This window comes from Danio aesculapii, chromosome 4, assembly GCF_903798145.1.
Source record: "Danio aesculapii chromosome 4, fDanAes4.1, whole genome shotgun sequence".
In the NCBI taxonomy this organism is placed as follows: Eukaryota; Metazoa; Chordata; class Actinopteri; order Cypriniformes; family Danionidae; genus Danio; species Danio aesculapii.
The window spans coordinates 24598643-24670731 of record NC_079438.1 but is presented as its reverse complement, the minus strand read 5'-3'; the positions used below and the strand labels follow the sequence as shown (position 1 = coordinate 24670731).

The window sequence follows — 72089 nt, the reverse complement described above, 5'->3', positions numbered from 1 at the left end:
TGGGGATGAGATCAATTCGTTTGGTTACCAGAGCTCTTGAAAGGTGGAAAACAACACTGGACGAAAGAGAGTTGAAATTGTTATTGGACTATTCATTGGGTATTATTAATCCAGATCAGACTGATTCATTTCCTGAAAATGGAGAATTGTGGAGGGTTCCTTTTAGAAGTGAATCATTTGAAAGTGCTGGGTTCTGATATCAGTTATAAAATTAGTGTTAAGGTTTTTAATAAGAATGTTTTAGATAAAGTTGATCCACCTTGGCGTAAAGTACTTGAGTTAAAAGAGTGTGAAAAACCTGAATGGAGAGGATTTTATAAGTCACCATTTTCTAAGAGAATTGGAGATTTACAATGGAGGTTGGTACATGGTGCTATTGCGGTGAACGCTTTTGTTTCTGTGATTGATCAAGAAGTTGATTCACTTTGTCCATTTTGTATACAAAAGGAAACAATTTTTGATGCTCTTACGCAGTGTGCTGGATTCACACCGTTATTTACGCTTGAAGTCATTTTTTCAACTGTTTGAATGAAAGTTTTTATATGTGGTTTGAAGTATTTAAAAAGCCTTAAACATCAGTGTCAGTTGTTGAATTTGATTTTAGGACATGTCAAAATGGCCATTTATACTAGGAGAAAAGAACAAATTGAGCACGGCCTGTGTAATGATTGATGTGTAATATTTAGCAATTCTGTTAAATCAAGAATCTTAATAGATTTAATTATTATAAAGCCATGAATGATCCAGCAAAGTCTCATTTAATTTGGTGTCTTAAAGGGGCTTTGTGTGTAATCATTGAAGACCACCTGTGTTTTTATTTGAAAGATTTGTTTTAATGTTTAATAATTGTGTAAATGTGTAGTTGAAGGATATTGTAATACACACACTCACACACACACACACACGCACACACACGCACACACACACACACACACACACACACACACACAGCTGCTGACTGCTCCTGCAGAGGATTGTGGGTAAATCTCTCGTCAGTCTTCAGCTCAGTTTCACTGATGATCCAGGATAATAAAGCCCAAACCCAGGCCAGAGCGGCTCAGTGAATGTGGTCTGGACTGAGTGGATGAGGCTCATTGTGTCTCTATAGATGTTGTAGAAGATTAGAGTTCCTGCACTGTGATCCACAAACACTCCTATTCTCCTGCTGAGCGGAACAACTGGGAGATCAGTGTGTGTGTGATTGTGTCTGAATGAGAAACTGGAGGAAGAGCAGAACAAACTCCAGGACTGAGAATTATATCCAAAACAAGACTCAACACCTCCCTTCCTCTTGATGCTCTTATATGACACTGATATACACACAGCATCATCTCCACTGCAGTCAGTCTCCCAGTAACAGCGTCCACACACACTCTCTCTGCACAACACCTGATAAACACCATCAAATCTGTCTGGATGATCAGGATACGGCTGATCCTCTAACACACACTTCACCTCTCTGTTCTCCTCAGACAGAATGAGTTCAGTCTGTGCTGTGTTTGGATCCAGTGTGAGGAAACAGACATCTGAACACAAGAACACACACATTTACAACCACAGCTGTGTGTGTGTGTGTGTGTGCGCACGTGTGTGTGTGTGTGTGTGTTTGTGTGAGTGAGTGAGTGAGTGAGTGAGAGTGAGTGTCTGTGTGTGCGTGAAAGAGAGAGGGAGTGTGTCCATAACCACAGCTGTGCGAGTGTGTGTGTTAGTGAGAGAGAGCGTTTGCGTGTATGCGCATTTGTGTGCGTGTGTCTCTGTATGTGTGAGAGAAAGACAGAGAGTGTGTGTGTGTGTGTGTATGTACATGTTTGTGTGTGTGTGTATATATGTGTATGCATGTGTATGTGTGTGTGTGTGCGTGCGAGCGAGCATGTGTGTGTGTGTGTTTGTGTGTGTGTGTGCATGTGCGTGCGTGTGTGCATGCGTGCGATCGAGCAAGTGAGTGTGTGTGTGCATGTGTGTGTGTGTGTGTGTGCGTGCAAGCGAGTGTGTGTGTGTGTGTGTATGTGAGTACGAGCAAGCGACTTAGTGTGTGTGTGTTTGTGTGTGTCTGTACATGTGTGCGTTTGTGCGTGTGTGTGCGCGTGTGTGTGTGTGTGTGTGTGCGTGCGTGCATGCGTGCGATCGAGCAAGTGAGTGTGTGTGTGCATGTGTGTGTGTGCGTGCAAGCGAGTGTGTGTGTGTGTGTATGTGCGTGTGTGTATGTGAGTACGAGCAAGCGACTTAGTGTGTGTGTGTTTGTGTGTGTCTGTACATGTGTGCGTTTGTGTGTGTGTGCGTGTAAGTGCATGAGTGTGTGCGTGCGAGCGAGTGAGTATGTGTGTGAGAGAGAGTGAGTGTCTGTGTATGTGTGTGAGTGTGAGAGTGTGCGTGTGTGTGAGTGAGTGAGTGAGTGAGTGAGTGTGTGTGAGTGAGTGAGTGTGTGTGTGAGAGAGAGAATTTGTGTGTGTGTGTGTGTGTGTGTGTGTGTGTGGTCCTGCTGTAATCCTCGTGTCTCCTCCATGATCCAGACTGTAAACACACACAGATGGAGAGAATGAGCTGTTTAGTTTCCCCCTCAGCTAATAAGCTAAAGCTAGCACTGAGCTGCTCAGCTACACGCTCCAAACTCTTCAGCTAAAACACAAAACACTTGTTGGTTCCAGCCGGGATGCACAATGAATCTAACACAGTGCGTTCTTTTCCTCTGCTGTTGGTGAAGCGAGCGCAGATACTGCTCATGTTGATGGAGACACCCTGCTGCAACATTCATTTATTACAGTGATCACACTTAGCTTTGCCATCGTTCTTCAGCACATGCAGCCTTTGAGCACATGTTGCAGTCCATCTCTAAACTATGTTCAGATTATTAAAGCTGCTCGCCAGCGCCCAAGTTCCTGACAGATTAGCAAGTGAAAAATACACATGTGTGCACAGAGAAGAGGAATCCAGATGTTGATTTCAGAACAAGAGTCTGAACATTAATCCAAGTGTCTGATTCCAGAATCTGAATCCATCTTCAATCCCCAACCCCATTCCTGACCTGATATTGGAGGATTCTTCAGCACAAATGGAGGAAGAAGTTTCTCTGCTCAGCTCAAATGCTGAAACTGTACAGTGTGTCCCGCTTAATGTCACAACTGAGCCAATACACTCCAACATTTACAGAGGAGATTCATTTCACACTCAATGATTTGCTCTTCATAGACATGACTGGAATACTCTACAAGCTGTATCTTCTGTCTGTCCTCACCCCATAACCCTCACAGAAAACTGAAGATCAGAAAAGAGCTTTCTAGTGTCTTTTTAAAGCCCTTCAGTGGAAAAGCACAAGGCCAGTGATGCTCCACATACTTGAGTTTGTCCAGTGTGTAGTTTGGATCCTCCAGTTGTTCAGAGAGCAGCTTGACTCCTGAATCTCCTGGATGATTGTAGCTCAGATCCAGCTCTCTCAGGTGTGAGGGGTTTGAAGTCAGAGCTGAAGACAGAAAACCACAGCCTTCCTCTGTCACCATACAGCCAGACAATCTACAAACACAGCAATAGTCCACATCACACAGTTGGACAATCACACATCTCTTTGTGTTGTGAAGATGCTGACTGCTGTTTCTGCTCATGTCAACAGCAGTGATGAACACACACACACACACACACACACACACACACACACACACACGCACACACACACACACACACACACACACACACACACACATCCTGATTAGCTTTCCTTATTGATCAAGCCCTCACATCAGCATACACACTCACACACTCAACAAGGACTCAACATCATCTGTAGAACTGTATATCAATAGAAATAAAATCACACCCCTGCACATTTGGGCTCCACATCTGGTAAGACTTCAGGGCTGTTCACACGGAAAGTGATGTTGAATGTTGACACCCACAGACACAGTCACAACCTGCTAAAGTTTTCAAAAAGTGAACTAAGACTGCAACTATTTGGGGAAATCTCTATAAAAGGTCTTCAAATATGATTTAGATTTAAAGGAATTGTTTTTCATCTTTAAAATAGGATTTATTCTTGTGTTTAAAGCTTTTGTCATTCCGCTACTTCAGTGTCTCAGACTCATTCACAAATGATTATTAAATGCTGGATTAATGCACAAGAGAGTTTGGCCAACACGTTTTAGACCATTTCAAATATATATTATATGTGCACGCTGTATAAGTGCACATACAGCCGCTCAGCATAATGGAGTACAGCCCATTCTGAAAATCCAGATTTTCCTCCATTTCTCAGTCAATATAGGCAGTGTATTTTGGTGCATTTAAACAAAACAGATTTATTCAACAGAAATATTTATTACAATAATATTTTAGTCACCAAACATATTCAGAAATTGAAAGATATCACAATTAAATTCAGGCTAAATATTGCAAAAAACCCTACAAAATTTCAGCTGAATTCTTTATTGTTTTGCTTCGCTTGATTTTTCCTCTTTTTTAATTTTGTATTGAATATTTTTCTAGAACATATAAATTTGAGTGGACCAGTTTTTGGAGCTTTATCATAAGTTATTTTGTTAGATGAGCTCCAGATTTGGCTAATCTATTGTATATCCACAAATATAATATTGTAGAGCTTCCTATTTAAAATATGAATGTAAAAGAGAGATTAGTGAGGGGTGTACTTATATATGCTGAGCACTGTATATTGTTCACCCAGAGTGTTTACATGGTCACACAGCAAGTCATACAACAAGCATTTACTTTGGACTAGCTGTTGCAGATGGACATTGCTGTACACTGCCCTTGATGGGTGAGTGGGGGAGTGTCTGTTGTCTCTCCAAGTGTGAATTATTCATGACCATTGTCACTCACGCATACCGCTGAGATCACCCAAAACAAACCCAACAAAATGTAAACCATTGTAATGTTTTCTTTGAATGAGAACAGAATCATTTTCACATAATTGTGCAGTAAATATTCCAGCCTACAAGACTGCTTACTCTAAAGTCTTGTTCAGGCACATTCAGTCTGGTTTTTGGACCTTATTTCAGCTATTTTGTCCTCTAAAACCTACTAACCACACATAATATTTATTTCTAAAAAACACAAGCATGTACACCAATATTTCTCACATATTATTGTAGCACAGTTTGTGCTGAATACAAATAAAATACATGTTGGCCAGTACTATGAAAGAAGTAGCTGAAATAAGCACAAATGTCTCGACATGTCAAAACATCTCAGGGGTTCCAAAATCACCTCAGACCCCTGAGGATTAACTACAGGTATAGTATGAGCAGTGTGAAACATAATTACTGATAAACCATAATTCCTGTTATCTGGGGTTTAGTATCACCCAGGGTTAACATGTTCAAGCACGAAAAGCCCTAATATGAAACTGTCTGACTGTAGTTATTGTAGAGTGGAGAATCATTTACCTCAGTGTCTCCAGTTTACAGTGTTGACTCTTCAGTCCATCAGAGAGAAGCTTTACTCCTGAATCCTGCAGGTCATTGTTACTCAGGTCCAGCTCTCTCAGGACACAGTTTGAGGATTGTAGAGCTGAAGACAAACTCTCACAGCACTGAACAGTGAGATTACAGCCCTGTAGCCTGTGTAGAGGACAAACACAATATGTATGTGCTGATCTGGTGTGTTTAATAGTCTGAAGCATGTATGAATGTAGTGACTGGTTTAACTTCACTAATTAGTGAGCACATCTGGTGATTTTAGCTTTAAACAGTATTAATGTCTATAAATTTGATTTATTTTAATTAAATATTGTAAACATTTATTTATAGAAAATGTTCTATCTTAAAATGAAATAAAACAGTCTCATTAAAATATGGAATATAGCTTTTCTATTTAAGATCTAAAATTAGATATCCATTGTTTATTTATATCATAAGTAATATGTTAAATGTGTCAGCAATCAATACACATGTAAGAACAGTCTCCATCTGAAAATGCAGGAGTCTGCAATTATTCAGCAAACCCTTTATTAACAAGGTAAACTACCAGTATTTTTGACCAGTCTGTTGAACAGTTTCAAGCCATTAAATCTTTGAAAGGGCTTAAAATAGTTTAAGTCCTCTTTGCAATGTCAGTGTACAGCAATAGTTTATAGCAGTGTATAGATTTACTGTTGGTGCTGCAGTGCATGGTGCTCAGCTATAGCACTGAGTAAATAAGTAGAGTAATGACCAAGCAGCAACCTCCCACTCTCCCTCGTGAAGCCAATACAGAAGTAACTGAAACTGCAATTCATGGAAATCCCGCTAGTCCTGGCTCCATATAGAGCAGATTTCTATTGAGCCCACTGTTAAAATGGCCGACTTTACAGTAGGAAAAAAAGGTGTTTACAAGAACAAATACAAAGAACCATTTTGGTTCATCTGGCTAATATTACCCTTCATGGCAACAGTGAGGGGGTGAATTTTTTTATAACTCATCCGTTTCCTTTATATTAGGTTATATTAAGTCTGCATAATTAAGGGCGTGGCCACTTGAGTGACAGCTAGGTCTCCCTCGTCGCTGTCTCGTCACCTCAGCTGATTCCGGCTGATTAGCCGCTGAACTCGATGTATTTTTGTGTTGTTTATGTGGCTTTACACAGTCAGTCGCCTTTTGGAATTATTTCCTACAAGTATCAGATGATATGGCATGCTGTGTGCACTTCACAAGCCATTCACGTGGCCTCTGTTTCCCAGGTGAGTGCAATTATATACGTGTATACCATCTCTATAAATGTATTTGTTTTATTTAAGATCATTCATCATTTATAATGTTCTTTAGAGCTGTAATGCACTCCAGAATCTGACAGATTAATTAGCTGTAGGCTCTAGAACAGTCATCTGAAGCGTTGTCATACAGTGTTATGCTGGAGTTCATCAATAGTCTTGCATTTACTAACACAGACTATATCTGAGAGGTTTGGAGGAAATTCACACTTTCCCCCTGTAGAAATACATCTTAAGAGCAATGTTCAGTGGCTCAATGTGTTACAGCTGTGTTTTTAAAAGACTAAACCCTTTATTGATATAGTGTACAGCCAAGCACATGTGGTCAGAACACAAACCAGTTTGTAATAATTTGCCTCTACATGTTAGAGTTTTAACTCGTTCTGTTTTAAAATCTAGTCTGAAAACTCATTTCACTCTTTGACATTAAACCATGTGAGAGTCTTGTGTCCTTTATTTGTCCTTCGTTTTAAATGGAGCACGCCTGTACAACACTTTGGTAAACACTTGTTGCCTTTAAAAGCGCTTTATAAATAAACATTGACTTGACTTGACATTGAATTAATAATCCCGCTTGCTTTTTGAGCACTGTGGAGCGAGTTCTTAAACACCTGTGATTGGCCATTGTGTTCCTCAACAGAAATGATGATGCTGAATGGCTGCGTTTATCACAGCTGATCCATGACAGATGCAGAGGTGAAAACTCGTTCTACAGACAGACTGGATCCACAAGTATCACTCCGATAGCAAGCAGTGATTGTGCACGGTTATCTGCTTTCTAAAGTAGTTGGAGCGTTTAATTACTTGTGCTCACCTCCCTCACCATAGTCAGCTATAATGGCAAAGCGCATATGAGATAAACTACATCAGTATGTAACAACCAGTTATGATCTAATACTGAACAGATGCCGAACTGTTTTGACATCCTTATGGTGTACATCAGGAAAAGAGTTACTTCAATTCTGAAAATGCAGCTTCATGCAGTTTATTCAGTAATACATTTAAATAGATTTGTCTTTTTTATTCTGAGTCAACACATAGACATAATCATATAATCAATATCAATGTGTAGATATGAGTAAAATCACATCCCTGCAAATGTCTGTGTGATATTGCTGAGTGGAGAATCATTTACCACAGTGTCTCCAGTTTACAGTGTTGACTCTTCAGTCCAACAGAGAGAAGCTTTACTCCTGAATCCTGCAGGTCATTGTTACTCAGATCCAGCTCTCTCAGGACACAGTTTGAAGATTGTAGAGCTGAAGATAAACTCTCACAGCACTGAACAGTGAGATTACACATGACCAATCTGAGAAAGAGCACACATTACTAAAAACCACACTGTTAATGTGATCTGTCTGATGTAACAAAACAAAAAAAACAATCAATCAATAAATCAAATAATCAATCTGCTGTTTGATCTCAGACCTCAGTGTCTCCAGTTCACTAATTAGTGAGCACATCTGGTGATTTTAGCTTTAAACAGTATTAATGTCTATAAAACACAATTAAATGGCTTCCTTCAGATGCTCCAATAGCCCAACTCTTTATTAAACACCTAACACTGCAAGACAGGAAATACTTTTTAAACTGTTTTATTTATTAATATTTTAATGAACAAACTAATAACAATAATTTTCTGTAGCATCTTTTAAAGTTGCTTCTCAAAGCCCTTTACAGAATAAAGTGAAACAGATGGGTATATAACAGAAATAAAGAAATTAAATAATAAAACACGGAGAGAACATGTAAACTACACACAGAAATGTCAACTTGGCCAGGTAAAGACTTGAACCAGTGACATTCTTGATATGAGCCCACGGTGCTAACCACTGGGCCTCTGTGCCGCCCTGTCAAGGAAAGAGGAGGAGTAGGGGTGGAAGGGGGGATTCTTCAAAGCGAAGGCGGCTAAGGTAAGATACTCTGGTTATTATAGTGATTTAGGAATCATCTGATTGGTGGATCCAATGCATTAGCAGTCAATCATAAGCACATGCTCCTCTCATAATTAGTTTATTAATAAACTACACTTAAATACACAGATTCTGTGCATCACAGTGTATTAGCGATTCCTTCTATACACAATTGTTAATTTTCCACAATTAAAGTATACAGTTTTTTCTTTAATACAAGCAGTCAGATATATGAAGTGTTTTAATTTTAACAGCAAATTTTGATTTAGTTTTAGTCGTCTTTCAGCCTTCTGAATCATTTTAGGTTTAGTCGACTACATTTCATCAGAGTTTTAAGCTGCTCTTTGGTGTCTGACCAGAAGATCTGCTCAATAGTTCCAGAGTGCATAAGATCTTTCATGCTGATGATTTCTAGGCGCTGTCTCTTTTCAGTAACAGATTTTGTAGATTTGAGAGCATCGAGAAGAGAATGATTGTCTGTTATACATACAATGGGCAAGTTGTTGCATAAGCAGTCACCAGTGGTGACCTCTGAGTAGAGTGTAGCAAGGAAAACTGCATTGTCAATCCCGTCTGCAAGTGCCAAAGCCTATCCTGCTAAGTTACTTCATACAACTCTCCTGATGCGCTTTGACTGCCAGGATATTGGTGAGAATTTTCCATTTTCTCCCATAAGCATGATGAAATGTCCACCTTGTGTGCCACCATCTGGTAGTTTTCCCATTGAGGAATCACTGAACACTACTAGCTTAACAGAGCTGTTGTTTCCCAAGTACTGAAACCTCAAGTTAACCTCTTCTGATTTGAGTTTTGTGATAAGTTTATTTGCACAATGCAGGGTCTGAACAGAAGCATGCTTTGTGTTAGATGCCAAGAAGCATATGTCACACATTAAAACAGGTCTGCTTTGTCTGACAGCCCACAATATTTGTCCAACCTTTCTTAGTCTAGCCTGATGCACTCGTACATACTGTAGGTTCCGCCATGCCTGACAAATACAACTACACCATCTTGGCCTAGGACCACACCTGGACCTTTCCACTCACTGCAGTCTATTCTCTTATAATATACTTTGTCCCCTGTCTCATATCTATCATGAACAGGTCGCAGTTGCTTACGAAGGGCTCTACTGATTCTTTCTGAGCATTCGGCTTCTGTGATTGCTTTTCTCATTGCATGCAGTGTTTCAATTTGTTTAGCAACCCAGTTACTTGTACTTGTTTCCAGTGCTGGTGGCTTATCAGTGAGCACTGAAAGCAGATTCGGGTTTTGCCCAAATACTAGCTGGTAGGGGCTGCAACAGTGTACATTATGCATTGCGTTGTTAGCCATTAATGCCCAGTCAAGGGCTGTTTTCCAGTCACAGTTGTTGTCCTTTTTCACCTTCAGCAAAATTTCAGTGAGGGTCTGATTATGCCCGATTATGCTCTATAGACTGTAGGCCGCAGTTGTTTTAACTTCAATGTTAACATTTTCAGCCATATCCCTCATTTCGTCGTTATTAAATTCACCTCCATTGTCACTAAACAGTCGTTGTATGTTTTGGCTTACTGTATCTACTACATGTATCACAGTTTTTCACAATGTTCACTAGAACAGTGTTGCTTTCATCATCATGATTACCTGAGCAGGCCAGTAATTTTTTTAGTCTATCGGCTGAAGCATGTCCAAATTGTCTGTGTAGTTTCAACAGTACTCTCTCCTTTTCTTTAGTTGTCATGTTTTCTGTCACAGACAGAATTTCTTCATTTGGTGTCTTGGTCTCACTTGTCTCCTTTTCATCTAGAATGTGGTCATCTCTCGAGTTCACACAGAAATGTCCTCAAGATGTTAGCTCAAGTTTAACAGGTTGTTTAAACATTGTTGCTTTGTCATGTGCAATGTCCAAAACTGCACTTGCTCTTTTGAGTGATGCTTTGCTTAAAAGCATTGGTATATCAGCAGGAACAACTTCTGCCTATATTTTGCATTTGGTGTGTCCTATTCTTGCTGCAATAGTAACTTTCTTTGTGGAGTGAACAACTTTGCCATCACCAAATCTAAAAGGTCTTGCACTTTGTTTCTCACTTATTTTTTGGAACTCACTCTCTGTTAGCCCACTTGTGTAATCTTCAAGCCATTTTTCCCCACACACGGTTCTTGTACAGGCTGTGTCAATCACAGCTGATCCTAAAGCCTCCACCATGAAGATTTCAGAGTTAGACATAGATTCATTTGAAAACAAAGTGATGGTATGTTCTTCAATATCATCTTTTAATCTTACATCTTTTGTAATTTTTACATGTTCCTTTTATTTGGACAGTCCTTTGCCCAGTGAAATGTGCTTTGGCAATAGCACATTTTGTTCTTCTCCCATATTTATCAAGGGGATTTGTACCTTGAGCTACAGTTTGGAATTGCTGTGTAGTATTTAGCTTAGTTCCCCGTTTGCCTAATTATCTTATGTAGTAAGCGTCATCTGCGCTCTGCAGAGTACTGGCGCCCTCTTGTGGTGAAGTAACGTTATCGCCAAATATTCTTTCAAGGCTGATTTCATGTCCGTGAAAGAAACGGTTCGGCAAGCTGTTAGCACTAATTGTTTATCTTTAACAGTAAGACCGGTGGTATCGAGTAACTTGAAAGCTAGTACAGCATCTGGGAGCTCCATTTTCAACTTACGCAGCCTGTTGTATCGACGTTCGAACTTGACGATGTGGTCCACCATAGAAACAACGCTTTTTCTTATGATCCGGACACAAACTCTGTGTACGCTTCGTACTGTCGAACTTTTTTCTTCTTTTAAAAACACAGAGTCCAATTTTCTATTAATGTTTGCATACCATTGTCAGCATTAAAATCATCCGCGGGTATTTCCAGTGCGCTGTTTCTTGTTCAGCCCGTTAGTGACAAGGTAACTGCCAAGGCTTGTTTCTTTTTGTCCAGGTCTGTGACGCGTCTCCAGATTTCAATCTCATTTTTCCAACTTTCATAAGCTGTTTTTTCGTCAAACAACGGCAGATTTTTGTAATTCCCAGCAGCAGCCATCCTCTGCTACCAATGTTAAATCAAATCACTACAGCTGTTCTTTTTATTTGTAACACACTTTATTCTCTCCAACACATAGCTCCCGCAAAAACAGACAGGGATCCTTTTTTATACCCCCCCCCCCCCCCCCCCCCCCCCAAAAAAAAAAACCCTGTAGTGCACACACTTTTCTTACGCATGCGCAGCTTTTAAAACATAACTTAACAGTGCTCACCTCCCTCACCATAGTCAGCTACAATGACAAAGCGCATATGAGATAAACTTCATCAGTATGTAACAACCAGTTATGATCTAATACTGAACAGATGCCGAACTGTTTTGACACCCTTATGGGGTACATCATGTACATCAGGAAAAGAGTTACTTCAATTCTGAAAATGCAGCTTCATGCAGTTTATTCAGTAAAACATTTAAATAGATTTGTCTTGTTTATTCTGAATCAACACATAAACATAATCATATAATCATTATCAATGTGTAGATATGAATAAACTCACATCCCTGCAAATGTCTGTGTGATATTGCCATGTAGAGAATCATTTACCTCAGTGTCTCCAGTTTACAGTGTTGACTCTTCAGTCCATCAGAGAGAAGCTTCACTCCTGAATCCTGCAGGTCATTGTTACTCAGGTCCAGCTCTCTCAGGACACAGTTTGAGGATTGTAGAGCTGAAGACAAATTCTTACAGGACCGAACAGTGAGTTTACAGCCCTGTAGCCTGTGTAGAGAACAAACACAATTTGTATGTGTTGATCTGGTGTGTTTAATAATCTGAAGCACATCTGACTGTAGTGACTGGTTTAACTTCACTAATTAGTGAGCACATCTGGTGATTTGAGCTTTTAATAGGATTTAGGTTTATGCAACAAAAGTAAATGGCTTCCTTCAGATGTCTGAATAGACGAAGAAATATTTTTATCAAAAGACGAGAAGATCATACACAAAGGTCCACAGATGACAGACAATAAAACACATGAACAAACTAAATAATAATAATTTCCTTTAGCACATTTAAAAGCTGCATATCAACAGACAAATAAAAGCAAACAGAGATACAGAAATATAGAAGATAAATACATCTATTTAGAAGTGCCAGTGATAAGGAAGGACTGCCTCAACCGTAAATACAAAATTTAAGGACACATTATACCTCTGTGCTCCAGCTGTTTATCCTGATCCACAGGATCTGCCCTGGTTTACTGTCCAGTAGTCCCTGCCTTGGCTTTGTCCTCCCTGTTCACCTGTCTGTCAGTTTCCCTCCTCACCATCTGTCCTGTACCCTGTCATGGTTTCTTTAAACTACCTTTCACCCATCACCATGTAGCACCTCCAGCTTGATGAATTCACTCTTGATTTGTGTTTTCCTCTGAGGATCATCTGGAATCTTCTCCTAGAAGGGAGCTATGTCATGGTCCTGGTTGTCCTGTCCTGGTACTGTTGTGTTTTCCTTGTGTTCTCTGTGTTCACCTCAGTTTTCCCCATTTTACTCTAGTTAGTTGCCCAGTTACTCTTCACCCCCTTGTTAACCTATTAGTTTCTGTGTGTTTAAGCTTCTCTGTTTCAGTAATTATGTGTTGATCAGAGTTTGCTGTATGTGTGTATGTTTCTCTTGTCTGTGTTTTCTGCTCTTCAACTCTGTCATTTTCTTTGTGTATGGATTTTATTTAACATTAGAACTGCACCTAGATCCACCTCTTGCATTTGCTTTGCCTGCCTGCATGATTAGAGGAAGATATGATGAAGAGGGCGGCATTGTGGTTCAGTGGTTAGCACTTTCGCCTAAAAACAAGAAGGTTGCTGGTTTGAGTCCCAGCTCCAGTTTCCCCCACAGCGCGAATACATACGGTATAGGTGAATTGGGTAAACAAAACTGACCATAGTGTATGAGTGTGTATGTGTTTGAGTGTGTGTCTGTGTCAGTGAGTACGTTTACATGGACACAGAGTTGGGCAAGCTACTTGAAAAATGTAGTGAGCTAAGCTATTAGCTACTCAAAATGTAGCTTAACTACACTAAAAGCTACACCCTGGAAAATGTAGCAAGCTAAGCTAAAAGCTACTTGGCAAAAGAGGCTTAGCTACATCTAAACTATTTTTTCCAATTTTCATTTTTAAATCAAAGCAACTTAAATCCAAGTCACTCACATCTTAGCGATCAATAAAACTGTCAATGAAACATATGAGGCAGAATAGTTCAGTTCAGTTATTTACTGTAAATAATATGCTGTACTAAACAGAGACACATTATAGTATATAACAGCTAAAACAATCCAATAGCACCAGGTGTTACACATTTAAAATACTATAGTCATTAATAGTAAAGGGAAATATATTAGAATAAGCATTATACACACACACATATATATATATATATATATATATATATATATATATATATATATACTAAAGTATTTTTATTTTTTGAGCACAGCATCAGGAATTAAGTTATTGCATCTTAACATGTACTCCTGGAGGTTTGGTCATGAGGAAATAATTCCTCTCCCTCAGTCATCTTTCCATCAAATGGTAAATGTAGCTTGTGTGGACGCTACTGCGCTACTTTACTAAAAAAATAGCTTCGCTACTGAAAAGCTATTTGATATAAAAGTGAGCTACTTTTACATTGATTTTTACATTTGATTTGAAATTAGCGATGCTACCGCCACGCTACTGAGAAATGTAGTTAAGTACAAGTAGTGACGCTATTGCTGAACACTGCATGGGCACTAATAATTCAATATTAATGTGATTAAGACAATACTGTGATTAGGAATTAACCATATAAACAGCGTTTTTTGATTAACTTTATCCTATTAAGGATAATCAAACTAAAGTGAAATCGAATTAAGACGTGTGGAGTATGCTGATTTTAGTCACATTTTTAAAGTGCAGTACAGACATGTAAACACATTAATTGAACGATTACCGTCATGTAGGACTTATCAGCGCATTTCGAACAGGATAGTCTATAAACACACACACACACACACACACACACACACGGCTGTTTGACACTCTTTGCACCTACTGAGTCAGTGCAGACCACAGACGTCTGCATCGTGAAATGCGGAGGTTTTTTTTCTTCCGTTCAGCATGCGGTATGAACTTCCATTAAAACAACACTCTTCCAGCAGTTCATAGATGCATCTAATATCTCGTTTGTCACAGGGGGCATGCAGGAAATGTTCCAGAATGAAAGTGAAAGTGCCAAACTGTACGTAAAGTCGACAAATTAAAAATAAAACACCAGAAATTACAGGAAACTCTGGAGAAAATGCGGATAGTGTGGTGACTTGATGACAATAATTGAATTATGTGCAACATGAAAGCAACTTATAATTCAAAAAGCAGCTCATGTAAACACCTTAATCTTATTATTGTCTTAATTAGATTAAGGCAAATAACTCCATTACTGATGTCCATGTAAACGTAGTCAGTGTTACCTGATAATTATCAACATAGAGATGGGACAAAATAGACAGAATGGAGAAAACAACATCAGTGTGATCATTCCACTCTTACCAGAAAGGACTTTTAAGGTGCTGTATCATTTTATAGCTGACTTGTGTGCAAATTCCGCTAATAGACAATGTAGTTTACTGGCTTATTTACTGTTTTTTTAAGAGATAGTTCTCCTAAACATTTACTCACCCTTAAGTGGTTCCAAACCTTTATGATCTTTTTATTCTGCTTAACAGATAATAGTTTATGACAGCTGAAAACCATTAGCCATTGACCTACATGGTAGGAAAAACAACTGGTGTGTAAGTCAATGGTTACAGGCTTCTTTCTACAGGCATCTTCATTTATGTTTAACAGGAGAAACAAAGTTTGAGAAAGGTTTATAACCCCTTGAGGGTGAGTAAAAATTTGTACATTTATTTTTTGGGTAAACTATCCCTTAAACAACCACTGCCAAAACATGAATCTAAACGTTATTAAAAACACTAAAATATTAAATAAGAAAAAATTATTAATGTATTTTCAAGTGCAGATGATATCACTATTGTGCATGTTCATTAACATGATATACTATATTATTTAATTTAAGAAAGAAGCACTTTGACTTACAGAGCTCTTTTTGAGGATTTAATGACTGCTGATAGTCTGATGAGACACTCGTCTGATCTCTGGAATTTCTGAAGCTCAAACTCCTCCAGCTCCTCCTCTGAGGTCAACAACACAAAGACCAGAGCAGACCACTGAGCAGGTGAAAGGTCAGCAGATGACAGACTTCCTCTACTGAGGTGAGACTGAATCTCTTTCAGCAGAGTTTGATCGTTCAGTTCATTCAGACAGTAGAACAGATTGATGGATCTCTCTGGAGACAGATTTCCTTCAAGTTTCTGCTTGATGTATGCAATTATTTCCTCCTTGCTCTGGTCTCTGTCATCCTGCTGTGTCAACAGGCCTTGTAAGAGTTGTCGATTGGACTGGAGTGAAAGACCGAGAAGGAAGCGAAGGTAAAGGTCCAGATGTCCATTCTCACTTTTCAGAGCCTTGTCCACTGCAGTCATCAGCAAAACAATCATGGACACATTTCTGCTTTTTTCTGCTCGTTTCTTGTTGCTGTCTAGAAACAGATGTAGATAAAGGGCTGCAATGAACTCTTGAATGCTCAAGTGAAGAAAGCAGTACATGGTACCAAGAATGATTCCCGTCTCCTCCTTAAAGATCTGGGTACACATGCCTGAGTACACCGATGCCTTATAGACGTCAATGCCACAGTCTTTCAGATCGCTCTCATAGAAGATCACGTTGTTTCTTTTCAGCTGCTGGAAGGCCAGTTTCCCCAGTGAAAGGATGAGGTTTGGATCCCAGGAGACATCTGGTGTGTTTTCTCCATCATACTTTCTTCTGCTCTGCTGGATCTGAAAGCGGAGAAAGTGTGTGTACATCTGTGTCAGAGTCTTGGGAGATTCCTGCAGTGTTTCAGCATTAGCCCTGTGTTTCAGTTCAGTATTTCTGTTCTCCTTCAAAATGTTCTGGAGAACAGTGGCTGAAATCCAGCAGAAGACTGGGATGTGGCACATAATAAAGAGACTCTTTGACTGTTTAATGTGATCAATGATTTCTCTGGCCTGATTCTGATCTGTGAGTCTCTTTCTGAAGTACTCCTCCTTTTGGGCATCATTGAATCCTCGTATCTCTGTCAGCCGGTCGATGCAGTCAGCAGGAATCTTACTGGCAGCTGCTGGTCTGCTGGTGATCCAGATGAGAGCAGAAGGAAGCAGATTTCCCTTGATGAGGTTCGTCAGGAGAACATCCAGAGAGACTGCTGAAGATACATCACGACACGTCTCATTACCAGCAAAGTTCAGAGGAAGACGACATTCATCCAATCCATCAAGGATGAACAGGACTTTGAATCGTGTGCTTCTTGTAAGGTCCAGTCCTTTAGTCTCTGGGAAAAACTGAGTTATGAGGTCTTTTAAACTTTGTCTTTCTTTCTCCTTTAAGTTCATCTCTCTGAATGGAAGAGGAAATATGAAGCTGATGTCTTGATTTTCTCTTCCTTCAGCCCAATCCAGAACAAACTTTTGCACAGAGACTGATTTCCCGATGCCAGCAACTCCTTTTGTCAGGACAGTTCTGATCTGCTCCTCTTGCTTAGCTGCTTCAAACAAATGTTTGCATTCAACCTGTATCTCTAGTGACTGATGACGTCTGGAAGCAGCTTCAATCTGTCTGATCTCATGTTCAGTGTTGACCTGTTCACTCGCACCCTGAGTGATATAGAGATCTGTGTAGATGTTATTCAGAAGTGTGGAGTCTCCTTGCCGAGCAATTCCTTCAAACACACTTTGATATTTCTTCTTCAGGCTACATTTAAGCTGATTGATGAAGAACAGCTCGCCTAAACACAGAAGCAAAGAAACAGAGTTTTAGTCTTGACTTATTTGTAAGTGACAGTCTGACAGATCGACATGAGTAGGGCCAGACTGAACTTTCAGACTTATTTTTCTATTTCTGTGAGTATCATAACTAAAAACTCATATATAACAGATCTACTAAAAGACAGAAAATATGACTTTACAAACTGTACTGTTATTAAATCATGAACATTTTCATATATTAGTCAACAATATTACTGAAATTAAATAACTGAATGAATATAAATGTACACACATTTACACAGTAAATAAATAAACTCAATGATGGGCTAAAACTCTGTGAAAGTCTGCCGATTTCGTGTAGGTCTAGCCATGAGTCTCTTACCCACAAGAGTATCAGCAGCTTGATCTTGCTTCATCTCTCTCAGGAAGAAGAGTGTGAGATCAAGAGCTGTTTCTGTGATTCTGCTTCTGTTCTCATTAAAGTCCTTTACAAACTCTTGTCTGGTTTCTTCTTGTAAGATTTTCTTAAACTTCTCCAGTTCATTCTTCAGAAATCTGATCATTTTACTCTCAAGATTCTACGATTGAAGAAACGAGAACAACATTTAACCAAATGATTCATTCACACACAGTTGTAGATCCACAACTTGTTTAATAATCAAAAATACATTATAATGCATTATATTAAGAGTCTGTAGAATGCTTGATTCTGATTAGCTGATGAATATTCAAGTGTTGTTTCAGATAAACACAGCTAAAATACATCCAAGCAGGTTGAGTACATTACACTTAAGGGGGTCACACACCAGATGCACCACTCAGTGCTGCGACACATTTACCAAGAATTATTTAATTTATCTCACCAAACACCAAAAACAGATCATTATTTCTTAGCCATATATTTTAAATAATGTGTCAAAAAAGCTAAATATAGATGTATACACACACTTTTTATTAAACTTTACTTTTCTTTTAAAATAATTTGACATTTTAGAAATAATTATTGTCATGTTTGTAAAACAATGCATAGTCTGTGTCCTGGCTAAAGATCTCAGATCACCAGTTAACTAAATGAGTTAATCATCTCCTATTAAAGCAATCTTATTGTAGAAGATATAATTAACCCATATTAACAAAAATAACTGTGAGCAAAAGAAAGCAGGTGAAAAACACACCGTGTGTGATAATGAAAGGATGGTCGCGTTAACATTAGGCCTGTTAATAATCTGTTCAAAGAATGGTGAAGGTGAAAGCAGTAAAAAAAATACATATTTTTAAAATCTGGAGCTTATGAAAGAAGGAGGACTGTGGGTGCACGAGCATCACCTTTAGTCAAGTCTATTTCAAAGAGAATCAATCGCACCAGTTGTGTTTCAAGGCACGGTTGCTTCACGAAAGGAAACGGGAGCGTGCACGATTTTTAAACAGTCGCCCGCATCACCTGTGTACACGCAAGTTCCTTTCATTCAGTACAAACACAGTTATTTTTTATCAGTAATTATTTCCAACCTGCATCTACCCCCTGATGTCATTTAAAATGAAACTAATCAGATGGCGCTCTGTGGGGTGGCAGAAATATGAACCTATATGAGTCCTGAGTCGTAGCTGGGCACCGTGGACAGCCGCTGACTTGTGACGCCGGTGTGCGTAGCCTGATAAAAATGTTTAGAAATCTAAAATGCATGGTATTGCAGTGTGTGACCCCCTGTACATATCACTACTGCTGAATGATTTCAGACATTTCACAGCTACAAAAATCACATCAAAACACAACACAGTCTTTGGATAAGATGTTTAAGAGACTAGTCCTACACACAGGAGCAGTTTGAGGACCTGACAAATGTCTGAAACACAACATCTGAACGGCTGTGGAGTCTAATAACATCTAAACAAAGACATCTCTGCTAAATTTGGACTGTCAGTGAAAATCTAATAGACGTCTAAGATTAGCCCTAATCTAGACTAGTCATCAAATACACATGAATGAACACATATGTCAAAAGTTTTGCTAATTTAGTGTCTTTGTTGCTATATTTAGCGGCTTTGCAGACTTTCCCAGTAACAAGATGTCAAAAAAGAGACAAATCTTTTCTTTTCTGGAGTCACTGGAGATTTTGGAGACTCTGACGTGTCTGTACTGTACCGTTTCTGCTCTTCTCACTGAGCAGGGATTTCAGCCGTTTCAAAGCACCAACTGCAAATTATTTAGCAACTTTATTTCCAAACAACTTCTGGACCTCGAGTGTGAGGTGTTTCCCTGGTACAGTCAGATCTCTGCTTCTGTTTCAAATTTGATCAGTTTAATGTTTGGCAGCAGTTATTGAACTTGTATGTTTATCATGACAGAGAGATTACTGTACACAACATAGGTTCGGGAGGAGTCAGATTTCTCATGGCTAATCAATCCTCGTCACATGGCTTTATAAGCCAGTGGTGGAAAGAGTACTGAAAAATCATACTTAAGTAAAGGTTCCATTACTTGCTTAAAAATGTAATATCAAATGACGATGATATTTGGTTGATTTTAGGTTGTGTTGAAAAGGGACCAAAATCCAACGTCGATCCAACATCTTAACCCAATGTGAATCCAATAAAGTACTAATATTATTAAAGAAAAACCTCTCCTTTTTTATTTGAACACACATGGAATTTATTAGATATTCCAACAGTAAGCAACTCAGAAGTGCATCATAAAACAGAACATTTATAATGCCTCTTAGTCGCTGACATTATCTTTGACTGGTATAGTACAGATACTCAAATAGCAGATGGCTGCTTCTCACTTAGGGCTGTCTGTGGTTGTTGCCACAAAATAGGCCCCCTTTAATAATGATTGTTGGCTTAATTGTTATACGATTAGACGGCGACAAGAGATTCTTTTGGAAGGACTTGTATTGAATAGAATGAAATAAGATTGTAAACAAAAACATTTTTTGTTCAAGATGCACTGAAAAAAATAAAACATCAGGTGATGTCAGGTGACCAAAATTCAATGTCTAGCCAGTGTCTAAGGACAACGTTATTTTGATCATCTATAACAACGTTAAACGACGTTGATTTTAGGTTGTGTTGGATAGTGACCAAAATTCAACGTTGAGCCAACATCTAGAACCAGCATCATATTGACGTCAAATACTGACATTCATTCATCAGGCATCGCAACCAAAATTCAACGTCTGATAGACGTCATAGTGGTAACATCCACACATCGTCAAGCCGTTACATCATTAAACATTGATATTTGGTTGATTTTTGGTTGGATGTTGGACATTGACGTCGGCCTGATGTAGAGTTTTGACGTCATACCGATTTTCATTTCCAAACAAAACACAACACCCCTACCATGCTGAGGTACAACGTCAATTTAACGTCATGTTGACGTCTTGTGCCTGCTGGGTTTTAAGGTCATTTCGGTCATCAGACAGTAAACATCTGTGGTGTTCTCATCAGTGACGTGCATCTAAACAGTGTCTGGTCAATGTGTGTAAAGATTTTGGACATCTTGGACACTTTTAATGCTTCCAAACAGTTTTCTGCAGTTATCCATTATGATGTGATGTACCTTCTATGTGTGATTTGATTGGATTTACAGGACTGATTATTCTAATCCCCATAGACAAGAAATTATTAAGTAGTGACTGCAGGCTGAAGGAAAGTAGTGGAGTAAAAGTACCAATACTGCATTAAAAATGTACTCAAGGGAAAGTAAAAATAAACATTTATAAAACTACTTAGTATATTTCAATTCCTGAGAAAAACTACTCAATTACAGTAGCTTGAGTATTTGTAATTAGTTACTTTACACCACTGGGGTCAGCTGACAATTTTAACAGATGCAGATATGCAAATTTATGCATACGTCACCTAGTGACACCTAGTACATTTATAATTACAACAAAACTAGAAGTTCTTCTAAAATGAGTAAAACTGACGGAGTCGTTTCTCTTTCTGTGTCTTCTGTCATCATGACTGGTAAACATGTCAGAGAAAACAGCTAAATCTTCAGGAGCTAACTCATTGATAAAACAAATGCTCGTTATTTTAGTAATCCGCATGAAAGAATACAAAGCAGAACTCTTCATCTAAGCTCATCAGTCTGCTAATCACATGACGAGTATTTTAAGAGTGTTTTTAAAATATTCAATATGCGTGATAATTAAAGATTTAACATTATCGTCAAAATTCTTCTGATATTATTGCTAATATTCGATGTTTCACCCAGCCCTACTGTGCCACTGCGTAGTTCTGTATGACGCAAAATACGCTGCTGCATGAATGAATTAGATTATGAAGAATGATGAAGATCCTGCTTATGCTTTAATGTGTCCTTTCTGCAAGTGATTTACTATTACTTTAAAAAGTGAATCCCTGCAGATAATGTGATATGATGCTACGGTATGCATGTCTAGGGCAACATCTTTAAAAAGGCAGAAAAATTAGGTCATTCCAGAAAAACAATAACAGTAATAGTAATAATAATAAAAATAATAATAAAAAATTATAATAATAGTAATAATAATAATAATAATAATAAATAAATAAAGAATAATAATAATAAAAAATAATAATAATAATAAAAATAAAATAATAATAGTAATAAAAATAATAATAATAATAATAAATAATAATAATAATAATAATAATAATAGTAATAATAATAATAATAATAAAATAATTAATAATAATAGTAATAATAATAAATAATAATAATAATAATAATAAAAAAATAATAGTAATAATAATAATAATAAAAAAAATTATAATAAAAAAATTATTATTATTATTATTATTAAAATATATAATAATAATAATAATAATAAAATAATTAATAATAATAGTAATAATAATAATAATAATAAATAATAAATAATAATAAAAATAATAATAATAAAAAAAATATATATAATAATAATAATAATAAAATAATTAAAATAATAATAATAGTAATAATAATAATAATAAAAATAAAATAATAATAATAATAAAATAATAATTAAAATAATAATAATAGTAATAATAATAATAATAATAATAATAACAGAAATAAAAGCAAAAAGAAAAAGTTGGTATAACTAAAAAACAGATTTTTGCTGTGTCAAAATGAGAAATTAAGTTGTGATCACAAGAAAATAAGAGAGAAAATATGTTTTATTGCATGACCTCTCAGGACTTGCATAAATTAAGACTATTTTGCAGATGTTTTAGTTGGGTGGGGGGCCAAGTTCATGCAGGTTACATGATTCAGTTCTCAAAAGTCTTGTGAACAAAAATTTCTGTGTTTCAGAGAGTTATTTCAGTGATTTTATGACTCAAAATGAGTTTTTCCAACCTGAAAGATCCTCTGGAGATTGTCTGTGAAGCTCTTGTGTCTCCTGTGAGTCTCGCCTCCTGCTTCTGGTAACTCATATTCAACACTGTTAACAGATAAAACTACTGTAATTATACATTTAGAGGCAAACAGAGACAGATATTCATTCATTCATTCGCCTTTGGCTTAGTCCATTATTTATCAGGGGTTGCCACAGCAGAATGAACCACCAACTATTCCAGCATACGTTTTACACAGCGGATGCCCTTAAAGCTACAACCCAATACTGGGAAACACCCATACACACTCAGTCACACAGAAAAACACTCATACATACTATATGCTGTGTCACATATTAAATGTAGGTGAGAAATTACACACAAAACACACGTCATTGTGGAGTTCAGCAACTGAAAGACCTCAGAAAGTAGCTGTGGATATATGTGTGTGTTTTAAATTGACATGGAAATATAAAATTATGGCTTACTAAAAATACTCTGAGTAAGACACTAAATCTGCCACCACGTGTCTGTAAATGTTTTAATGAGCCACCAAGTCATTCAGGAATGACTCTCTTTACTAAACTGTTGGTTCATATAATATGTTCAAAACAGTCCATGTATGAAGAATAATGTAAAACACTAAATACCTGATGGCAGATGATGGTGTTTTCTCTCTGAAGTTTAGTGGATTCAACTCTTTAGACCAGTCACTCCTGAGAGACACAGAGCTGGACACCCATGATCCCGATCTCACACTGAAGACACAAACACACCAGAGGAAACGGATCTTCACAACCTGCTGGAGTCTCTCTTATGAACACTAGAGGGCACAGAGTTTTATCTTCCTGGACTTCATTTCCCATCAGCCCCTGTGCTCCTGATTGTCTCTTTGTAACACAATTAGCTAATAGGGAATTATGAATGATTAATTATCTGTTAGTGCTATACCTTTAATCTTCACTTGTATTGCCTCTTCCTGTACCAACTGAATGTGTGTTAGATTAGTTCAAGTGTTCAGTGGAGTTAATGAAGCCTTCCTTGTGTCATACTCTAAACTGTTCATTATTTGCTCATAACTGTCCTTAATCTTGCCAAATACTCCAACTAGTATCGTATTGTAAGGTTGTGTTCATTTAGCTCGGGTTTTATTTTATTTCTGTTTATAGTTTAAGAAGGAAAAACTGAGGTTTTAATGTGATTTGTCAATTTTCATTACATTTATATCAGCCTATATTAAACAGGTCTAATAATAGTTGGCTAACGTGGCTAACAGGGGTTTGATGTAAGATCACTTTCATTAGGCTAACCCTCCCAATATTGAAAATTAATTATTAAAAACTTTAAAAGTGTCTAACAGATAATAATAACAATACATTTTATTTATAGTGCGCTTTTCTCAGACCCAAAGCACTAACAGGCATACAAGGCAAACAAAGCAGAACAATAAAAACAGTAAAAAAGACCACAATAAAACAATAAATATGAACGATTTAATACAATTGGATGATAAAATTAACAAAAATAATCAATCTCAGTTAAAAGCAACGATATAAAGGTGAGTCTTGAGAAGTTTCTTAAACATTGCAGAGAAACAGCATTCCTGATGCTGATGGGTAGGCCATTCCTTAGCTTGAGCGCACTGTATGAAAAAGCACGACCACCCATAATCTTCAGTTTACAGCGTGGCTGATACAACAACAGTCCAGATGAAGAATGACGACTGGGGGTGAGAGTGGCCAGAGTTACCAGGTCACAGATGTAGTCAGGTCCTAGCCCATGCACTGCTTTATATGTTAAATAAGTCTTAAAATTAACAGGAAGCCAGTGAAGTTGCTGAAGTACAGGAGTGATACAGTGGCACGAGGAAGTATTTGTTAAAACCTGTGCAGCAGAACTTTGAATGTACTGTAAACGTCTCAGAGTCACAGAAGTCAAGACATTTATGATATATATATCTCAAATATTAAGGTGGCTGAATTTGCATAAGATAACTTTATATGACAAAGAGGATATTTCACTACTACTATTTTAGATGCATTATTTAAAGTTAAAAACTGTAGATAAATGTTTAATGGTCAGATATCTGTCCTTATCAGGAGTATGAATGAAGACAGAAAAATTTAAGAAAATTATATAACACTGTTCTTGTGTTTCTTACATACTGTGCCTTTAAAGTGTTGTGCAAGTATAATTAATATGTTCTGATGAATACTGAAACAGTCCATGTGTGAGCAATAATGTAAAATACTAAATACCTGATGGCAGATGATGGGGTTTTCTCTCTGAAGTGTGGTGGATAATCTTTAGACCGGTCACTTTTGAGAGACACACATGATCCTGATCTCACACTGAAGACACAAACACACCAGAGGAATAAACTGCAGGACAAACTTCAGTCTCCTTTTAGAATTTTATTAGTTTGTGTAGTTTAATTCAGCACAAACTAATTGTTGACTGAGTGTCTGTCTGATCAGGTCTGTTACACAGGAATCATGCACTGTAAAAAAAAATATCGTAAAAAAAGGTCAAATGACTGGCAGCTACGGCTGCCAAACAAAAACCATAATATTACGGTAAAATTTCTTTATTGAAATAAAGTGCAAAAAATAATAAATCTACAGATATTTTCATTAAAATGTTTACAAAAAAACACTGTTATTTTACAGACTTTTCCTAGATTATTACGATCAAATCCGTTCAAAAAAGTTACACACTAAGAGTTTTACAGAGAAACACTGTTATTTCACAAACTTTTCCTAGATTTTTATGATCGAACACCATCAATAAAGTGACTGCACTAAAATTTCAAGAGAAAAAAATTTATTTAAAAGAATTTTATCTCTCAACCATAATAATTAAACACCTTTAATAAAATGTCAAGCCATGCTCATGGTGGTAATTTAACAGTTTTATTGTGGATCAAAAACGTCTGGAAAAACAACAAACGAGATACAACTGATTAAAATTCTCACAACTTTAAGATTACAGTTGTTACATTTTATTGAATAGTTTATGTAAAACATGTAGATGTTTAAGTTATATGGAATAATTCAGTTACAAATCTTAAATGAAATGGAACTGTAATGTGAAGGGGATGCTGACAAAGGAGTGCAGATCCAAATGCAAAATTATTACACAGAGATGGTCAGGCAAGCAACAGTCAACACAGGGGCAAACAGATGTATGCAGGGAATCCAGAGTCATGGTCAAATAACAGCCAAATGGTCAGTCCAAGCAGCAAACCACATAAACAATTAAACAAAGCACAGCAAAAGAAAGAAACGCATCATAATGTTCACAGTAACAGCATAACAAGACTTAGCAATTGGTGCGTGCGTCTGTGCTGCTTTTAAAGTCCATGTAATCAGTTCATAACGATCCTCCGACTGTGTGTGTGCAATTAGCGGAATCCGGAGCAGGTGCATGTGAGCGGAATTTATTTATTTTATTTATTGAACGGATTTGATCGTAATAATCTAGGAAAAGTCTGTAAAATAACAGTGTTTTTCTGTAAACATTTTAATGAAAATATCTGTAGATTTATTATTTTTTGCACTTTATTACAACAAAGAAATTTTACCATAATTTTATGGTTTTTGTTTGGCAGCCATAGCTGCCAGTCATTTGACCTTTTTTTTTAAGATTTAAATTTTTTTTTTACAGAGCAAGTAATTACAATTTATTACTTTAATTTTACGTAATTTTAAATGTACTTCAAAAAAACTGGAAAAAACACTAAATAATACGGCAATTATATTGTATAAAACATGAAAATTCCTGTAATTTGTCATTAATTTTATAGTACATAAAATAACAGTCAAGCTGTTAATTTACAAATATTGTTTGTAATTTTTACGGACTTTTGAATATAATTTAAAATAACAGAAAAAATACTGTATAAATAATACAGTAATTTCCTTGTATAAAAAACAAAAACGTCAGTAATTTGTTTTTAATGATAAAGTACCTAAAATGACAGTCAAACTGTTAATTTAGAAAGATTGTTTGTCGTTTTACTAAGTTTTGAATTTAATTTGAAATTACAAAAAAATACTGTAAAAAATTTAGAGATATTTTCTGTAAAATTAGGTATTTTTTTTACAGTGTGGGTAAACACGACACATATTGAGCTCTGGTAAAGATGACACCAGATCAAGCTGTCTGTAATCTAGACTGATCTAAACACATTTCCTGAAGTTAAACTGAAGCTTTGTCCATTATTTGATCAGGCAATAGCAACACAAATAAGTGCATTGTTGTTGGTCTTTGTTCTTCAGAGAAAGTGTTGAAATAACGGTGTAAAGACAGAGTCAATACCTGTGTTTCTCTGAGAGAGAGTCCTTTACTCGCTCCTCTGCCATACTGCAGCTAAAACACCAATGCAGACATTAGCAGAGCTTTGAGGAAACAATCAGCCGCTGACCATCACCTGGAGATGACAATAGACTGAGATTAAGAACATCACACTTTATAGCAATCAATGCTGACTTCACAAACAAGACCTTACTGAAACAGACCACATGATGAGGGAGACCACAAACTGACTTTCAGCCATTTCACAGCAGATATATTTATACTGATTAACATTAATGCAGTTGGTTTAACCCCTGATCTGACACCTCAGATATTTCAGATTTGATCATTTGATAAGTATGTGTCTGTCACGATAACTTCTGCTTTAGACAACTATTAACTTATTATTTTAATTATTTATTAGCTTAGTTAGTAGTTAGTTAGTACTAAAACGTTACCAGTTAAATGCAGTTTAAGGATCATCCGCATTCTTCTATTTACGGAAGCTCTGCTTTCACTTTCGATTTCGCGACTCTGTTTAAAGTTTATTTTGTGCTGAATGATGTGAAATTATCGAATCAACCTGATATAGAAGAGCACAAACACTTTCAAGGAATGAAAATAACCCATTATATTGTTAAAATGACCGTGTTTGGACCGAGTTTAATCGGTGTTTGAGGCTTTGAGCTTCAGAAGCAGACAGTCCTATTCACCTTATTCTGCGCGTACGAGTGGACGCTGCCATTTGAATCTTTTTGGCTCGAGACTTCCGGTCTCATTCACTTCCATTGATTTTTAGATATTAAAAACAGCTTGTTATGCTGCTTGATGTTGCAAACCAAATATTTTCATATATTATTGTACTTTGTATGTATGCAAGCACTTGTTTGTAGAGCGAGTAGTTTGATCGTTTTCTGCCGTTTGTTATTTCTAGTCATTTCTCCCATAGGCAGCTGAATCGGAAGTCCTAAAACAATCGCAAAAACGAGCGCACTTTCGCATTGTAGAATAAGGTCAATAAATGACGCTTATACACATATAAAACCCTTCATCATCTCCACAAATAAGCGTAATTTAGAAGTATTAAACTTACCTGCAGTAGTACAGACGCTCTTGTGCAGCAGGAACACAACTTGAGCTCTTTTGGCGCTTTCGGTTTGTCAACTTCTTCCTCAGTATTTTATGGCCCAGGCTGCAGAACCGCAGAACACACGTTTCAGTCACACACAATCTAGCACACACGATTTAGGCAAACCATATATGTTAACTAACTAACTCCTTAGCATTATCGCCACCTATTAAAGTTCACAAATATGATTTCCCATTTCAGTCATTATTATTATTATTAATCATTTTAACATCTCTGCAGTTTCTGAACTCAAATTATGTCAATACAATTAATTGGTTAAAGACACTTATGACTTTATTCATGTGTCCACATACACAAAGAAAACATAATAGACTGTCTAATTGTAGGATTAAGTGTAATAAACTAATTCAGGATCTTTATATTATCATACTTGGTTAAAATCACTTTGTTGTAAAATATAAAAAGCAAACAATAATGTGTCACATTAAAATGAATTACTATAGTTAATCATTTAAACAATATATAATATAACTATAAACTGATTATCTTAACTGATTATCTGATTATAAACTATCTTTAATAAACTGTCACAGCTGTTATTTTTAATTAGTTATTAATAGTTAATTTGTTTCTATTGCTAAATTTTGGTTTAAAATCAATATATTGCTTACAATAAATTACTACAGTATTTCATGTGGGAAATCATTAATGAAAAAGTTATTAGAAAATTAAGCAAATACACACTATTAAATCGCTTGAGTAAAATATTAATATAGTGTTATATATTTATTACATATAAAATATATTATTGTCTATATTAACTTGCTATTATTTCCTTCATTATAAATTAATCCATTATATAAATTAAACCTGTCCAAAGTAGATCATTCAGCAAGGCCAGCAAATGAGTATCTGCTATATTGATTCTGTCAGATAATAATGACTGATCATCTATGATGACTGATAGAAAACTGTTTAATCTATTATATTGAATGGCGATCGGAAACAACGCTCCTCATTCGCCCGTCTCGATCGCAATATCTGTGATAAAGTAAGCACTTGTTTATTGTGTACAATATTTATTAACTATATATATCAAAATATATATCAATGACGATGTCCTAGAAGATGTTAATAACATTAACATCCGTTGTAACCATGGTTTGCCTAGATTGTGTGTGCTAGATTGTGTGTGCCTAAAACGTGCGGGCCTGCAGCTGGATATTATTGGACTGGACAGCAGATGCATACGTTGTGGCTACCTGGTTACCTCCAAATAATTTGGACCCTTTACTGTCTTTTCCAGTAATCATAGTACTGAAAATGTAGTTAGTAACTAATTAAATAAAAAATAAAAAAATTGCATGTGTTAAAAGTCCCAGTTACTGTGGGCTACTGTTTTTGTAGTTTGAGTACTCGTTGGTGAATATTCATGTTTGTTCTTCTGTATATTTCTTTAGTAAGATGACAGCTGAAATTGCACCAGGAACATGGATGCTACTGAAAAACAAGGTTAGATTTGTCAACATATGTCATTCTCTCACACTTAACCTAAATCGTTTTTATTATATTATGGATGTGCCCCAGCAACTTGGCGGCGTGGACTGTGGAGTCTTCATGTTGATGGTAAGGCAATATCATTTTTGTCTATACATAAACTAATGCATTATTCCAATAATTGCTGCCAGATTGACTTTAATTTGTTTCTTCTATCATGGTTATTTTTTATCTTTCAAACTCATTGTGTTGCAGTATGCTCTATATGTTGTTTTGGGAGCCCCCTTTGACTTCTCATCGGTAAGTTATTAGGAGCACAAATACTGTAACTGGATTGCATGCTATTTAAATATTTAAAAGATTTCTCTGTATTTCTGTCTTTAAGCATGATTTTCTGAAAATCAGAAGATGGTGGGCACTGGTTTTCTCCCAGTAACTTTCCCAGAAAGGTATTTGTTTACTTCCCTACAATTCATACCACATTGCACCCTATCCTATCGTGCGTGTGTGTTACAGGACCGAAAAGCTCCACAGGACACTATTGGTACATGGGCTGTATCAGCCTGATCTCACGAGAAAACGTAAGTATTTTACGTTTTGACAGTTTAGTGGCTAATTCATACGAATTTGTACGAGTTCAGTCGTACGAAATGGTACGATTTTAAAAAGGAGGCGTGGCACCTAACCCCGCCCCTAAACCCAACCGTCATTGGAGGATGAGCAAATCGTACAAAATTGTACGAATTAGATCGTACGAATTCGTACGAATTAGCCACTAAAAAAAACGTTACGAATTGCCGTGAGATTGTGTTGGCTGTATCCAACAGCAGTGAGGTATTTGTCAGTGTATATGTGAATTTGGAAATGTTTATAAAGTTATGAAAAGTAGTAAAACTGTATTCCTTGTTATTTTCTAACTAAGGAGCTTCCTGTGATCAGAGACATGAAAATGGCAGAACAGTGGATACATGTTCGTGGGCCCTGTGGAAGGGCCACTTTTCCTCCAAATGGAAGAGCAAGACAGGGAAAAAGCCCTCCAAAACCTCTTCAACACGGGAGACAGAGGCCCATTCACAGTTTGTTTTTTATTGAGGAAAGACATGGAGATTTTTTTAACAGAGTGCCATGATAAAATGAATCTGAGAGTGAATTCTTCGATTGGAGAATGAAAGAGTTGGCTAATACTAGCTAAATCATTTTTGTTCGCCATTGTAACAGAATTTTTGTGTCATTTTGTTCAAATGTTTGGTAATACTTTATAATGTTGAATTAGGTAACATTAGTTAATGCATTAGTTCAAATGAATTAAAACACATCTGTTAAGCATTACTTCAACTTATTTGTTGTTATTGTTAACTCAATGCATATCTTTATATTAACAGCTTAAATGATTAATGTTTACTTGTATATTCAATAATGGATTTGTTAATGGATTAGCATGCATGCGTCAAATATAGTAATGCGTTAGGTAATACATTAGTTCACAATAACAAATAATGAATCACGACTGCGCTTCAGCATGACACATAACCATTGTTCATTTTAACTTACCCATACTAATTAATGCTAATTAGTTGATCTTGTTTAAAGAAGTTTAACCCAATAATAACTGATGTGTTACTAACACGTATGGGTTTATCACAAAGCAGCGATTATTGATTTTACTGGACCTCAACTGTTTAACACATCAGTTAATTTAGTGCTAGTGGTATGTCATGTTAATAAAGAGTCTTCAAATATAAGTAACACATTAGATAATGTAGGAATAGTATATATTTTACAAAAAAGGTTCCCATAATTAATCATGTTAGTAGAGTACACTAAAATGAATAACCTTCAAGTTGAAGCTGTGGTTTCTACTTCAACACCCTGAAACCATGTGCATTAATCTCTGTTTATTGTGTAGTGCTTATGTAGTGAGTCACTGTTCATTATTTGTTCTTGTGAATTAATGCATTCTCCAACACATTACTAGATTTCTAAGTTTACATTATTAGTGTGTTTCATTAAGTGGTCTTATCTAATCCATTAACAAATGCATTAGTGTATGTGTACGTAAACATGAACTAATTTAGCTGTTAATGTAAAGGGATGCATTAGAATATGTGCTAGTTACCAGAAGTTATGTAATGTTGAAAAGTTATGCTAACCAAGTTATGTAATGCTGAACGAAATCATCGTTAAATGTTAATGTTAACACAACTAATGCATTACTAACACCATTCATATATGTTCAGTTAACATAAACAAATATCAAGTAATGCTTAACAGATGTGTTGTTCATTATCATAACATCATAATTCATGTTAACTATTACATTACATAATGCAATCATATTGTTAAGGGTTGCAGTTATTTTACTAGTATATGTTTACTTAATATTTTAAAATAAACCTTTTTTGATGTAAAACGTCCACTCTTGTGTGTCTATATGTATCTGTCATAAAGCAAACATGAATTAAAATGATCCATCCTGACTACAAAATGAATATCAAGTAAAAAAAGATCTGTCTTAAGTGTTTCATGAGTTGTAATAAATACATATAAATATTATGATCATACTTGAGAGGTCTTATTGCATCTAATGCATCAAAACAGTGATACATATTTTATTAATTCTATATGGTTTGCTCTCATTTCTGGCCCAGAAGTATTCTCTGACTTTTAAGTATTTGTCACAAAGCAAACATTAATATCTCATTATAACCTAGTCAAGCATGTTCTGGTTTATTAGATTAATCAAAATGATTATCAATAAAAAAATTCATGATGGAGATTAGAGAAACTCACTATTATAAATGCTCTGCTAATGTTGTTCGAGCTTCGGCTGGGTCAGTTGGCGTTTCTGTGTGGCGTTTGCATGTTCTCCCTGCATTCGCGTGGGTTTCCTCCAGGTGCTCCGGTTTCAACCCATAATATTATAAACCCTAAATCAAATCTTTCAATATATTGAGATGTTTTGCACAGGTCCAGATAATATATAAAATGGCATGAAATGGTTTGTTTTTGCTTATCATTTTCCATTTCTTCCTGTTTCTGAGGATTAAGAATTTGTGGATACTTAGATTAGAAGCAAGTCAGAAACTCTTGAGTGAGGAAAGGATTTTTGCAGAGTATTAATACATAACTGTATTGATTTATTATTCAGTAAGCGTGAAGAATCTGATGCAAGGATTCAGCTTCATTTAAAGAACACTGGCTATCTCTAGTGATGCTGTGGTCAATAAATACATGTGAGAAATCTAATGTTGTCTGGGTTTGTGTTCTTCAGGTAGCTAAATGGTGCTGGACTTTTAGAAAGTAGTAAATTGTTTGTGTAAATGTTCTGCAGCTGTCTGCTAGTCAATACCACTGCATTCTCATCAAAGCATATCAATAATCCATATTACACTCTATTGTTTGGTTATCATTGTGTTATTGTCAGAATATAACTTTAGATATAAACAATACAACTAAATGCATATCCCTATATGTAAACGTATAAGTAGGCTACAATTAACCAGTACACTATCCAACTATTTGTGTTTGAATTTGACTAATTAAATGAATCTAAATGAATCTGCACTTGGGCTTTTGATTATCTGAATTATCTGGTGAGTGGATCAGTTGTGCATATTCTATAGTGAGTGTATAACTCACTTCCTGATACATCAACTCAGCGTTTATATTTAGCGTGATATAATTAAAATATATATTTATAAACAGGACATTTAATAATCTGGAGCGTTGACTTCAAATCTATTATTTGGCCATGTGTCTTTCATCCTCCCTACTGGACGCATTAGGAACAACAGGGGCGTAAAACTGCCTGGATCCAAGTCTGCAGATGCCCCATATAGGGTGGGATTGGGGCAGAGCAATCACAGAATCTGGATGCACAACTAGCACAGTAGGTGGCGATATGCACAAAGAATGCAATTCACCAAAAAACTAAGAAGAAGAAGAGGAAGAAGAAGAAGAAGAGGAAGAACGGATGTAACAAAACATCAAGTGCAAGTTCTGCTGAAGTGAACTACTTGATAAAACATGTTTTACAAATAAATCAAGAAACAAATCTCTCAATGAATCGCCACACTCACTTACAGTTCTTCCCAATTATTTACACACATTTTCTGAAAGCTGGTCTCATATTGTCAGAGGTCCACACACACACACACACACAGCTGCTGACTGCTCCTGCAGAGGATTGTGGGTAAATCTCTCGTCAGTCTTCAGCTCAGTTTCACTGATGATCCAGAATAATAAAACCTAAACCCAGGCCAGAGCGGCTCAGTGAATGTGGTCTGGACTGAGTGGATGAGGCTCATTGTGTCTCTATAGATGTTGTAGAAGATCAGAGTTCCTGCACTGTGATCCACAAACACTCCTATTCTCCTGCTGAGCGGCTCTACTGGGAGATCAGTGTGTGTGTGATTTTGTCTGAATGTGAAACTGGAGGAATAGCAGAGCAAACTCCAGGACTGAGCATTAGATCCAAACACACACTCATCACCTCGTCCCTTCCTGCTGATGCTCTTATATGACACTGATATTTCCACACCATCTCCACTGCAGTCAGTCTCCCAGTAACAGCGTCCACACACACTCTCTCTGCACAACACCTGAGACCAATAATCAAATCTGTCTGGATGATCAGGATACGGCTGATCCTCTAACACACTCTTCACCTCTCTGTTCTCCTCAGACAGAATGAGACGAGTGTGTGCTGTGTTTGGATCCAGTGTGAGGAAACAGACATCTGAACACAAGAACACACACATTTATGACCACAGCTGTGTGTGTGCGTGTGTGTGTGTGTGTGTGTGTGTGTGTGTGTGTGAGTGAGTGAGTGTGTGTCTGATTGTGTGTCTGATTGTGTGTGTGTGTCTGTGAGTGAGTGAGTGTGTGTCTGATTGTGTGTGTGTGTGTGTGTGTGCATGTGTTCACTGCTGTGTGTGTGTGTGTGTGTGTGTGTGTGTGTGTGTGTGTGTGTGTGTGTGTGTGTATGTGTGTGTGTGTGTGTCTGTGAGTGAGTGAGTGAGTGTGTGTCTGATTGTGTGTGTGTGCGCATGTGTTCACTTCACTGCTGTGTGTGTGTGTGTGTGAGAGAGAGGGGGAGTGTGTGTGTGTTCACTGCTGTGTGTGTGTGTGTGTTCACTGCTGTGTGTGTATGTGTGAGAGTGAGCATGTGAGAGTGTGTGTGTGTGTGTGTGTGTAGTCCTACATTTGCGTGGTCCTGCTGTAATCCTCGTGTCTCCTCCATGATCCAAACTGTAAACACACACAGATTGTCCTTCAGTCAGTAAACAAACATCAGCTTATAACACACACACACACACACACAAGCACACGCACGCACACTCGCGCGCGCACACACGCACACACAGATATTCCGTCAGTCAGTACACACACACACACACACACACACACACACACACGCACACACACACACACACACACACACACACACACACACACACACACACAGTCCTTCAGTCAGTAAAGACACACACACACACATACACACACACAATGATTGTGAGGCAAGGCAAGTTTATTTATATAGCACATTTCATACACAGTGGCAATTCAAAGTGCTTTACATAAACAGGAATAAAATAAACAAGTATAAGAAAATAAAAACAAATAATAAGAATGGTAAAAATAAATAAATAAATAAATAAATAAGCATAAAAACAGATAAAACGTGTTATAAAAGAATGAAAAAGAAGAGAAAAACAGAATAATTCGATCTGTCGGACGTAGCACAGTGCTCATTCAGTAAAGGCACAGCTAAACAGATGTGTTTTCAGTCTTGATTTGAATGTGCCTAATGTTGGAGCACATCTGATCATTTCTGGAAGCTGATTCCAGCAGTGAGGGGCGTAGTAGCTGAAAGCCGTTTCACCCTGCTTTGACTGAACTCTTGGGATTTCTAATCTATTTGATCCTAAAGATCTGAGTGATCTGTTAGGTTTGTATTCAGTGAGCATATCTGTAATGTATTGAGGTCCTAGGCCATTTAGTGATTTATAGAGCAGTAATAATACTTTAAAATCTATTCTGATTGTAACTGGGAGACAGTGTAAAGACCTGAGGACAGGTGTGATGTGCTCTGATTTCCTGGTTCTGGTCAGAATTCTGGCCGCAGCGTTCTGGATGAGCTGCAACTGTCTGACTGTCTTTTTGGGAAGGCCAGTGAGGAGGCCGTTACAGTAATCCACCCTGCTGCTGATAAAAGCATGAACAAGTTTCTCTAAGTCTTCACTGGAAACAAAGCATCTAATTCTTGCAATGTTTTTGAGATGATAGTATGCTGATTTACTGACTGCTTTGATATGACTATTAAAACTCAGATCTGACTCCAGAGTCACACCAAGATTCTTGAACTTATTTTTTGTTGTTTGACCCTTAGAGCCAAGGTACGCATTCACCTTGAGAACCTCATCTCTGTTCCCAAACGCTATCACTTCAGTTTTCTCTTTGTTTACCTGAAGAAAGTTTTGGCACATCCAATTGTTAATTTCATCAATGCATTGGCAGAGGGTGTCAATGGGGTTGTAGTCATTAGGCAGTAAGGCTAGGTAGATCTGAGTGTCATCAGCATATCTGTGGTAGGAGATTTGGTTCTTTCTCGCTATTTGGCTCAGAGGGAGCATATAAAGGTTGAACAGGAGAGGTGCCAGAATCGAGCCTTGTGGGACTCCACATGTCATGGGTGTCCACCTTGACACTCTCTACTGACATAGTGACCTCTCCCTTCAAGGTAAGATCTGAACTATTTGAGGACCGTCCCAGACAGCCCACTGGGAGATACCAAGTTTTTCCAATTTCTTGGGGAGCAACACAAACTCACTTAAACAAGGCAATTTGACTGCTTTCCTACAAACAACCACCTCTCTTCTAAGGAGTCACAGGACATCATAAGTAATTACTGCATCTCGCTCAAGTGCTCTAAATGATAAGTGGTCACTGACCTTTTTTCAGAAAGACTATTTAGTTTCTGACTTTGGTATACCTTGTTTATTTTTGTTGTATGTTTATTTGATGATAAAACCATACACGCGTGTAAAATAAAGTGTTTACACTTGATATCATTTTGTTTTGAGTGTTAATCAGTACAGCCAAATTCTGTAGAGTGATACCAAATCGAGGAGAAGAGGTGTTGCACTTATAACAGAATCACATCACCTTTTTTAATGAGCATACTGAAATTTGTGCGGTAAAAGTGTTTCCAAGTTTATGTTTTCTTATCCAATTAAAAGTTTATCCTACTCTGTTATCAGCATAAGTTTTTAAAATTTATGCGTATCATGGCGTTTCCATCAACCGGATTTTTATGTGCATATTCAAAATGCACATAATAATAGGTGGATGGAAACATCGCTATTGACAGGATCTGATGTTGTCAAGCTTATGTTTCCTCTTTAATATTAAGAGACTCACATTAGCTTTAGTAGGCTACAATATTGTCCCTCATTGATGGTAAAATAAGTATCCTTTCAGCAAAGCCTGATAATTCAGTTAGTCTGAAGCAAGATACACTGATCTGAGGCCAGTTTTACTTGTTAAAACACTCTGAACTCACTGAGAGTGAGATGGAGAAAATGAAAGCACACAAGCACTGAGGTAAAATCAGATGCTCAAGACATCACCCCTATAATAATGACTTGTGTTTAAATGAAGCCGTTTTATGACAGAGGTTTGTGATATAACAGCAGAGCATTCATTACATCCTTATTTTCTGTTGATAGAAAATACTTTCCTCCGCTCACATTCTGGTGAGGACATACAGAAGATACAGCTTGTAGAGTAGAACAATCCTGTATATGAAGAGCAAGTCATTCACCATCAACTCATGTAAAGAGAGGGGGACACATTTAGTATTATTAAACTGAAGCTCCTCTGATTCTGAACAGATATCATTATTTTCTGTAATAGTTGTGAATATCTATCTGGTAATTCTGCAGCTCATAGATCCTGCTCCACTGACAGAAGCTGCCTTTTTATTTTCACATGATTATAATGAATGTGCACCAGTACAGAGCGGCTTTCACCACACAATATGACTCAGATCAGAGGAGTATTGCACACAAGAAGATTTAAGAAAGCCAGGATTTCAGAAAAAGTGCAGCTTGACCGGCTTTAGGAACCACCGGTCAGTTTTCACTCACTTTGGGAATCACTGGTCAAGTAAACACTACAAAGAACATAAAAATGTGCCAAAACAGCTGCTTGAAAGCCACACACACACACACACACACACACACACACACACACACACACACACACACACACACACACACACACATTGTACAGTTCTTCAGCAGAAAGAACTAGAAGAGGAGTGAAGTATCAAAGTATCTGTATTCACAATAAATCTTCAAAAAAGGCCAGTGATGCTCAACATACTTGAGTTTGTCCAGTGTGTAGTTTGGATCCTCCAGTTGTTCAGAGAGCAGCTTGACTCCTGAATCTCCTGGATGATTGTAGCTCAGATCCAGCTCTCTCAGGTGTGAGGGGTTTGAAGTCAGAGCTGAAGACAGAAAACCACAGCCTTCCTCTGTCACCATACAGCCAGACAATCTACAAACACAGCAATAGTCCACATCACACAGTTGGACAATCACACATCTCTTTGTGTTGAGAAGATGCTGAATGCTGTTTCTGCTCATGTCAACAGCAGTGATGAACACACACACGCACACACACACACACACACACACACACACACACACACACACACATCCTGATTAGCTCTCCTTATTGATCAAGCCCTGAGATCTCAAATTGAGTTTTAATGAGGTTCGACTCCAAGTCAAGACAGAGTGCAAAGAGATTTGATCTCAAGTTATAGACTAAATACGACTAAATTGAGAATTAAGAATTTGAAAAACTCATTTCTCCAATCTTCAACGTTTTACTTTTGTAAAGAATCCACTGAATAATTTAAAGAGCCCATATTATAGATGAAATAGGGTCATATTTAGGTTGTAAGGGTCTCCAACAACAGTCTAATATGCATGCAAGGTCAAACAACACTTTGATGGTCTTATAATCTGCATTTATTTTTACCTAATTATCCCAGCGATTCCCATATGAATCGTTCAGCGATTCATTTGTACCCAAACCCGTCCTCAGCGCGAAGCTAATCTGCGCTGATTGGACCGATGACAGCCTGCTGCGATTGGTCGACGACACTGACAGGCTTCAGGGCGAGACAGAGTAAAATGCCCAGCAGATTATCAACAATATAAAAGTAGTCACAGTGCATACACGCTTCATAGTGGATTTTGGCTGCCAGTGGGTGAATGTAAATACAGACGATGGACTAGAAAATACTGACGACTAACTATTTTATCAAGCAAAAAGTCCAAGAACTGGCGAGGATATGTCCTAGCAGTCTACTTGCTCTTTTTACACACACACGCACACACACGGCCGGCGCGTCCAGAATAGAGACGGCGCGGCGGCGACACCTCCCTCCCCCTCTGCGTCCTCAGTTACATCCGCGATTTCAACCGCGTCCCTTACAAACGGGTCCCTTTGATCACCCATTGCTTAGAGCTTTACCCTATTCAGAGGAGACACACACACACACACACACACACACACACACACATCAACCTCCTAAGAGGAGACACTCACACAAACGACCGTCCTCAGAGGAGACACACACACACACACACACACACACACACACACACATAGCTGACTATCCATAAACAAAGCGGCACGCGTCGCGTTTTCAACGTGGCTTTACACGCGATATGAGAATATTTAGAGTTAACCTGATACAGCACACGCGGTTACAAGTAACAAAACACAACTAAATGCATAATTTGCAAGCTAGAGTAAACGAGGCAACAATTTTAATCGCACGTACTTACACTGGTGAAATGGGGGAAGAAACTGATCCATGATCCACTGATCCTTGTTCTGACAGTCTGTACCGATCCTTCCTTTAACAAACTGATGAAGTCTTCTTTGTAAGCAGGTAGTTTCCAGAGGCTCTCGATCTGCTCAAGGCTAGGCTATATTGCTAAGGTTTCATCTTTGGGTGAACTGTCAATAATCTCCATCTGCACAGCGTGACTTCATTCGACCGGTGTCTGTGTGTGTCTCTGTGTGTGTGTGTGTGTGTGTGTGTGTGTGACTTTTTTTCTGTTAGTGGGCGGGGCCGCAGGTTTCAAATCTCCCGGGCTTGCGCGTGCAACTACTTGTGTTTCGTAGCTGCGTCATCGCGAAACACCTAATGACTCGTTATCAAGACGACTCGTTTGAAGCACTATGAGTCGACTCTTTTATAGATGAATCAATAGTTTTAAACACTGTACACTTACAGATTTAAGCCTTAGCTGGATATTTCACTTCACTTAGAGCTGTGTGACACACTACATGGAAGGGCATTTTCAAAAAGCCATAATATGGGCTCTTTAAGAAGGATAATAATCCAAAATATCATTTTCAACAGAAAGTTGTGGACATTTAGAAAATGGAAGTTAAGTTAAATGTGACATTGCAGTTTAACACACTTCAGTAGAATCTGAACAGAATAGCAGACTTATCAATCCAGCTGAAGTGTTCATTTAAGTGTCAGCTATATTGCACACCTTTTAGATGTTGATGTGTGTTAAAATCCTCAATGGAATTAACTGATCATTCTCTTTAAACTCTTCAGCTTTTAACTGTGGAATATTTTGTGCACAAACCCATTAATGATGTTTTATCTTAACATGATTTGAGTTGACTTTAATAGAGAATAGAGGTTTTAGGTCATTGGCAGCTAGATGCATGTTTACAGAGGGTTGTATGACTGTAAGACATTTATTCAAATACTATCAATGTTTGAAATGTTTAATCAGGTGTCTTTACTTTAGAGACGCTCCCTAAATCTGTAAATATCAGATATGTTACAATGTCATATCATTTCCATTACATTATAACCAATGCTAACTCTTATGTTTGGGATGAAACATGCTAAGAGTTAACGTTAGCTAGCTCCAGCTTAACATTACCTGTATTAGTTCTGCCTAAGCAGCCAGGTGTCTGAAGGAATAGAACATTGTCACTCATGTTTCTGAATGAAAAAGATTAATGCACACTTGTACACTTCAACCCTTTCACACATATGTTTAAATACTCAAGTTCCCATGACAACGCATCAAGTTCATCACGTGACCCTCCAGCCCCCATGATCTATCTATATATCGTATTTTGTTTCTTTTTGCCTTTTTCTGTAAAAATTGACAAATGTTTTATTTATATTGTGAAATTTCTGATACTCTGGTTCCCAAATATGTGACAGAACATATACTTTGTCTTTTCAACAGTTTAATGATTGTATTATTATTATTATTAATGGTGCGCTGTTGTTGCTAGAAAAATGATGCTATATTAACGCAAGTATCCTCAGTGTATCCCATCTAGACTTCACCCTCTTCTGCAGGTGGGTGAAGGCTAGATCAGATACAGCTGAGGATACTCGCATCAATATAGCATCATTTTTGTGACACTGCAAAACAATTAATATTTGTACATTACCGTGAGGGTTGGGTTTAGGGTCGCTGTAAGGTTAGTTGCTAATAAAATACAATAATGAGTAATTTAATAAATAATATAAATGCTTTTCGTTAACTTTCGATCGCAGCTGTATCCCTTATAGCAACAACCGCAGGAGAGATGCGAGCTGCTGGATTTACTACATTTTCCTCTGAATTACATGAAGGTAAACAACTGTTTATCTGAGTGAGGAATAGAGAAAATATTCTAGCAGCATAAACAGTGTGTATCTCATGTGAATAAAGCACATAGTCCAGTTATATTGACACAAAAGTATCATTGCACGTGTATTTTACGACCTAATTAAGACTTAAATGGTATGTTTTGCTTGTAGTTGTGTGTATTTGAATGTCTGAAAGCTAATTTGTTTGAAAGCACAGATAAATTATAAGTTAATGACGTGCGCTATGAACATTCTAATCACACCGGTGTGATCACATGCTTCAGGGACCAGCCAAGGCTAATCACACCGGTGTGATTGTACATGTGAAGGGTTAAATACATTTGTCTATACACATGTTTGTATATATATGAATATATAAATGACATATTTTATATAAATGAATATATTTATTTATTTTAACTGACAATACACTGAGTGGGGACAATACACCGAGTCTATATTTGTTAACCCAATATGTAACTATATTTTTGTATTCACTGTTGAGTGGAGAATCATTAACCTCAGTGTCTCCAGTTTACAGTATGGACTCTTCAGTCCATCAGAGAGAAGCTTCACTCCTGAATCCTGCAGGTCATTGTTACTCAGGTCCAGCTCTCTCAGGACACAGTTTGAGGATCGTAGAGCTGAAGACAAACTCTCACAGCACTGAACAGTGAGATTACAGCTCTGTAGCCTGTGTAGAGAACAAACACAATATTTAGGTGGTCATCTGAGACCTCATAGATCAACAATGCTTACTCACAAAAACTATGTGTACACCAGCTTTTAGCCTTATGGTCAAATGTACTAACACCAAACTGAACATGAGTATGTGTTCCTCCACACTAACTTCATGAGTGGTGAATGCAAATTTCTTGTGTTTTTGTCTAATGCACTACTGCATGTGAGAAACTTTGCCACTAAGTAGCTGACAAAATATTAGATTATTGTTGTCATGTGTTTGATGGGAATTTTACATCAATTACGCAATTTAGATTAAAAAAGGGCTTGCAAATGCTTAGGACGAGGCTCCAAGCTGCAGAATGTGCAATTAATAGTCTAATTAATGTCTGATTAATTAAGAGTGTAAGCTCATCAACCCCTGTTCCACTTCCTGTTCTGCAGACTGTCAGTGTGCAGCAGTTCAGCTTGACCTTTATATCAGATCATTAGGCTCATTTATAGTCGGATTGATCCTGGTTGTCTTGTCCCTGTACTGTTGTGTGTTCCCTGTGCTCTCTCTATGTTTCACCCCAGTTTATCCCCATGTTACCCTTGTTAGTTGGCCCAGTTACTCTTCACTCCCTTGTTTACTTACTAATCTCAGTGTATTTAAGCAGCTCTTATTTGTTGATCATAGACGTGTATGTGCGTATCTTTCTCTTGCTTGTGTTTTCTGGTCTTCAGCCCTGCTCTTTTCTTTGTGTAAGGATTATATTAGACATTAAAACTGCACCAAGATCCACCTCTCATGTTGCTTTGCCTGCCTGCACGATCCATAACAAAAATGATGATAATAAATGAATTACTAGATTTAAAGAAGAATAAAGAAGTTAAACTAACCAGCTTTATAGTGAACACTACACTAGTGAACTACACTAATGAGAAGACAATGGCAAATACACACAGATGAGTGTTACTTTATTATCATCAGAATAGAGAAGGTCAAAATAAACAGAATAGAGTAAATTCCACTCTTATCAGAAAGGACTCAATTTCCACACAGCAGAAACAGTACAACACATACAAAGTCAGTTATAAAATGATACTCAACGAGAAAGGATAACAACAGATGAGGAGCAGATCTGCATTTCTCAAATTCATCTACTATATTTCAGAGAAGTAGAAGACAAGGTTAGAAAACTATACTGTTAAATATGCTTTTGCCTCTCCTGTAACATCTGCTACTGTTCATAGATAATGTAGGTAAATGGTTTATATAAAGGTCTCCAGAATGTATCTGTAAAGTTTCAGTTCAAAATACCTATCAGATTATTTATTATACCTTTCAGAATATGGGTATTTTCAACTCTGAACACCTGTAGCTGTGTTGTTGCCTGTGCCTTTAATGCAAATGAGCTGGTTCTCCCCGCCCACCATTGCCACATGTCAGAGCCACAGAGATCTCTCTATATTGCTCTGAGGGCTGTCTATATCTCCTGCTGCGTCTCATGTCAGATAAACAGCACAGTGATAGACAAGAATGAGAAATACTACAGTAAGAACTTATGCTTATTTGATGTATTTGTTGTGGAGTTAATTAAAGCCTTTCTGGAACGATGAGTCACACACAATGTTGGTACAAAGTATTGGTGTGTCTCAGAATTGCAGGGATTTGGATCGTATTTTAATGCCAGGAAATTAAAAATAAGAGACTGACTTGTGTTTCTATCACCCCAATATGACTGTACACACACTATACTACACACAGATCTGTTCAAACTGCTTACAACAGATGATTTTCATCATAGGAGCCCTTTAAAGAGAGAGTTCACCCAAACATTTACCCAAACATTAACCTCAAGTAGTTCCAAACCTTTATGAGCTTCTTTATTCGGTTCAACACAAAATACTTTTAAGATGAAAACCATTAGCCTTTGACCTTCATAAGTCAATGATTACAGGTTTTCATCTTTCATCAAAATATTTTATTTCATGTTCAACAGGAGAAAGAAACTTTCAGAAAGGTTTATAACCACTTGAGGGTGAGTAAATGAGTAAATTTATATTGTTGGGTAAACTATACCTTGCACAGACACTGCCAATACATTCATCTGAGGGTTATTAAAAACAATCTGAAATATTAAATATTAAAATTATATTAAATATTAAATTATTCACAGTATTTTGAAGTGCTGACAATATCAATACTGTACACGTTCATTAACATGATCAATTGAATTATTTAATATCAGCAAATGTCTATTTCTTGAATATAACCAAAACAGACTTTGACTTACTGAGCTCTTTTGGAGGTTTTGATGACTGCTGATAGTCTGATGAGACACTCGTCTGATCTCTGGAATTTCTGAAGCTCAAACTCCTCCAGCTCCTCCTCTGAGGTCAACAACATGAAGACCAGAGCAGACCACTGAGCAGGTGAAAGGTGAGCAGATGACAGACTTCCTCTACTGAGGTGAGACTGAATCTGTTTCAGCAGAGTTTGATCATTCAGTTCATTCAGACAGTAGAACAGATTGATGGATCTCTCTGGAGACAGATGACCTTCAAGTTTCTGCTTGATGTATGCAATTATTTCCTCTTTGCTCTGGTCTCTGTCATCCTGCTGTGTCAACAGGCCTTGTAACCGTTGTCGATTGGACTGGAGTGACAGACCGAGAAGGAAGCGAAGGTAAAGGTCCAGATGTCCATTCTCACTTTCCAGAGCCTTGTCCACTGCAGTCTTCAGCAAATCAATCATGCTTGTATTTTTCTTTTTTTGTTTAAAAAGAAATCCATGCTTCATGTTGCCAGATGTTGATAGATGTTGATAAAGGGCTGCAATAAACTCTTGAATGCTCAAGTGAAGAAAGCAGTACATGGTACCAAGAATGATTCCTGTCTCCTCCTTAAAGATCTGGGTACACATGCCTGAGTACACCGATGCCTTATAGACGTCAATGCCACAGTCTTTCAGATCGCTCTCATAGAAGATCACATTGTTTCTTTCCAGCTGCTGGAAGGCCAGTTTCCCCAGTGAAAGGATGAGGTTTGGATCCCAGGAGACATCTGGTGTGTTTTCTCCATCATACTTTCTTCTGCTCTGCTGGATCTGAAAGCGGAGAAAGTGTGTGTACATCTGTGTCAGAGTCTTGGGAGATTCCTGCAGTGTTTCAGCATTAGCCCTGTGTTTCAGTTCAGTATTTCTGTTCTCCTTCAAAATATTCTGTAGAACAGTGGCTGAAATCCAGCAGAAGACTGGGATGTGGCACATAATAAAGAGACTCTTTGACTGTTTAATGTGATCAATGATTTCTCTGGCCTGATTCTGATCTGTGAGTCTCTTTCTGAAGTACTCCTCCTTTTGGGCATCATTGAATCCTCGTATCTCTGTCAGCCGGTCGATACAGTCAGCAGGAATCTTACTGGCAGCTGCTGGTCTGCTGGTGATCCAGATGAGAGCAGAAGGAAGCAGATTTCCCTTGATGAGGTTCGTCAGGAGAACATCCAGAGAGACTGCTGAAGATACATCACGACACGTCTCATTACCAGCAAAGTTCAGAGGAAGACGACATTCATCCAATCCATCAAGGATGAACAGGACTTTGAATCGTGTGCTTCTTGTAAGGTTCAGTCCTTTAGTCTCTGGGAAAAACTGAGTTATGAGGTCTTTTAAACTTTGTCTTTCTTTCTCCTTTAAGTTCATCTCTCTGAATGGAAGAGGAAATATGAAGCTGATGTCTTGATTTTCTCTTCCTTCAGCCCAATCCAGAACAAACTTTTGCACAGAGACTGATTTCCCGATGCCAGCAACTCCTTTTGTCAGGACAGTTCTGATCTGCTCGTCTTGTTCAGGTGCTTCAAACAAATGTTTGCATTCAACCTGTATCTCTAGTGACTGATGACGTCTGGAAGCAGCTTCAATCTGTCTGATCTCATGTTCAGTGTTGACCTGTTCACTCGCACCCTGAGTGATATAGAGATCTGTGTAGATGTTATTCAGAAGTGTGGAGTCTCCTTGCCGAGCAATTCCTTCAAACACACTTTGATATTTCTTCTTCAGGCTACATTTAAGCTGATTGATGAAGAACAGCTCATCTAAACACAGGAGCAAAGAAACAGAGTTTTAGTCTTGACTTATTTGTAAGTGACAGTCTGACAGATGGCCATGAGTAGGGCCAGACTGAACTTTCAGACATTTTTTTTCTATTTCTGTGGAGAATTTTGTAAAATATCTGCAGATTACTGCAGAATGATTTTGGGAGTATCATAACTAAAAACTTAATATATAAAATAAAAAATAACACCTTTTTAACTTCTAAAATAATATTTCATGTTTACAACACAAATCCAATTAGATCCACTTAATTGGTAAACAAAGCACAAGACTCTTGTACAACAGATCTACTAAAACACAGAAAATATGACTTTACAAACTGTACTGTAAATAAATCATGAACATTTTCATATTAGTCAACAATATTACTGAAATTAAATAACTGAATGAATATAAATGTACACACATTTACACAGTGAATAAATAAACTCAATGATGGGCTAAAACTCTGTGAAAGTCTGCAGATTTCTTGTAGGTCTAGCCATGAGTCTCTTACCCACAAGAGTATCAGCAACTTGATCTTGCTTCATCTCTCTCAGGAAGAAGAGTGTGAGATCAAGAGCTGCTTCTGTGATTCTGCTTCTGTTCTCATTATAGTCCTTTACAAACTCTTGACTGGTTTCTTCTTGTAAGATTTCTTAAATTTCTCCAGTTCATTCTTCAGGAATCTGATCATTTTACTCTCAAGATTCTACGATTGAAGAAAAGAAAGAACAACAGTTAACCAAACGAATCATACACACACAGTTATAGATCTACAACTTGCTTAATAATCAAAAATTCATTATAATGCATTATATTAAGAGTCTGTAGAATGCTTGATTCTGATTAGCTGATGAATATTCAAATGTTATTTCAGATAAACACAGCTAAAATACATCCAAGCAGGTTTTGAGCACATTACACTTAAGGGGGTCACACACCAGATGCACCACTCAGTGCTGCGACACATTTACCAAGAATTATTTAATTTATCTCTGACAACACCAAAAATATAGAATTATTTCTTAGCCATATATTTTAAATAATGTGTCAAAAAAGCTAAATATATATATGTATACACACACTTTTTATTAAACAAAACTTTTCTTTTAAAATAATTTGACATTTTAGAAATAATTATTGTCATGTTTGTAAAACAATGCATAGTCTGTGTCCTGGCTAAAGATCTCAGATCACCAGTTAACTAAATGAGTTAATCATCTCCTATTAAAGCAATCTTATTGTAGAAGATATAATTAACCCATATTAACAAAAATAACTGTGAGCAAAAGAAAGCAGGTGAAAAACACACCGTGTGTGATAATGAAAGGATGGTCACGTTAACATTAGGCCTGTTAATAATCTGTTCAAAGAATGGTGAAGGTGAAAGCAGTAACCGGTGCTGCTTACAAAAATACATTTTTTTAAAATCTGGAGCTCATGAAAGAAGGAGGACTGTGGGTGCATGAGCATCACCTTTTGTCAAGTCTATTTCAAAGAGAACCAATCGCACCAGTTGTGTTTCCAGGCACGGTTGCTTCGCGAAAGGAAACGGGAGCGTGCATGCTTTTTTAAACAGTCGCGCGCATCACCTGTGTACACGCAAGTTCCTTTCATTCAGTACAAACACAGTTCCCCTTCGGATGGGGAACTCCAATGCTATGTGGAAACTTCCACTATGGGGATTTCGTCAGAATCCAATCATCTGAAAGAGTATAAAAACGGGCCAATGAAATGCCAATGAGTTGGCAGCGTCAGCGTGCACAGCTGGCGTCAATGACAATCAGTCATGCTATAAAGACGCAGCCAGTGCCATGCTCGACATCCTTTCGCTTTCAGAGCCTTTCACGAAGCTTCTGAGAGAGTCTTTGAGGGTATCTCCAACCTGTGTCTACAGAGAGAGATCGAGAAGCAGCTTCTCCCGGTCCAGAGCGCGTATACGCAGTGGCAGATGGTCGAGCTGGGTATTTCTCCCTTGCCTGGCGTCCTTTGGGTCCGGTCCTCCAAGAGCGGTTTGTATATAGGAAAAAAGCTTTCCTAAAAGAGCAACACGGTCGTGCAGCGCGTCTTTTTCAAGACGTCACTCCGACCGTGCGTTTCTGGATGCGGTGGTTTCCTATCCCCGGATGATGGGCACGAGCACAGCGTTTCATGTCTGGGGGTCCAGCATGTTAATGCGGTGCTCGCGGGCAGTGCATGCCATCACTGATGTCATGTCTGTTGCGCAGTTAAGATCGCGGCTCGCTCTTGCAAAAGAGCCAACCACCCCAGTTGTCCCCCGCACTGCGGTTGGCACTCGGGCAGATCTGAGGGTTTCAGTGAGAGTAAATCCGCCGCCCCCGGGCCGTGGACCTCTCGCTCCTCCACGCGCTCCATCCAAGCTTCAGGTGAAGAGAAGCGCTCCGTGCTTGGATGGTCGCTCTCTCACCTGATGACATTGTCTGATGAGGATGCGAGCCCGCTCGCTCCCTCCCTCCGGGGTGGAGAGCGCGGCGTTAGCATCTAAAAAGCAGATGTGATGGCCGTGCTTTCTCGGGCTGCTTCGGCCGTGGGTCTGGTGATGGTTTATCCCCCAGCCCCGCGGCCAGACCGACTAGATGGGTGTATGTGGAGGATATAAGGAGGCAAGACCTTCAAAGCCTCCCGTCCCCTTCTTCCCGGAAGTGCACAGTAAACTCACGCTGTCCTGAGGGCACTTTTTTCTGCCCGATCTGCGTGCGCTTCCATCCTCACCATCCTTGGAGGTTGGGCTGTCAAGGTCTGACGAGGATTCGAACCCGCTCGCTCCCTCCGGGACTTTGAGCGCGGCGTCGAATCCAGAAGCAGACTTTGCGGCTGTGCTTCCCCAGGCTGCTTCGGCCGTGGCTCTGGAGATGGTTTATCCCCCAGCTCCGCGGCCGGACCGATTAGAGGGGTGTGATGTGGAGGATGAAGGCGAGACCTTCTAAGCCTCCCCATCCCCTTCTTCCTGGATGGGCACAGTAGGCTCACGCAGTGTGCTGCGTGCGCCTTCCCCCTCACCATGCACGCTATGGCCACCTACCAGCGCTACCAAGCGCAGGCGCTTGCCCGGCTGCGCGAGGATGGTTCTGACCCAGGACTGAGCATGCACTCCGCACCGCAACCGACTATGCTCTTACAAAAAAAAAAAAAAAAAGTCGGCTGTGTGTGCCCTGGGAAGGACGATGATCACATCCGTGATCCAGGAATGCCACCTCAGGCTAAACCTGGTGATGTGCGTGACGTTGACAAAGTTCGCTTTCTTAACTCACCCATATCCCAGGCTGGCCTGTTCGGCGACACTGGCGGTGAATTCGCCCAGGAATTCACGCCGGTGATAGAGCAGTCGGAGGCGATGGGCGAGGTCTCTATCGGCGGGATTGTATGACCGCTCCCCCCCGCCGAACCATCCACATCCACTGCTTTTTCGCCGAGGACGCCCGCCCGCAGCTTTGCTTCGCCGCCCCCGCCTGCGCCTCCGGCCACGCGGCTGCGCCGAGCATCGCGCCGGCAACCAGCGTCCCCCGCCCAGGGCGCCACTAAGTTCAGTAAAACGGACCGCGAAGCGTCCCTGAGGCGGGCCATCTGGGGAGGAGGGAATTTGCTCTTTCCCCGCTGGAGGGCGGGGCACGTTATTTAAAGGCGTAAAAAAAAATTTAAAAAACGCCATCAAAATCCTCAGTGAAAGAGCACTTTTCCCCTCCTCCGGATGTGACAGCCCGAACACTGCCAGTCTGGGACGCTGTGCCTTCCAGCTCGCAGGATCGGTGCATTTCGCCAATGGCTCATGGAGCACGAGAGAACGGTCTCCTTTCTCTCCACTCCCAGCCCCTCTCCTGGAGTTTGAGTGCGAGACGAGAACATCTCCTCTCCTGCTCTCTTGTGGGACCCCAGCGCTCCCCGGATGAGCCCACTCACTCCACGCTGCCCCGCTGCTGGCACGTCAGCGATCGTGCGGGTGGGACCATTTGCGGGGGCTCTGCCTGCCTGGTTAGCGCGGGCCAGCCCATCGTAATGGCTCATCTATACGACCAGACTCGGCTATGCGATTCAGTTCGCTAAACGGCCTCCCAGGTTCACGGGCGACCAGGGTCAGTCCTGCGTCCGCCCCTGTCTTGCGAGAGGAGATTGCTGTCCTCCTGGCGAAGGATGCAATCGAGCCGGCCCTCCAGCCGAGATGGAGCGCGGGTTTTACAGCCCGCACTTCATCGTGCCCCAAAAAAAGAAAAAAAAAAAAAAAAAAAAGCGGTGGGCTATGGCTAATCCTATATCTGCACATTTTGAACCGATGCCTTCACAGGCTGCGCTTCGGAATGCTTACGCAGATGCGCATCACGCGATGCGTTCGTCCTCAGGATTGGTTTGCAGCAATAGATCTGAAGGACGCGTATTTTCATATCTCCACACTTCCACGCCACCGGCAGTTTCTGCGGTTTGCGTTTGAAGGTCGAGCGTGGCAATACAAGGTCCTCCCCTTCGGGCTCTCTCTGTCTCCGCGAGTTTTCACCAAGCTCGCGGGGGGTGCCCTCGCGCCCCTTCGGCTCGCCGGCATCCGCACGCTCAATTATTTCGATGACTGGCTGATTTTTAGCCCACTCTCGGGAGCAATTGATTATGCACAGAGACAAGGTGCTCCGGCACCTCCGCCCGTTGGGGTTTCAGGTCAACCGAGAAAAGAGCAAGCTCGCCCCCGTGCAGAGCATCTCCTTTCTCGGGTTGGAGCTGGACTCGATCACTATGGAGGCGCGCCTCTCACGAGAGCGCGCCGAGGTAATGCTGAACTGTCTGAGAGAGTTCGACAGGAAAAAAAGTGGTCCCCCTGAAATTATTTCAGAGGCTCCTGGGGCATATGGCATCCGTAGCCGCGGCCACGCCGCTCGGATTGCTCCATATGAGACCACTACAGCATTGGCTTCACGATCGGGTCCCCAGACGCGCATGGCACGCGGGCCCACACCGAGTGACTGTCACTGCGCTGTGTCACCGCACCCGCACCCCCTGGAAAGGACCCCTCCTTCCTACAGGCCAGTGTGCCCCTAGGTCAGGCGTCCAGGCAGGCTGTCGTTTCGGCAGATGCCTCCAGTATGGGGTGGGGGGGCCGTGTGTAGCGGGCATGCTGCTGCGGACCTGTGGAGGGGAACCCAGCTGCATTGGCATATCAACTGCCTAGAGCTGTTGGCAGTGTTTCTCGCTCTGCGCCGCTTTTTACCGGTGCTGAGGGGGCAACACGTGCTGGTCAGGACGGACAGCACGGCCGCGGTAGCGTATTCCATCCGGATGGGGGTATACGCTCCCGCTGCATGTCTCAGCTCGCTCGCCGTCTGCTCCTCTGGAGTCATACGCGGCTGAAGTCGCTGCTTGCTATTCACACCCCGGATGGGCTCAACCGTGCGGCCAACAGGCTCTCACGGCAGCTCCTTCCCCGGGAGAATGGCGACTCCACCCCGAGTCATGCGTAAGTATGCACTCCCCCCAGTGAGCCTACTCGCGCAGTTTCTGTGCAAGGTCAGGGAGGACGAGGGGCAGGTCTTGCTAGTTGCGCCCCTGGCCCAACCGGACCTGGATATCAGAACTCTCCCTCCTCGCGACGCCCCCCCTGGCGAGTCCCTTTGAGAGAGGACCTACTCTCTCAGGGACAGGGCACCATCTGGCACCCTCGCTTAGTTCTGTGGAACCTCCACGTGGGATCCATAAGACGCGACGAGGAAGACTTAGGTAACCTATCGGTGGCGGTGGTTAATACCATCACACAGGCTAGTGCACCCTCTACGAGGCATGCCTACGCCCTGGAGTGGAGTCTATTCACTGAGTGGTGCACTTCTCGCCGAGAAGACCCCCGATCTTGCCAGATCAGTGTTGTGCTTTCTTTCCTTCAGGACAGGTGGAGCGAAGGCTGTCGCGCTCCACACTGAGGGTTTACGTGGCCACCATCTCCGCTCATCATGATGCGTGGATGGCGGCACCGTGGGGAGGCATAACCTCATCATCCAGTTCCTCAGAGGTGCGAGGCGGATGTTTTCCTCTGCCCCCCTCTCATACCCTCTTGAGAACTCGCGGTAGTGCTACGAGCCTACGTGGGGATCCCTTCGAACCACTCGACTCAGTATCCTTGAGATTTCTGTCCTTGAAGACAGCTCTGCTGGTCGTGTTGGCATCGGTTAAGACGGTTAGGTACCTGGAGGCATTTTCGGTCAGTGACTCGTGCCTAGAATTCGGGCCGGCCTACTCTCACGTTGTCCTGAGACCCCGGCCCGGCTATGTGCCCAAGGTTCCTACCACGCCGTTTAACAATCAGGTAGTGAGCCTGCAATCGCTGCCCGCGGAGGAGGCAGACCCAGCCCTTTCTTTGTTGTGTCCTGTTCGCGCTTTGCGAATATATGTGGACCACACTCAGAGCCTTAGATCCTCTGACCAGCTCTTTGTCCATTACAGTGGTCGGCAGATGGGAAGTGCCGTATCTAAACAGAGGTTGGCCCACTGGATAGTGGATGCCATCTCCCTCGCCTTTTGGGCCAGGGTGAGCCGTGTCCCCCGGGGGTGAGAGCACACTCCACTACGGAGCATTGCATCCTCCTGGGCGTTAGCACGCGGCGCCTCTCTGACAGACATTTGTAGAGCTACGGGTTGGGTGACACCCAATACATTTGCAAGGTTACAATCTGCGAGTGGAGCCGGTTTCCTCAAGGGTATTAGGCAACCCTTGGTGATTGAGGAAACGATTCGGTTGAGGTGTCGAAAAACGCTTGCTGCGCCACTCTCCCTAACCCGGAGATACGTGCGCTTTTTCAGCTTTGTCAGTTTAGTTCCCCATTTCTTTGGCGAACCCTGCAGAGTTCCTCCGAGGCCCCCAGCACCTGACTCAGCGGAGGGGTCAGGTGTTGGCCCGTTACGTTGTCGGCATGCCCGCTGGTCAGCCCGCGTTCTGGGTATAGGTGCCTGCTATGTGTGATCCCCGCTGGCGATCCCATACGTTCACTCAGCCACGGTATAGTCCCCCCTTCTAGGGCAGGCTCGTGTCTTCCCTCCCCGCTAACCATCCTTATGCAAGGACTCCCCATCTCTGGGCTAGTCCATAGGTTGTCACCAGGTCTCCCCTCTGGGTAACAGGTGAGCTCCGCAGCGTCCTCCCTATCGGGACTGAACGCTTTCCCAACGTACTGTCGTATCAAAACCTATTTTACTGGGTTATTGCGACTCCCCGAAAAACATAACTGTTCTGAACAGGTAAGTGAGGGCCAGGGGACACGTTGAAAGACTGTGTCTCGGGGCGTTGTAGGTGCGCTCGCTCTACTGCGTGGCACACCCTTCGCCAGGGACGCAGTAAGGTTCTTTCGTTGTGGCGTTTTCCATAGATTTCCCCATAGTGGAAGTTTCCACATAGCATTGGAGTTCCCCATCCGAAGGGGAACGCTACGGTTACTAAAGTAACCCTTCGTTCCCCGAGGGGGGGAACGGAAATGCTATGTTCCTTCGCCACAACGATTGTCCCTTAGCTGTTGAGCGTGAAAGTCTCTTCAGCTAGAAAAGGATGTCGAGCATGGCACTGGCTGCGTCTTTATAGCATGACTGATTGTCATTGACGCCAGCTGTGCACGCTGATGCTGCCAACTTATTGGCATTTCATTGGCCCGTTTTTATACTCTTTCAGATGATTGGATTCTGACGAAATCCCCATAGTGGAAGTTTCCACATAGCATTTCCGTTCCCCCCCTCGGGGAACGAAGGGTTACTTTAGTAACCGTAGCGTTATTTTTTATCAGTCAAAATTATTTCCAACCAGCCAAAGTGGCTAGTGAGAGCGACTGCCTTACCCACAGCTGAAATCTACCCGCATCTACCCCCTGATGTCATTTAAAATGAAACTAATCAGATGGTGCTCTGTGGGGTGGCAGAAATATGAACAGTGTCCTGAGTCGTAGCTGGGCACCATGGACAGCCACTGACTTGCGACGCCGGTGTGCGTAGCCTGATAGAAATGTTTAGAAATCTAAAATGCATGGTGTTGCGGTGTGTGACCCCCTTTACATATTACTACTGCTGAATGATTTTAGACATTTCACAGCAACAAAGGACAAAAATCACATCAAAACACAACACAATCATTGGATAAGATGTTTAAGAGACTAGTCCTACACACAGGAGCAGTTTAGAACAAATACCTGGCAAATGTCTGAAATACAACATCTGAACGGCTGTGTAAACCAGAGTCTAATAACATCTAAACAAAGACATCTCTGCTAAATTTGGACTGTCCGTGAAAATCTAATAGACGTCTAAGATTAGCCCTAATCTAGACTAGTCATCAAATACACATGAATGAACACATATGTCAAAAGTTTTGCTAATTTAGTGTCTTTGTTGCTATATTTAGCGGCTTTGCAGACTTTTCCAGTAACAAGATGACAAAAAAGAGACAAATCTTTTCTTTTCTAGAGTCACTGGAGATTTTGGAGACTCTGACGTGTCTGTACTGTACTGTTTCTGCTCTTCACATTGAGCAGGTATTTCAGCCATTTCAAAGCACCAACTGCAAATTATTAAGCAACTTTATTACAAAACAACTTCTGGACCTCGAGAGTGTGAGGTGTTTCCCTGGTACAGTCAGATCTCTGCTTCTGTTTCAAATTTGATCAGTTTAATATTTGGCAGCAGTTATTGAACTTGTGTGTTTATCATGTCAGAGAGATTACTGTACACAACATAGGTTTGGGAGGAGTCAGATTTCTCATGACTAATCAATCCTCGTCACATGGCTATATAAGCAGCAGCCATTACACAGCTGACAATTTTAACAGATGCAGATTTGCAAATTTATGCATACGTCACCTACTGACACCTAGTACATTTATAATTACAACAAAACTAGAAGTTCTTATTAAATGAGTAAAACTGACAGCGAGTCGTTTCTCTTTCTGTGTCTTCTGTCATCATGACTGGTAAACATGTCAGAGAAAACAGCTGAATCTTCAGGAGCTAACTCACATCTATTGTGCACATGGTAATGCTCACAGGGGCGTAATATTGGACGCTCGGTGGATTTATCGACAAAGTAGTCATGCTTGAATTTGAAATATTCAATATGCGAGATATTTCAAGATTTTACATCGTCGACAAAATTATTCTGATAATATCGTTAAAATTCAATGTATCGTCCAGCCCAACTCAAGACTAATGTACATTCGTGATTACATTCATGTGTAACATTATATCTCATTATTAACAATAATATTCCCTCAACTGTCACCATTTTATAGCATAGTTCTGCAAAATAAGGTGCTTAAGCTTTAATGCGTCCTTTCTGCAAGTGATTTACTAATACTTTAAAGTGTGAATCCCTACAAATAATGTGATATGAAATCAATTTCGCTTTGTTGAAATCATGAGAAATTAAATCAAGATCACAAGAAAACAAGAAAGAAAAAATATTTTAAAGATGGCCCTTCATAGATTAAGACAGTTTTTCCCACCTGGAAGATTGACTGGAGATTATCTGTGAAGCTCTTGTGTCTCCTGTGAGTCTCGCCTCCTGAATCTGCTAACTCATATTTATCACTGTTAACAGATAAAACTACTGTAATTATACATTTAGAGGCAAACAGACAGATATTCATTCATTCATTTGCCTTCAGCATGGTCCCTTATTTATAAGGCGTCACCACAATGGAATGAACTATTAAAGCATATGTTTTACACAGTGGATGGCATTCCAGCTGCAACCCAGTACTGGGGAAACACCCATACACGCTTCAAGAGTTCACACTTAGCTGATGATTGATTATAAAGCTTGTTTGGCATGCCAAAAGGAGAGAGCCCTGAGCTCATAAGACCATTGAGCCTGGGGCTCCCTCTCGTTTGTAGGGCGAGAGGGGAGTTTGAGCTCAGGTAGATCTGGAGAACTCTATATGGAGAAATATATATGTTTTAAATTGACATGGAAATATAAAATTATGATTTACTGAAAGTACTCGGAGTAAAAATCTGGTGTCTGTAAATGTTTTAATGAACCACCAAAGTCATTCAGGAATGAATCTCTTTACTGTAATGTTGGTTCACAATAACATGTTTGAAATAGTCCAAGTGTGTTCAATAATGTAAAAAACTAAATACCTTTGAGCAGATGATGGTGTTTTCTCTCTAAACTTTGGTGGATTCTGTTTTGACCGGTCACTCTTCAGAGACACAGATCTGGACACACATGATCCTGATCTCACACTGAAGACACAAACACACCAAAGGAAAAGGAGCGTCACAACCTGCTGCAGTCTCTCTTATGAACAGTAGAGGGCACAGGGATTTATCTTCCTGGACTTCATTTCCCATCAGCCCCTGTGCTCCTGATTGTCTCTTTGTAACACAATTAGCTAATAGGGAATTATGAATGAATAATTATCTGTTAGTGCTACACCTTTATTCTTCACTTGTATTGCCTCTTCCTGTACTAACTGAATGTGTGTTAGATTAGTTCAAGTGTTCAGTGGAGTTAATGAAGCATTACTTGTGTCACACTTCAAATTGTTCATTATTTGCTCATAAATGGAGTCCCTACTCTAGCTGAATACTCTAACTCATATTGCATTGTAAGGTTGTGTTCATTTAGCTCGTGTTTTATTTTATTTCTGTCTACAGTTTAACAAGGAAAAACTGAGGTTTAGATGTGATTTTTCATTACATTTATATCAGCCTATATTAAACAGGTCTAACAATAGTTGGAAACGTAGCTAACGGGGATTTGGTTTAAGATCACTTTCATTAGGCTATCCCTCCCAATATTGAAAATTAATCATTAAAAACTTTAAAAAGGTAATAATAATAGTTTTATGATCTCAAATATTAATGTGGCTGAATTTGCAGGATAAGATTTTTTGATTTAATAGATGCTGAACATCAATCCTCTGGCTTGAGACTCAAAACTTTATATGACAAAGAGGATATTTTACTAGCAGAGTTTATTCAGATGCATTATTTAAAGTTACAAGCTGTAGATAAATGTTTAATGTTCAGATATCTGTCCTTATCAGGAGTGTGGATGAATTCAAGAAAATGATATAACACTGTTCTTCTGTTTCTTACATATTTTGCTTTAAAGTAGTGTAAATATAAATAAAAAATGTCCTAACAAATACTGAAACAGTCCATGTGTGAGCAATAATGTAAAACACAAAATACCTTTGAGCAGATGATGGGGTTTTCTCTCTGAACTTTGGTGGATAATCTTTTGACTGGTCACTCTTCAGAGACACACATGATCCTGATCTCACACTGAACACACAAACACACCAGAGGATTAAAACACACCTGAAGAAGAAATGTCAGTCTCTTTTAAAAAAAAGTTTGTGTAGTTTAATTCAGCACAAACTAATAGTTGACTGAAGGTCTGTGTGATCTGGTCTGCTACACAGGAATCATGGGTAAACAGACAGTGATGTGCTGCTTTCTCATTCTGCACAATCTCAGCTTCACTGAAAACACATCGAACCTAAAACCTTGTGATGGAACCTGTAGAGTAAAAACTGACCACAGAAACCAGATGAGGAGATATAAAACACTAAACATTAATGTGTATCTATAGAAATGAATATAATCTCTGAGTCTGAGAGACAAAATACTTTATAATTCCCTTCACTGAACTATACACTGTAGGTTAAACATGCACATTTGTGTTAATTTTAGTTGATTTTCATTTTATCTCCTCTATAAGCTTAAGCTGAAACTGTTCTGTGGTCAGCTTTAACTCTGATGTTGTTCAGGACTTTAAACAGCTCACATGACACATATTGAGCTCTGGTAAATATGACACCAGATCAAGCTGTCTGTAATCTAGACTGATCTAAACACATTTCCTGAAGTTAAACTGAAGCTTTGTCCATCATTTGATCAGGTAATAGCAACACAAATAAGTGCATTGTTGTTGGTCTTTGTTCTTCAGAGAAAGTGTTGAAATAATGGTGTAAAAACAGAGTCAATACCTGTGTTTCTCTGAGAGAGAGGCCTTTACTCGCTCCTCTGCCATACTGCAGCTAAAACACCAACGCAGACATATGCATGTTATATAGAGTTTATCAAGATAAGTTCAGGTTTAGCCAACTGTTGATTTAGTTAGTATTAAAATGTCTTATCTATTAAAGAGGCTATTTGGTTAGTTAATGAGTTACTCTGACAGTAAAGGGTTAAATGCAGTTTTGTTTAAGGAATGTCAGCCTGTTGTTTTTCAGCAGCTTTTCTTCCTGTTCAACTGGAAGGTCTACTTTAACTTTACTTTTGATTTCGTGACTCTGAATGTTTAGACTTATATTTAATGCTGAATTTTTGGAAACTATTGAGTCAGTCTGATATAAAAGAGAACAAACACTTTAAAGGGATTAAAAAATAAAGCTTTTAGACACAGTGTTTAAATGACCGTGTTAGAGGATTTGATCTTCAGGATTAGACATTTAAATCACACTCACACATCTAAAATCCCTTCATAATCTCCACAAATAAGCGTAATGTAGAAGAATTAAACTCACATGCAGAAGTACAGACGCTCTTGTGCAGCAGGAACACAATCTGAGCTCTTTGACTCTTTCACTTCACTAAAACACACATGTGTGATCTACAGGTATATCCTGAAATATTATTGGCTCCACAGAGTGACACCGACATGAATATTCATGAGATTCTCCTGACTGTGGGCGTGTCCTGAAGACAACACATAAACCACTGGAGCTGAAGATATCTGTGCAGCTTCTCTGAGCACGAGTGTGTTGAAGGAAGATTTAGAGAAGGTATTTGAGATGAAATCTGAGAGGTCTCTGAAGAATACTTAAAGCAATGTTGAACCTATAAAATAAGATTAGAGATTTATAAATGAGTACACCTCATACAGATCTCTCTGTTATATTATTATTTTCTATATGATGCTGTTCAATAATATTCAATAAGTGTGTATATACAATAGATTAGTCAGTACCAAAGGCAAAACTGGAACTAATGAACAAAATAACTTCAGATCACAGTGAAGAAAAACAGCAAACACAAATGAATAATGTTTAAACAGAGGAAAAATCAAGAACACTATAAAACAGTATTGCATTTAGTTAAAATGGTGTAGTTTGTCATTTATTCATTGTTTGCAACACATAATTTAAATTTACATGTATTATCTTTCTATTTCTGAAGGTGTTTTCAAACTTATTTTAATCAATATATCTGTTTGTCTACATTTACTATATATATATATATATATATATATATATATATATATATATATATATATATATATATATATATATGCATACATATATATATACATATATATATATATATATATATATATATATATATATATATATATATATATATATATATATTTACATATACATATATATATATATATATATATATATATATATATATATATATATATATATATATATATATACACACACACACATATATATATACATATACATATATATATATACATATATATATATATATATATATACATATATATATATATATATATATATATATATATATATATATATATATATATATATATACATATATATATATATATATATATATATATATATATATATATACATATACTTCATGCAGCCATCAGCAAACAACAGACTGCTCACCCGGAGGCTGCTTTTATTGTTGCGGGGGATTTAATCACTCAAACTTAAAGACAGTGCTCCCCAAATTCCATCAAAACATTTTCTGCCAGACAAGGGGAAACAAAACTTTAGACCAAGTTTACACAAACATGGCTGAAGCATACGCTGTGACCCCCCTCCCCCACTTGGGTCAATCAGATCACCTTTGTTTGTTTCTCACCCCCAAGTACTCACCCATCGTCAACCGTGTGAAGCCATCAGTAAGGCCCATCAAAGTGTGGCCAGCGGGGGTGGACTCCACACTCCAGGACAGGTTTGAACACACAGACTGGAGTATGTTTGCCTCCCAGGCCACATGTGGCTCTCACACAGACATTGATAGTTACACTTCCTCTGTTCTGGAATATATCAACACCATCATAGACAGTGTTACAACCCAGAAACAGATCACCACATACCCAAATCAAAAGCCATGGATGAACAAGGAGGTGCGCCTCCTGCTGAAGGCATGCAACACTGCCTTCAGATCAGGGGATGCACAGGCCTACAGCACTTCCAGGGCTAATCTGAAGAGGGGCATCAAAAAGGCCAAGCACTGCTACAAGCTAAAGCTAGAGGAGCACTTTTCCAACTCTGATCCTCGGCGCATGTGGCAGGGCATCCAGGCCATCAGCAAATACAAACCCAGCCAGTCTACCCCCACAGCCACAAATGTCTCCTTCCTGAACGAGCTAAATGACTTTTATGCCCGCTTTGAAAGAGACAATACAGAACCCTACACCAGGAACACTACCTCAACCGACCACTCACCTATCACACTCACCTCCTCAGAAGTCTACACCGCACTGAGTCGGATCAATGTGCGTAAGGCTGCTGGACCAGACGGTATCCCTGGGCGCGTCCTCAAAGCATGTGCAGAACAGCTCACTGGGGTATTCACAGACATTTTCAACCTGTCACTTAACCTAGCAACTGTGCCAACATGCTTTAAAACCACCTCTATTGTGCCAGTGCAGAAATACTCCAGCCCAACATGCCTGAATGACTACCGCCCTGTAGCACTCACACCCATCATCATGAAGTGCTTCGAGAGGTTGGTCCTGGCACATCTGAAAGACTCTCTGCCATCCACACTGGACCCACATCAGTTTGCCTACCGTGGCAACAGGAGCACAGAAGATGCCGTCTCCATAGCACTGCACTCTGTCCTCACACACCTGGACAATAAAAACACTTATGCACGAATGCTGTTTGTTGACTTCAGCTCAGCATTCAACACTGTCATACCCTCTAAGTTACTGATCAAACTCAGAGACCTGGATATCAATGCGTCTCTCTGCAACTGGGTTATGGACTTTCTGACTAACAGACCTCAGAATGTTAGATCAGGCCACATCTGCTCCACCGCCGTCACACTCAACAGTGGTGTACCACAGGGCTGCGTGCTGAGCCCCTTCCTCTACTCCCTTTTTACCATCGACTGTAGGCCTGTGATAAGATCCAACACCATCATAAAATTTGCAGGTGACACCACAGTGATTGGTCTAATCAGCAATAATGATGAGACTGCCTACAGGGAGGAGATACAGCATCTGGCCACTTGGTGCACCGACAATAATCTGCTCCTTAACACCAATAAGACCAAGGAGCTCATTGTGGACTTCAGGAAGGGACGAACAGGCTCACATGATCCCATCCACATTAATGGGTTGGCCGTTGAGCCTGTCTCATCCTTCAAGTTCCTGGGGACCCACATCTCAAAGGACCTTTCCTGGACCACCAACACCTCCAGCCTGGTCCAGAAGGCTCATCAGCGCCTATTCTTCTTGAGGCAACTTAAGAAGAACCAGCTTTCATCAGCCGTCCTGGTGAACTTCTACCGCTGCACAATAGAAAGCATCCTGACCAACTGCATCACAGTCTGGTATGGAAGCTGCTCTGTTGCTGAGCGTAAGGCACTGCAGCGGGTGGTGAAAACTGCCCAACGCATCACAGGGACTACACTGCCAGCCATTGAGGACATCCAGAAGAAACACTGTCTGCGCAGAGCACGCAGTATTCTTAAGGACACCTCTCACCCTGCTCACAGACTGTTTTCTCTCCTGCCTTCCGGCAGGCGCTTCAGGCTCCCCCGGACAAAAACCAGCAGACTGAGGAACAGCTTTATCCCCAGAGCTGTCTCCCTTTTGAACTCTACCCCTCACTGACTCTTTTGCCCCCCCAATACACCCCCCACACTCCTCTAACTTATACTCCTCACAATCACTGCACTATTTAACATTTGCACATTTAAAGTTTGCACATATTCATTGCACTGATTCACTTATTTGAACTGTACATGCCCACTGCACATGGACATTTGTAATTGTTTATCTATCTGGACACTTCTGCTATTAATAGCATCCTGTACATATATTCATTTATTGTAAATCTGTTCATAGCTAATATAATCTGTATATAATGTTCATAGTACATCCATCTGTAAATATTACCATAATTTTTCTATAACTGCACTTTATAACTTATACCTGTATCCTGCACTTGCTGCTATTGCACTGCTGGTTAGACCGAAACTGCATTTCTTTGCCTTGTACTTGTACATGTGTAATGACAATAAAGTTGAATCTAATCTAATCTAATCTAAAATCATGTTCCTTCACAAAAACAAAAGATTTTTCAAAAGGTAATCTTTTGAAAAGAAATTGAATTAAGTAAAATTGAATGATCTACTTTAGCACAGACTGCATGGTACAACCCTGTCCGAACCTATTATCACTGGAAGACTGGGTATAATTTTTACTGGTAAGTTGTAGACAAAATATTGCCATTTCTTTAACTTCAAATTTGGCTGAACAAAAAATGTTTATTTAAAAATATATATTTTATTTTCTTACAGTACTTTATCAAATGTTCAGTTTTAGAAATTATGTATATACAATAAAAAAAGAGAACAAATTCTGTAGTCAATAGATCTAATTTGCATTTGGAAACGTGGATTTTACGTTATATCTGCATTTGAGATAATTTCAGATTTGATCCTTAAATATTTTGATTGTCTGAATAGAAAATATCACCTAACATTACTATAGTAACAGAAGTAAAGCAAATAAGCATCAGCATAAATCTTATTTGAATGTCATCATGCTTGGAATAGTGAAGATTTAACATAAATGTAATTATGAAAAATAAGGTTTTTAAACAGTAATCAGTAAACACAAAAAGAAAAAAAACGTGTTTGAATATTTTATATAAAGCATAGACTATATATTACATAATTAAACAAGATATTTAATTTAAAAGTGTGAAACTTTATCTATATATTATTCTTACATGTCTAACATTACAGGTAAAAGAATGCTTCGTTTTGTGAACCTTGATAATTCACTACAAAAGTTTCCGACCGGAAGTTAAGGTACACCTGGCCTTCATCTACAGACATCATACAGACATAAGCAAAGCCTGTTTTTACAGTGACGGTACATTAATGTATATTTTCCAAAATAACATACAGCGGCCTTCTGTTGCCTATTGCAGCTGTGCACTACTGAAGGCCGACAGCAAATGTAAGATAATCGAGATTATTCATCTATATTACGAAGTACTCCGAGCTAATAATAGCAGTCGTTATGTTATCCGATGGGACATGTGGATAATAATATACAAGTTATACAGTTTTTGTTAACTTACCTCGAAGTAGACCTGTTGCTCGCCATCGCTCGCTCATCTAACTGTTAGGAGTCCAATCGCGCGAAAATGCAGTGGGCGTGGCCAACCTGTGACGTCAATCCAGTTTGACCAATAGAAAAAGGCCTCATCATCCCAGAGGGAAGATACCGCCCCTGCGGAAGAGTAAAACTTTTCAACTCGCAAGCAAAAATTTAAGATCCGCAAAAAAATCTGACCCAACAGAAAGCAAAATGAATAAAAACCCTACTGGTAACTGAATAAAATGGCAATAGTTTATTTTTTGCAATGCAGATTTTTTTTAACCAATGACATTTTTTAATTAAATGTTTTTTTTTTTTCTTTTAATCTTTTATTTTTTAATTACAATGAACTTAGTTTTGGTCTAATACTAAATATGTTTGTTTGAATAATAAAGACACAAAAATTACTCTAGCATACAGTGGTTCAAAACTTTTCAACATGCAAGCAAAACCTTTCAATTCGCAAGCAAAGATTCTAGATGTGCAATAAATGACAGCAGAACAGAGAGCAAAATTAATGAGTGTGCAATGAAAATTGTGCTTACTGCATAGTTTATTTTTTGCGATGCAAAACATTTTATTATCACTGACATATGTTTTTTGAATGAAATGTTTTTTTATTTGCAATCTTTTATTTTTTAATTACTATGTGCTTAATTTTTCCTTAAAAGTAAATATTTTTGATTAAATAATAAAGAAACAAATCTAGCTCCATAATCAAGAGGAAAATTATCATTCAATCATGCAAACACAGTTTAATTGTTCAAAGACAGTTCAGTGTTGTTCAAAGACACTTCACTGTTTTAGTTTATCATCGACATTAGATGTGTTACATTACCCATAAGTTATTTTTGGGGGCAGAATATTGTTTTCTAATTTTTGCTTTTTCACACAGGGTAACTTCGAAGTCCTTGTTAGATGGGCTCCCTGCACATCATGGTATGTACTCTTGCTATAGTCCAATACATTTTCATTGGTTACAGCTTCTGTCTTAATCCACTTTTATTGAACTTGCATGATTTAAATAGTATTTTTTTCTTTTTCTTTTCTGTTATAGTGGAATCAAGTGGAAAGACTCTTGGGAGCCATCATTATTTGTTTGACTGTAATATTGAAGTTTATTTGTTAGTGATTCTACAGGCTCATGTACAAAGAAAATTAATAAATAAATAAAGCAGTGCTTTTACCATTGTTAAAACAGTTCAGATAGGACAGTTATTATCAGTTCAGCCATGTTGCTCACTAATCCACATGCAATATTTGTATGATATAATAATTTACAATAACTGTTCCACTCAGATACACACACTGCAATTTATAAAATGTCATGTTTATTACTAATTATTACTTATGTTGTTATTTTTTGGAAATATAAATGGTGTGTATGCTTAACACAAATAAAGTTAACTGTGTTTGGTAAATAAGTTCAGACTGCTTATTTGCATACTGGGATAGTTGACATTTATTTAATGTTTTATTCTAAAACGTAATTCCATTTTCAAAGCACTTAATTGTTTTATTTAAAGCAATTACATGAAGTGGTATCATTAAGCATTTAAATTATGTTAATTATTTTACAGGATCAGCACCAAACTGGATCTAGAATTGTATTTGCACAGTTGTATATTCAATTTTGACATGCAGTTTCTATTTCTGTACTCATGCATACGTATAATTTTCTCCTTCTATTTGTTATACCAACCAAATTTGTTATTTATATGCTACAAAATAGCCATTTGCAACAAATTGTATCCTGTATGAATCCTTCAAGGTAAGTAAAGCATTAGAGTCTTGCTAAAATTGATGCAATTTCATAACTTTATAAATTTGTCTATCATTTACTCACAATAAAAGTGAACAATGTTTGTAGGAAGTAATTGAAGATTAATATTGTAAAATGTATCATAACCAGATGACAATTGAGGTGGGTGTTAAGGAATTAACACTTTAATAGAAAATACATAGAAAATAATAATCAATTTAATTTGCCTTTCTTCACATTGTCACATTATCAAAGTTATTATCAGATATTTATCAAAGACAAAAATCATATCGTCATTCTTAATAATAATTTGCTTATTATTTAAAGAAAAAAACATATTTTTATATCATTGTAGCTGAATAAGGCATGAATCCTGTATATAAATGAACGTACAAAAATAGAGATTAGATAATAGATAGATAGATAGATAGATAGATAGATAGATAGATAGATAGATAGATAGATAGACAGACATATTATTTATATGTAAGCTTTCTACGGTCGGAAGCTAAAACAATATACGCCTATATTATGACGCCTCTGAACAGATCGGGTCATTGGCTGTTGACTCCCTGTAAAACTCCTTGTGGTTGGACTACCTTTCAAGCCATATAAAACAGTGCATTATGTTATAAAGTATGTTTTTATATAATCAGCGCGTTAATAAAATGTCATATTATCAGTGAAGCGTTGCTATGTGAGAAATTACCACTTCACTGAGATTCACACCCTAATGGCAGGGTTCTTTGACCGCAATAATAAACTACAAATAATCTTGCCATGTTTACCAATTCCCTTGACTGATTGACAGAGGCGTATGGGAAATGTAGTATAAAACTGTTAATGTAAAAAAATATATATGTTTATTGGATGGAAAGATTTTTTTAAAAATATGTTCACAGTAAAAGACCCTATGACATATCTAAAAAGCAACCTAAAATTTTATATTTTACGGTTCACATTTCTTAAAACACCTTTTTTTATACCTTTACATATATGTCTGAAAACTGTGCATAACATTATTGAATGAACATAGCATGAGTAGTTATCCTACCAATTTTCACTTTGATATGCTGATCACACTTTGAGTTATTTGAAATCTGGATTTTTGTATTGTTCATTTGGGGCTCTATTTGGCCCCTGGGGGTTGAAGAGCAGTAAAAGCCACATATGTATTAAGAGCATCATGCACAACTATCTGTGGTGTCAGATTTAAATCTGATTGTTTTCTCTTTTATATTCTCACAACATGCTTGTTTATAGGATTTGTAGGATGTTTTGTGCCCATCAGATGAAATACAGAAATATTTTATATAAAGTTTTAATACTACTACTTCTAGTAGTAGTAGTAGTAGTAGTAGTTGTTGTTGTAATAATGCTAACAACAACATAAATTAGTTGCTTTATTTAAAGAATACCCAGGCCTAAGTGTGAACCTGCAACTACTTGCAACTCCTTATTGCCAGGAAAATTGGACAGTTTAAACAAACCTTAAGATGCTTACCTGTTACCATAACACACTAAAATTACAGCATTTCAGAAACATGTGGCTACATGCAATACTTACAGTTGGTCAGAATTATTATCCACCTTTCAATTCTTTTCTTTTTTAAATATTTCCCAAATGATGTTTAACAGAGCAAGGAAATGTTCCCAGTATGTCTGATAATATTTTTTCTTCTGTAGAAAGTCTTATTTGATTTATTTCGGCTAGAATAAAAGCAGTTTTAACATTTTAAGGTCAAAATTATTAGCCCCTTTAAGCTATATATATTTTTTCAATAGTCCATAGAACCACCACTATATAATAACCTGCCTAATTACCCTCACCTGCCTAGTTAACCCAATTAACCTAGTTAAGCCTTTAAATGTCAATTTAAGCTATATAGAAGTGTCTTGAAAAATATCTAGTCAAATATTATTTACTGTCATCATGGCAAAGAGAAAATAAATCAGTTATTAGAGACGAGTTATTAAAACTATTATGTTTAGAAATGTGTTGAAAAAATCTCGCCATTAAAGAGAAATTTGGGAAAATAAATGGGGGGCTAATAATTCTGACTTAAACTGTATGTCATCTTGTGTCTTATGCTGGGCATCAGCAATCTGCTTCCTTTTTATGCTGTTTAAGATTTATGTTGTACTATATTTCGATACATCAAGTATTGGCTGTTTGTAGCAATATGGCCCTTTTCAATATTCTGTAATGCACATTTCATCTCTTTTGCTTCTAAAAAAAAGCACAATTAGCACACATCAGTAAGTATATGCAAGCATCCCTTTTCAAACCAATTTTGTCCAAAACATTTTTGTCAGAAGTTAATCAATGTAAACATATATTTTTACATATTTCATATAAAAATTAATGAATAAAAATAGTTTACTAAGTCACTTACACTTTTTTATTTAAATTAAATAGATTTACTTTTAAATTATAACATCAAACCTATTCTGATCCTCTTCCTGTTTGCTTGCTTGTCCCTTACCCTATCAATCTTTTTCATCTCTCTTTACAATGGTTATTCCAGCCTGTTCTCACGAGAAAACGTAAGTATTTTACGTTTTGTCAGTTTAGTGGCTAATTCGTACGAATTCGCACGAGTTCAGTCATACGAAATTGTACGATTTTAAAAAGGAGGCGTGGCACCTAAACCCAACCGGCATTTGGGGATGAGCAAATCGTACTAAATTCTACGAATTAGATCGTACGAATTCATACGAATTAGCCACTAAATGAAAAAGTTACGAATTGCTGTGAGATTGTGTTGGTTATTCAGCACCCTTCTGCATAACTGACATACAAATGACATATCACCAATTCAAAGTATAATAACTTTATTGTCACAGTACCATAAAAATAACTGTACAGATCCTGCAATTCATTTGTGCAAACTTTGCAGCCGGACAGTATAGTAACGTTTGTGTGTTTTTTTTTCCCTTTATGTTCTCGGTACTCATTATTATACTGGGTAATGTAGCTTCACAAAATATTTTCTAAAACGTCAATCATAAAAGCATGTGTCTGTTAATTATGAAGACAAAAATAATAATAAAAAAAACACATTTTAAAACCCACTTTATATCTTGAAATGCTGTTTTTTGTCTTCATATTTTTTATTTAACATGCTAGCGATGCATTCGTTATTTTAATGTTTAAATACTGAAAACATATAAAAGCCATCGTTTAAATGGTTATATTTTACCTTTAAATTGTAGTATAGTTTATACCATTTTTAACTATTTGATATAAAACCACAATGTGTGACTTAATTCATTGTTAAAAATGAAATAATTTAAGTGCTTAAATAATTTATAGTAAAAGTGCCCGCTCAATTTTGACAAGGCCTTTGCAAAAATTTATTTCTGCCTGCCACTAATATATATATACATTAATATTGTTACGTTTTCATCTTTATTTTTTTTTTGTTATGTAAGGAGATTTGAAAGATATTTCTTCTTTCCTCTCAAATCATTTTCCATCACCACGTTTGTGACCAAAAGAGCTATTTAAGACTTCTAATGTATTTTATGTTAGCACCTCTATACAAGAGAGTGGCATAACATTTAGTCATTCTGTTACTTTCGCTTTTACACGCGAACGTGAAAAAAACTATTGTTTTGGCTTTTATTTAATTTTAAATAAACAAAAAGTAAAACAGTATTTAATTAATGTTAAAATTATAATGGTTTAGGCTCCGTATTTTTCAGATACATAATGAGAAACAATAAAAAATACATTATTTTTCAAATTAATTTGATCAATTAGTATAATAAAATAATATTAACAGAACATTAATAAACAGTAAACATTTGCAATAGCTTACAACTATGGTTGCAGGATTTTATAGGTAGTGACAAATCAAGGTTTTCTGGTAAATGCAGTTTCTTTTGAAATTGTTTGATAAAGTGTTGTTTGTTTTAAAGGTAAAAGGAGGCATAATCCCAGCAGCCAGACTGAATTACTTGCCTACCTTAAAGAATCTGATGCAGGCTTCCAAAATCTTCTCAACAAACATAATCAGGAAATGATTGAGTGCCGTCAGGCAGAAGCAGAAGCAGCAAAGTTAAAGGTGGAAGAAATTTTTAATTAGCAGTTTTTAAAGTTGTTTGGACAATTCATTCAGGTTTTGGGACAGAAGCAATCTGTTACCCCTGCTGACCTAGATATAGACTAAATTAGATAAATGTATTTGGTGTAGGGCTTCCGGTTATGGCGGTGGAGTGAGCGGTCACATTCTGTTACCTCTCCCAGTTCACGCTACTGTTGTTTATTATCTACCTACACCCATGGTTTTCTTTTTCCTTATTTTGTTGTTTAACTGCTGTTTGATCATGGTAAAGCCGTCAAAACACAACAAGCCCGACCATTCTCGAGTTATCACGAACGACTGTTCTGACTCCAGCGAGGCTAGCGTTAGCAGTGACCATGCGGTTAGCTATGAAAGTTTGCTAACTGACTCCTCACATGGGACTAGCTAAAACACATCGCCAGCGTTGTTGCTGAAGAGGAACAGCGAACACAAAAGATTATGAACGATTCCTTTGCTAAACTGGAATCTGGTCTGGATGTCAAATTCGATAGTATCATTAAACCCATTGACGAGGTTGCTGCCATTACCGACTTTCTTGCGTCTCGTTTGACCGAGACTGAGTCTCGTATCTCCGCGGTGGAAGATGACATCGGACCACTAAAAATGAAACTATCTACACTTAAAAAAACTGAATATGACACTCACCGAGAAGATCACAGATCTAGAAGGTCGATCCAGGTGGGACAATGTCAGGATCTTAAACCTCAGAGAATCTGTCGAAGGAAGCGACCTATTACAGTTTTTTAAAAATCTTTTATACCAAAACTGCTCGAGTTGCCAGTCCCGCCTATAGCAATAGATCGCGCGCACCGAGGGCTCGGTAGACTTACGGACGGCCGCCCACGTCCTGTCATTATCAAGATTCATTTCTCAAGAGACGTCGCTACAATTTTGTCTGCAGCCAGACAAAAAGATCAACCTCTTCGTATTGCTTCGTATCTCACCTGCAGTTCGAGCCGCGAGAAGAGCCTTTAACCCGGTCTGCACCGAACTCATTAAAAGAGGCATCCGGTTCCAAATGAACTTTCCTGCTCTTTTGATCTTCAAGGTGAATGGCACTCAGAAATCTTTCAGAGACCCGAAAGATGCTAAAAGGTGATAGACGGTAACGTTAGTGTGTAAACTCCTTTATTTCCCTATTCCCTTTGTGGTTGATCGGCAGTCATACGAACTGGATCATTTGATGGGTGTTTTAAATATTATAATTGGGAGAGTTTTCCTATGTTTAAATCTTTGTTGGTAAAGCTTTAGTGTTTTCATTCGCTAGAATATTGTGTAATTGCTTTTCTCTCTCTCTCTCTTTCTGTGTTTTTGTAATTCATACAGTTCCTAGCCTTTTTTTAGCTTTTAAAGGAGGATAGACATGGGTAAATCCAATCTTCTCTTTATTTTATTTATGTTTTTATATGTTTATTTCAGCCTGGACCAGAGTTTAATGATTATTTTCACTTTTTATCTTGTTCTCTGCATAGTCTGTTTTTATTTGCTTTTTCTAGTATTCCACAAATAGTTGATGGTGTCAAGCTGAATATTCTTACCCTTAATGTTAGGGGCCTTAATATTCCAGTGAAACGTGTTGCTATACTAGATTTTTTGCGCAAACAAAGGGTAAATGTAGCCTTTTAACAGAAGACCCATCTGGTCGAGAAGTATATTAATCAGATTTTTAATCGCTATTACCGTGTTATTGCCTCTTCCTCAGCTGTAAATAAGTCTAAAGGTGTGGCAATTACATGCCAGCGCAACTTGCGTTTCAAGCTGTTGGATTCATGGGCTGATAACAGGCAGAATATCTGTTTCAAAAGTTCAGATAGAAAAAAGAGATATTGCCTTTGTCTCCATTTATGCACCCAACACTTGAAAAAACGCTCAAATCACCAAAACTCTTCTAAAGCTTTCTGACTTCAAATTGATAATAGGCGCTGATTTTAATAATGTTGCTAATTGTTCAGTGGATAGGTCTGGTCATTCTGAAAATGCTGATCAAAAGTATGCATCGGGGAGGCCTTGGGATCTTTGATTATTGACACCGGTATGATAGACCTCTGGCTCATACTAAATCTGAATGTTAAAGATTACTCTCACTTATCTTCTAAACACAAAACTTTTTCTCGAATTGATTTTATTTTTTCGTCTAGAGGTTTATTTCATAGTATTTTTAGTCCTAGTTTATTGCCAGTAACAATTTTCTGATCACAAAGTAATTGCTTCAGTTTTGTTAAGTCCTAACCCAGCTCGAGCCCCCAGATGGCGTTTCAACACTATGCTACTTCGAGATGAAACATTCAGAAAAAAGTTTTTAAACGAACTTACAGACTTTGTCAATATAAACAAAAGTTCAGTTGACGACCCAAGGATACTCTGGGACAGGGCCGTGCACAGGGGGTGGCCCGGGGGCTAGAGCCACTGCCCCTCTGCCCTCATTGGTTGAGGTGCCTCTCCCAGCCTGTACCCCTGCCCCTGGCTGTTCAGTTACCGCTTCGCTAAACATCCACTGCTTCCGTTCAGTCCCGCTCCATGTTTTACCGCCCACTCCGCAGTCCGCAGCATCACTCACACAATCTGTGTGCCGGCTCTCTGTAAAGTGGAGACATCAGTTCTTGACGATAGTTGTATTACAAGGTAGATAGTCTCATTACAATCCGCATTGCAGTCAGTGGTCTTCTAAAAGTGCTGACAACTTGAGCTAAATGTCTTTGAATTTGAAAGTCAAATCAAAATCGGATCTAATATAAATAATTTTCTATTGTTGGTAGACTTTGTAGAAAAACAAAATCCTCAAAAAACAAACAAACAATGCCTTC

General features: G+C 38.5%; 1 protein-coding gene across 1 annotated transcript; it reads right to left on the bottom strand.

Annotated features, from left to right (window-relative positions):
* Window positions 1-32771: 32771 nt before the first annotated feature.
* On the bottom strand, window positions 32772-58691 carry LOC130222302 (NLR family CARD domain-containing protein 3-like). The gene is given in 12 exon segments (XM_056454878.1): window positions 32772-34393; window positions 34859-34905; window positions 38047-38220; window positions 41880-42053; window positions 44320-46117; window positions 46633-46770; window positions 46773-46827; window positions 55586-55670; window positions 56226-56330; window positions 57285-57377; window positions 58085-58135; window positions 58625-58691. Coding segments are annotated over 11 exon segments (3240 nt in total). The 5' UTR covers window positions 58129-58135; window positions 58625-58691; the 3' UTR covers window positions 32772-33866.
* Window positions 58692-72089: the final 13398 nt, after the last annotated feature.